The sequence below is a fragment of the Emys orbicularis genome, chromosome 24 (genome assembly GCF_028017835.1).
Source record: "Emys orbicularis isolate rEmyOrb1 chromosome 24, rEmyOrb1.hap1, whole genome shotgun sequence".
In the NCBI taxonomy this organism is placed as follows: domain Eukaryota; kingdom Metazoa; phylum Chordata; order Testudines; family Emydidae; genus Emys; species Emys orbicularis.
This window is the reverse complement of record NC_088706.1, coordinates 15927793-15987872: the sequence shown is the minus strand read 5'-3', so window position 1 is coordinate 15987872 and position 60080 is coordinate 15927793. Positions and strand designations below refer to the sequence as shown.

General features: G+C 53.9%; 3 protein-coding genes across 4 annotated transcripts; 2 read left to right on the top strand and 1 right to left on the bottom strand.

The window, feature by feature from the left end:
* Positions 1 to 3761: 3761 nt before the first annotated feature.
* PEX11G (peroxisomal biogenesis factor 11 gamma) lies at positions 3762 to 20225 on the bottom strand. 2 transcript variants are annotated; one of them, XM_065421977.1, is made up of 5 exons: positions 20124 to 20225; positions 19821 to 20009; positions 18010 to 18188; positions 14889 to 14939; positions 12677 to 13972 (listed from the first exon to the last, which is right to left on the bottom strand). In XM_065421977.1, the coding sequence occupies exons 1-5, from the start codon at positions 20193 to 20195 to the stop codon at positions 13747 to 13749; spliced, it is 717 nt and encodes a 238-aa protein (XP_065278049.1). In that variant the 5' UTR covers positions 20196 to 20225; the 3' UTR covers positions 12677 to 13746. The 2 variants fall into 2 exon arrangements, with proteins under 2 accessions (XP_065278048.1, XP_065278049.1); XM_065421976.1 differs by lacking the exons at positions 12677 to 13972; positions 14889 to 14939; positions 18010 to 18188 and adding exons at positions 3762 to 4514; positions 5603 to 7409.
* A 3358-nt stretch (positions 20226 to 23583) lies between these two features.
* SAXO5 (stabilizer of axonemal microtubules 5) lies at positions 23584 to 32640 on the top strand. The gene is made up of 8 exons (XM_065421930.1): positions 23584 to 24151; positions 25297 to 25400; positions 26284 to 26378; positions 26511 to 26626; positions 28442 to 28560; positions 29076 to 29277; positions 31804 to 31892; positions 32452 to 32640. The coding sequence occupies exons 1-8, from the start codon at positions 23584 to 23586 to the stop codon at positions 32638 to 32640; spliced, it is 1482 nt and encodes a 493-aa protein (XP_065278002.1).
* Positions 32641 to 36442: 3802 nt separating this feature from the next.
* Positions 36443 to 54555, top strand: ARRDC2 (arrestin domain containing 2). The gene is given in 9 exon segments (XM_065422326.1): positions 36443 to 36531; positions 36533 to 36966; positions 49682 to 49748; positions 49965 to 50112; positions 50902 to 51004; positions 51376 to 51632; positions 52152 to 52314; positions 52580 to 52731; positions 52831 to 54555. Coding segments are annotated over 9 exon segments (1467 nt in total). The 3' UTR covers positions 52885 to 54555.
* Positions 54556 to 60080: the final 5525 nt, after the last annotated feature.

The following is a 60080-nucleotide window of genomic DNA, read 5'->3' as shown; positions in this document are numbered from 1 at the left end:
GGAGAATAGGGACTGCTGGGCCCAGCAAGTGATCTGGGTTCTCACAGCATAAAGGGCTTGGTTGACAAAGCAGTGGCTGCCTGGAGAACCCTGGGGGACGCTCCTATTCCCCAGGCCCACAGTCAGAGCCAGCGAGTGCTGGGCCTAGATACTATGGTGCTGACGAGACCCAGGCCCAGCGGGGTCTGTGCACTGCCCTTGCAGGGGGCCAGACCTGAGCCTTTGTCCTGCCCCTCTCCGTGCTGAGGCTGGCGGACAGGGCTTGGATTGCACGGGCAGGTCCCTGCGAGGGGATGCGGTGGCTGCATGACTGTGTAAAGCTCTGTCCCCACCACAGCAGCGTGCACAGGGGAAGGAGGGAGGGAGGGAACAGACTGGCTCAACACGCCAGGCAGGTTTGGCTTTCGGGTGGGGCCGGGCCGATAACTGCTATGAAATATTTACTGTTGTTTCCTGTCCGGAGCTTGGCCTGGGCACAGCTGGTAGCCTCGGCGCACGGCAACAATCTGCAGATAGCTGCTGCCTGGAGGGACTCCCTTGATCTTAGAAGTGCTCCAGATAAGGCAGGCCAGGGGGTTCAATAAACATCCTGCTTACTCCCACTGCCTCTCCCCAACCCCCACCCACCCAGCTAGAGCGGCTCGGCTCGGAGCCAGTCCGTATAAGGCTGCGGGAGACTTAGTGCTACTGGAGGAGAGGGGGCTGTTAGCCTGTGGCTGCTCATAGCTGAGATGGCCCCGGTGGTTCCCAGGGCTGCCTTCCCGGGAGTCCCTGGGCTAACCCAGTGACTGGGGAGTAATCGAAACACTGTCCTGTGCAGGGCCAGCTCCTGCTTCTCCTGCTGCTACCTGCACAAGAGCTCAGCTGAGCGAGGTTCACAGCCTGGCACAGTGCCCTGCCTAGCAGCTGGGCGGTGACTCACTGGCTCATTGGGGCACCAGTGCTTGGCCGCTAGCCTGCGCTGAGCACTGCGACTGCTCAGTAGCTGGTTCACATGCTGGAAATAGCCTGGCCTAGGCTGGCTACTCATTAACCTGCTATCCTTGGGCGGCTGATAAGATCCTAGAGCCTGGCTGGCGATTGAGGGAACAGGCGCCACAGCTGTTGCGCTGGCATCGGTCAGACGGGGCGGCTGCTTTGAAACGTTCACTGCTCCTTCCTGACGTCTGCAAACTGGTTTGTGCTGCGGAGCGGTTTAAATGTCCCCCGCCAGGCCCGGAGCATCCGGATCTAGAGTCCTCTCCAGGCAATCACCCAACCCAAAGAAACGGACTCAGAAAGGGAAGCTGCAGCCGCTTTGGAGGCTCCTGGAACTGAGCTGTAGGGCAGGTCCAGTGTGCTTGGGGCTTTGTGTACAATCAGGCCTGGACATTAACACTGCACCAATTATGTGACCAGTCTGGCTAAGGGGAGGCACACGTCCAGCCATGGGAGCCTATGCCCAGGAAATCCTGTGGCTGCCGGTGCCAGAGGCTGTCTGGTTCGAGCAGTGTTGAGTCTCGTATGGTCAGGTGGGTTTCTGCTCCAGGGAGCAGAAGTGGATCTGCAGCTGCCGCGGAAGGACTGCAGCCCAACGGGCGCTGAAATGGTTACGATGCGTTTCCCAGCTCCCAAGTGGATCCATGTGCAAATGCCAATGAAGGAGCTGGAATCTCCAGCCAGGAAAGCAGGTCTGCGTTGCACACGACTGGGGCCCATGGGACACAGTAAATAATGGGGCTAAGGCTTCCCTGGGTGTCCCCTCTGTAGCCCTGGAAGCTGCACTCGACAGCGGAGAGGGCAGAGCTGGGGGCAGGACAGTGCTCAGTGCGAATGGCAAGGAGGCCAGAGTGACCCACAGCAGCCAGGGCCCTTTGCCAAGCAAACGGATCCAGCCACAGAGGAGGAGGCCGGTGCCCTTTCCCCATGAGAGTAGCGTTAGCTCTAAAGATAGTGCAAGGCGAGGAAATGACTCGTGGATGCTTATGAAGGCTCCAGCAGGAGAAGTGACCCTCAAAGAAAAACGCTGTGCCCAGAGCTCAGATAACATCCCAGCGCCCAGGGCAGGAAGCAGACGGAGACTCAATGGTGCTGCAGCAGCAAAAACAACATTGTCCTTGCTGCAAAAGCGGGAGGTGGCTGAGAACCCGAGCTCCGTTGCCTGGCAGCATGAACAAAACAGGGGTACACAAACGGCCACGAATGAAACCTTAAGTGTCTGAGATTATTGGAGTCAAGTTGGACTTTGCCTGCCCCTTGAAAGCAGCCGCTGGTTTAAAGGGGAAGGAGAAGCTTCCTGCTCAGTAACAGCTGAGATTAGATAAGGGAAGGGAGGGAACCCAGCTCTGCAGCTGTCCGGCGTTGGAAACTGAGGCCTCAGCTCACCCTTTGTGAAACCCCATTGGTACCTGCCTGCCCTGCTCAAGGGCAGAGCCAGGAGGTGCAGAGAGCTGCAGCCCTCATGTGACTGCGTTTCTAGCCGGCTCTCCCCAGGATGGCTGCTGGCCCCCCAGCTGTGCTGCAGGCTCAGCAGAAGGGAGGGAGGAGACACAGCGTGAACAAAGGCGACAGAGAGAGGAACCTTGGCACACAAGCAGGGGGCAGGAGCCCTAAACTAGACTGCGGCTCAGGGGACGAGGATGCAGAAACCCTTCCTCCCTTTCACAGTAGGCTCTCTGCCTGCCTAGGGGCTGGGCCCAGCCTGTGACGTTGAGTTCAAACCCACCCTGCGCTTATAGACCCAATAGACACTTGATTGCACGTCCAAGTTTGCTTCCTGTGAACAAGTTCTGGTGTTTCTAAACTTCAGCCCAAATCTTTATAGCAGGCTGCTGCTCCAGACTCCACTCGCTGGCAGCAGCAGGGCCCCAGAGCTGACTCTGCTGCAGGAGACAGAGCGAGGGCAAAGGAGAAAAGTTTCAGCCAGACAGTGCTGTTCTTAGACGCTTCTGCACGTGCAGCCAGCACAGCGGCTCCTTGGCGAGCAGGCGTCGGTTGCTGATGCAAACCAGAGTCCTGCAGAGGAGCTCCACCCAGCCCCAGGCTGTGCAGCTGGGGTGGAAAGCTGAGCCTGTGGGAAGGGGCGGCCGTGGGGTTCTACCCCCGCTACTTCTGTGCTCTGACACTGAGCGAGGCCCTGCCCTGCCTGCCGCAGAGGGGCTCGTTGTAGGGAGAAGGGTTGTGTCACAAGCACTGTTACATGCGGCCCACAGCTCGCACTCCATGTAGCCGCAGCCCGGCTGTCCCTGGAAAGAGCCTCCCAGCTGGTGCCACCTCTTGCAGCCAGGGCAGCCTTTTGTTCCCTCCTCCATCGCAGAGCAGCTGGGGTGCCCCGGCGCTCCTGTGATACAGAAATGGCCTGAGATCACATGAAGCCTATTCAAGGCAATCACTCGGCTTGAACACAAACAGCCGCCTTAAAAGGAACTAAAGGTGATTTTAGCAGGGCACCGAGCAGCCATGTTCGCACAGCTCCTAAATGCTGTATTTCCTTCCGGTGCCCAGGAGCATGGCATTGCACCAGAGAAGCATTAGCTCTTAGCACGTCTCTGCCCTGCCAGGGGAAAAGGACTGAGAGAGGCAGGTAATAGCTTCTCTCGCATGTAAAGCTCCCTCCATCCTACCCTGCGTCACATGTCCATCAGAGAAGGAAGGTGAATGTGTGACCTGTCCATGCCAGCACATGCTGGGGTTTGGACTGTGCAATCCCCTCGGCTACTGCTAAACACTGGCTCTGGGGCCGGCTGGTGAGTGTGAGAGAAGAACCCCAATCAGGAGTGAGGTGGTGGGTTTTATTAGGGTTTATTGAAGCAGCTCCAGGCTGCTGTATAAAAAACATTGTACAGAACTAGCTCACGGGCCCTTGACAAAGTGTTAAGACATTTCATGCACTTGTCACTGGTGCTGCAACAGAACCCAGAGGCCAGCTGCTCCTGGCTAGGAATCTTGTCCTGTCCCTGCCAGTGAACAACCGTTCCATTAGAAATACTGCTTTGCTCACTCGCAGCTGTGAAACAGTCACCTGCCTCCCAAAGTGCTGCAGATCCTGGTGACAGCAGGCGTTACTGGCAGTGCAGGGGCAGCTGTGGGAAACACAAAGGGATCCTCCCTTCTTAGGCTGCTGCCTGCACTGAAAAAAGTGACAATGTCTGTAAAGGAAAAGGACTACATCCCCCCAGCTCCTGCTGGGAGATCCCTTGCATGTAAGGGCAAGAATGGAAAATCTGTCCTTCCCCATCAGCTTCTCAAGGGTGAGCCGGGCAGCCAGCCTGGCTGGAGCTTTGCCCACCAAGCTCCCTTTAGAATCTATTCTAAGCCCTCCGAAACCGATGTGACTTTGCAACCAGTAATTGACACCCAAAGGGACTGTCCTGCCCTGCCCTGCACGCCTGGTGCTGATGGGTTCCATGTCCAGCGGGAAGGAGGACTGGATTGTGGGGCACCCCCATGACTTGATAGGTTGTGCTCTACTGCCCAGGTCTTGCGTGCCGATTCTTGGTGAAGTGGAACAGGAAACTTGTTGCTCCTGGTGAAACCTGTAACGCAGAAGGGGCTGTCGTGAGAACGCTAAGCACTGAAACCAGAAACTGAGGCAAGGTCAGTGCTTAATTTGTGCCAGGGCTGAGCCCCGGCACTTCTGGGCTTGCTGCATCAGTTATGAATGTAAAAATAACGTTGCGTAAAGCCCAGCACCTCTTTCATTACAAATTAAGCACTTGGCAAGGTGAGTCCACTCCCCTCAACCTGGCCTTGTGCAGCAAGCCTGCCTGCATCCGAAAAGGAATGTCCTTTAAGGCGCAGGATTTTACAGGGAATATTTGGCTGTATCTAACAAACTCATCCAGACACAAGGACACAGGATCATGGGTAAGACGTAGAATGAAAGGCCTAGTGACAGAGAGTCCAGAAAGGGTTAATTCCTGTTCCAACTTTTTTAAAATTAATCGCTCCTGCAGCAGGAGGTAAGTGGCATGAATGGGACCAGAGGATAATTAGAAGGAAGAGACCCTGTGTTTATATGTAGACAGGGCTTGTCTTACAAATGCAATTACAAGCCATACTGGGACTAAATCCCAGCTGTAATCTTGTTCTGGCACCAGCTCTCCTATCCCCACAAGTGATGCTATTTGAGTGTTCCTGGCAGACTGACCCTGGCACCGTGCGGAGGAGCCTGCGCTAAAACAAACCAGTCTGTTATTTATGGAAACGAGCTCGAACTTTGGGCTCCTGCCGTTTGTTGCAGACAGACTGGGAGCTGCTCCATGATAACGTAGTGATCAGCAAGCCGGGCTGTCCCATACCATGAACATCAAATCCCATCTGCCAACAGCATTCCCCAAAGGCTTCATATAGGATAGGACTCTGGGGAAGTGCGGAGATGCCAGATGGAGCATTCTCCCCCTCCTGTTATGTATACAGCCCTCCTCTCTAATACCCTACAGCCTAGAGGGACGACTCCTCCTTCACTGGTTGGGCTCTCCCACGTCTGAAAGCTGGGGTTTGACAGCTCTCGCTAGAGAGGCCATGCCAGCATCTCTCAGCCTGGAAGGTTTAACCTGTCTGCTTCTGTGCCCTGCTGGAGCAGGGAGGTCCCAGGGGCTCAGCGTGGAGGGTAAGGACTTACCGTTCCAGTCCCGGGGCGAGGCTCAGGCAGACAGGTATTTCCAAGTGCTGACGAAGGCGGTGGGGATGAGGGAGTAGGGCACGGTAGTGACGCTGCTCCAGGTGTCGGAGGAGGGGTCATAGCAGTCCAGAGTTTTGCAGCGTTGGGCCCCGCAATAGCCCCCTACCACGTAGAGCCTGTTCCCAGATGTGACCGCGCGACAGCTGATGCGTTTAGCAGTCACGTCCGCGAATTTGGACCACTGGTAGGTGTCGCTGTGGAAGCGGTACGCGGAGCTGGCAGAGAACTCCGTGTCTCCCCCGATCACAATCACGTGGTTGCCCACTACGGCAGCAGCCGTGTAGCGCCAGGGCTGGGGACAGCTGGCAGGCACCGTCCAGCGGTTCTGGCCAGGGTCGAAGCACTGCACTCTGGGCAACTTCTCCTGGTTCACGCTGGTGCCACCAAAGACAAACAGCTTCATTTTGGCCCCCACCACAGCAGCGTTGCTCACGCCCTCCCGGAGAGGGGCCACCAGGGACCACTTGTCCGACTGGGGGTCATAGTGTTCGACCTGCTTGAGAGAGACGGAGGGCGAAGCTGGGAAGGAGCCGCTCACCGCTGTGTGGCCTCCGACCACATAGAGACAGTGGTCCAGCTCAGCAGAGCCATGGCCAAACCGGGCCACCAGCATGGGCGCAGCTTTCGCCCACTCATCATGGAGAGTGTCGTAAACCCAGACGTCTTTGGAGGCGCCGTTCTCGGAGCCCTTGCCGCCGGTGACGTACACTTTGCAGCCGAGGGCACAGGCGCTGCACTCCTTGCGTGGGCTTGGGATGTCAGTGCGGGGGATGATCTCGCTGGTTTGACGGTCAACCACGTAGATTTTGTCACACACGAACGTCTGGCCCCCGAGCAGCAGCAGGGCCTGGCTGACCTTCCGGGGCTGGGCACAGAAACCCGTCACCAGCCCATCGTTCTGAAGGATCTTCATCTTGCAGCGCACGGCATCGGCCACGATCTCCCCTCCCAGCTTGTGGCTGGTCACCAGCTCCTCGGAGGCCACCTGGTTCCGCAGGTAAGACTCTGGCAGGAGGGCCAGGCGGACCGAGCGCAACAGCTCTGGCAAGTCCTCGTGCCGCTGCGGCAAGTCGTACCGGATCCAGCCGATGACCGCCTCGTACACCAGGCTCTCGTCCTCCACCTCCAGCTCCTCGCTCTCCACCAGCTCCAGCAGCTTGTCTTTGGGCAGCCGCAGGAAGTCATCAGTCTGGTAGAGAGACGCAAAGTTGGCCAGCGCCATCCTCCAGGACAGCTCCAGGAGCCTCTCACAGCAGTGGGCGTACGACAGCAACAGCATGTTCAGGCAGTTGGCTGGGTGCAGGTTTTTCTCCAGAAAGTCGGCCGAGGCGTCGCGGATGTCCTGGAACTGCAGCATGTCCCCAGCCTCCAGCAGGGACTCCGCATTCTCCTCGTTGATCAGCACCCGGGCCGAGTAGATGTAGTCCAGCAGCAGCTCCAGCACCTCCGGGTGCAGGGAATCGTGGAAGTTGACTTCCGCGTCTTTGCTTTCCTTCAGCCCCCCGCTGAACATGGCATCGAAGTACCGGCTGCAGGAGGCCAGCACGGCCCGGTGGCAGTGGAAGGCTTGGTTCCCCGCCCGCAGCACCACGTCGGTGAAGAGACGCCGCTTGCGCAGCAGGTTGACCTGGGTCAGGAGGCTGTCGGCATGGCCCGGCTTGTGGAAGAGCTGGATGTTCATGGAGCCGGAACTGGAGCGGGACTTCCGGTTCTCGTGACTGCTGACGGACATGGTCACGACGCTAGTCTGAAAGGAAAACAGCCGTGACCCTGGGCTCCAGAAACAAAATCCCCACCTGTTTCTCTCCTGCCTCCCCCAGGCGGCTCTCCAACGGGCTCACGTTCCCCTAACTAAGTTCCACATCCGCCCTGGCAGCTCAGGAGAACGCAGGAGGAGCACGTGCAGCAGCATGGCGCCTGGAGAGCAGCCGCCAGGCGGGGTTGAGAAGGTGGGTTCGGTGAAGTAACCCAAGTCCCAGAATGAGAAGAAACTGAATCAAAGAGGGGGAAAAGTTCTAGGAAAACTGTAATTACAGCCAAAGTGCAAGATGGCCACGGGCCGGGTTCAGCATTAACTCTCCAAGGGGCTGCACTGCCCCAAGGCTGTTGGTCAAGTTCCAGCTACACAATGTGCACCTAGAAAAAGGGCCGTGTGAGGAACCCTAGACAAACGCAGGCAGCGCCTCTGTCACTCCCCACGCCCCGGCCCGTGGGGCAGCCGGCTGTCCCGTCACCCTCCTTCCCCCCTTCCAGGCACGGGGCTGCCCGAACCAGCCCCCCAGGAACGCCAGGCCGCTCGGGGAGACGGCGGGGCGGGGCGGGGCGGCCGTTACACACGGACTCCGGGTTCGCCCGCGTGTGAAACAGGCCCGCGGGGCCGCAGCAGCAATTAACCGAAGCCGCCCGGGAGCGCCCCGCTGTCAGTGCCGCGGAGCGGCGTTTGACCCTTCCCGCGCCGACCTGCGCCCGGCCCCAGCCCGGCCCGGCCGGGGAGCGGCTCGCGGCCAGGGCAGGGCCGGGCCGGGCCGGGCCTCACGATGCACTTTGCACGGAGCTGCAGCGCGGCAGGGCCGGGCCCGGCCCGGGGAGCCCAGCACCGGCCCCGGGGACGGCGGAGGGGCCCGGGCCGCAGCGGGGGCGAAGCAGAGACGGGGGGAACTCGGGGGGGGGGGCTCGGGCCGGGGGGGGCGCTGGGGGTGGTTTTGCCCTAGCAGGAGGTCGCACCTGCCCGGCCCCCCCGGGCCCAAGCCCCCAGCCCCAGGGGGTGACCGCTCCGCTGCGGCCCGGAACCGGCAAGCCCCAGCCTGGGTCCCTGACCCGGGAGTCACGTGACCCGGCCAGGGCCAGTCCCCCCCCCACACTCACCGCCGGCCGGGTCGCGCTCGCCGGGCCCCGCGCTCCGCAGCTCTGGGCCGCCGCCCGCCTCGTGTCCTTCCCGAGTCGCCGGCTCCGCCCCCTCATTAATATGCAGTGCCCTGAGCCAATCAGCGCCCGACACCCTGCTTGGCCTCGCCCTGGGGCATGCGCGCTCCCACGGCTGGAGGGGGCGGGGCGCAGCTGGCTCCGGGACGCGCAAAGAACCCAGGCGTCCGGGCTGGAACCCAGGAGTCCTGCTCTAGCCCTGTGCCCCCTGCCTGGGCGCTGACTCCGGCTGCTGGCCCCAGCGCACCCAACAGGGTGACCAGACAGCAAGGGTGGGGGGTAATAGGAGCCTATATAAGAAAAAGACTCAAAAATCAGGACTGTCCTTATAACATCCGGACATCTGTTCACCCTGTCACCCAGCCGGGGCTGCCCTGGAGTGCCAGGCACCAGGCCGGGGAGGAGATGCGCGCAAAGCGCCGAGGCTCAGGCTGGTTTCCGGGCGTGACTCATTGCCCAGGCGTTTTTACACGCTCGGCTGAGGGCGAGGCGCTGTGACAGGTGTGGCTACGGTGACTTGCTAAAAACCAACCTGGCCCAGGCATGCGGTTGCATCCACCATGTTGTCTGCGCGCCCAAGCCGCAGACCAGCTCACCCCTCCCCTCCCCTCCCCAAGGGCCCCAGGAGGGCTGCCTCTGTGCCGGCCCAAGGCCTCGCAACTGAGAGGAAGGGTGGTCGCAAGTGCTGATGGCAGCTGCAGGTGTCTTAGGCATCTGCCCTTTCCACTGGGTGCCTCAGCTTTGTTCCCGGAGTGGGCACTGCCCATCCCCCCAGCAGCAAACTTTTAAGTAACAATGTGGCCAAGCGGCTGGAGCCCTTTCAAACCACACACTAACAGCTCTGCCTCAGCGACATCTACTGCAAAAAAACCCAGACCCACAGTAACAGGTCTCAACACCCTGGTCTATAGCCAGAGGCGCCTGCTATGCCGCTAAATATAGCCATGTAGGGGGCTGGAGCTTTGGCTCTGAAGCCCAGGGAAGGCGGCGCTGGTGGGTGCTTGAGCGCTGGCGAGGTAGCCTAAGCCACAGTGGCTCCATGGCTCTTTTACTGCCATAGCCTGAGCCCACGTCCATAGACCCAGGCGCTGAGATGTGCTGCTGCCAGCCTTTTTTTCCCCTTTGCCTTGTAGCTGTACCCTAAGAGCGGAGTCTGCCAGCAGGCCTGATTAGGGTGCTTTGCTTCTACTGAAGCATCCCAGCCACTGTAATGGGCACATTCAGAACTGGCAGCACTGATGTGAAACTGCACCACCCCCAGCCTGTTTTGAAGTGCAACACGCCTTACATCCCCAGGAAAGAATACATACCTGGCTCCCCAGCTGGAAAGAGGTGGGCGGGGGTGTTCATTACACTCCCCTCACCTTTGGGAAGTGCTTTGAGTTCCACAGTTGGAAAGCACTGCGTCTCCACAGTACTAACAGAGAAGGGGAAGGTCATTTGCCACATAAGGACTCATGAACCCTGGCCTTGAAGACCGTATCTGAAAGCTGCATGGCCTCTGAACCTCTCCACTTGCAGTGTCAGAGCAGGATATTGTTACGTTTCCTATGTGGGGAGTGTTATTGACAGAGCTGGCCCTCAGTGAGCAGAGCTGTTCACTGGGTCTCACTGATAAAGGGCCATAAAACAGGAACCATGGGTCTGAGCCATCGCTATCAGTCACACAATACAAAGCTCAGAGTGGCTGATCGGAGCCCTTCCTGCTCATAGATCACTGACACAGCACGTCCATGGCCAACTAATCAGTTAAAACCCCCATTGCGCAGCAAACACGCTTTCCTGTAATGTGGTAGAACAGGGACTGAATGGGCACAAAGGCCTAGTGGCAGTTGCAGAAGGGGAAAATGTATTACTGTTTCTCAGGCTCGTTCTACGATGGAGAGAGAGACCTTCACCAGTCAGTGACTCTGCCTTCAAATCACTTGCTGGGGCATTTGGTGTGCAAATAAGAGCAGGTGAGCTGGAGCAAGTGCAGGGCTGGACAATCTCTGCAGCAAGCAACAGCTGCCTAACCAGTAAGTGATCAATAGTTAAAGGAAGCATTACTCTATGGTAAATTCTAACCATCCTAGAAAGGGGTCATAGCTGGGGCCAGAACTAATTCAGAGAGTAGCCTTTACCGTTTCAGAACTGGTCCGTATTAGGACTCCAGCTACAGACACCCAAACTGATTTAAACCATGCTTAATCTGCATTAAGCTAATGCACCTCTTTCTCCTTGGCTGAGTGCTGCTGCCCACTGCTGGACACAACAAGCATGTGTACAAGGAAGCAGCTGTAAAACACTCTCATGAGATACTGTGGTGAAAAGTGGCCATTCTGATAGTAGCAGTAAAGCGCTGATGTGTTTAAGCAGCCAAGTACAGGGGGCCACCTACCCACCCACTTCAAGGGAACAACACTGGCCCAGTTGTAGGGTGACTCAGGTCACCCATCCAGCTGGAGTGCACTGGAAGGTCCGAGACTAGTGATGCAGGCGGGGAAGAAAGAGAAGCCTCGTCCAGACACGGCTCTTGTGCTTCTCTTGCTGATGCTCTGCAGTCCAGATGCTTTGTTTCCTGTCAGTCAGTGACAGCAAGTGCTTAGCCAAGTCCAGCAACATGCTGCCTCCATGCCAATCACCACATGGCAGCAGGATGAGTCAGGCAAGCAATCATGCAGAAAATAAGGTGAACCCAGAGGCGAAATTCCTGGAAGGCTGGTATGTGATAGTGGCATCTGCATGTTCATAGAGTTTAAATCAAGAAAGAACCATTAGATAGCTCACCTAGTCTTCTCTCCTGGATATCACAGGCCATTAAATTTCACCTGGTTATAAATTTCACCTTGTACTGAGCCTCATAACTTGTTTGGCTAAATCATAACTTTCAGAAAGGCAGCCAGTGTTGACCTGAAGACAGCTAGAGATGGAGAACCCACCACTGCCCTCGATAACTTGTTCCAACGGTTAATCATGCTCACTGTTAAAAATTTGTTCCTTATTCTAATTTTAATTTGTCTGGCCTCAGCTTCCAACCATGGTTCATGGTCTGACTTTCTCCACTAGAGACACTTTAGTCCCGGTGAAGTACTTAGACACTGTAATCAAGTCACCTCTCAATCTTCTTTTTGATAAGCTAAACAAATTGAATTCTTTAAGTCTTTATAATTTTCTCCAGCACCCACATCAATTTTGTGGCTCTTTTCTGCACCCTCTCTAGTTCTTCATTTTAAAATATGGACACTAGAAGTGGACTAGTATTGGTCTCACCAATGCTGTATACGGAGGTAAAATCACCTCCCCCACTCCTACTCGCTACTCCCTGGTTTACACATCCAAGGATTGCATTAGCCCATTTTGCCACAGCTTTGGCCTGGGAGCTCAGATTCAGTTGCTTGCCCACTATGACCCCTAAATCCTTTTCAGAGTCACTGCTTTCCAGAATGCAGTCCATTCTGCGAGTATGGCCTGCCTTCCTCTTTTGGAGATGTAGAACGTTGCATTGGGTTATATTAAAATGCATTTTGCGTGGCTAGGCCCAATTTACCAAGCGATCCAGATCACTCCATGTGACTGCCCTGTTCTCATCATTATTGATCAGTCCGCCAATCTTTGGGTCATCTGCAAATTTAGTCAGCAGTGATTCATCTTCATCTGGAAGTAACTATAACAAGTGTTGAATGGCTTTAGGCTTAGCACCAATCCCTGCTGTTTCCCACTAAAAACAGCCCCATTTGATGATGATTCCCCACTGACAACTACTCTGAGATCTGTCAGCCAGTTCTTAATACATTTCATGTGTGCTTTATTGGTACTGTATGTCAATGTGCTACATGGGAGATTAAGCACCCCTCGGAACAAGCAGATGAGCAGCACAGCCCAAACAATATATCTCCAAGACATCAGCATGGAGGCCATGGAAAAATCCTCTGTGATGGAAGGTTAGATAAGGGACAGTCTGCACCTGTCCTTGGGCAGGTTTAGCTAACACAGTACAGCTTCAGCCATAATATAGTCTGCTGTTTCAGAGCAGCTTGGAACCAGCAAAAGCCAGATAAGAAGAGTTTCTCTCTAGCTCTGAACAGTAATGATCAAATCCTCAGGCTACGCTTTGTAGTGTTCACTTCCTTTATTACTGGCACTGCCAGAGAAGTAATTGTAAAGATGAGCTTTGGTGCAAGCTCTGATCTTAGCATTCAGTCAATTGATCCATTACAAGGAAACTAAATATGTATTTGATTTTTTTTTAAAAGAAAGTCTGTTGGTTGGGGTGGAGTCTGACAGAAGAGCACCCACTGGAGAACTCCACACTGCGGCTGATGTTCCATGTGACAGCATCTGAAGGTACACTGGACTTGACCACTACAGGCAAAAGGTTTCCATTTCTAGCATAAGGGGCTACCTAGGATACTGATAACTAGCACTTCACCATATCACATGTGGCCTGAGCAATAGAGACTGCCATGAAAACAGACCCTTTAAACATCTGCTTCTGTTTTGTAGCTAGCAGCTCTGACCTGGGGGCCTAGGACCAGGATATTTTACAGGAGAAACAACACCTCCATAGACTGAAGACAAGCAAGCAAAACCCACTTCAGATCAGATGTCCCTGGCTGCACTGGCCAAGGCAATTTGGAAACTGACAGATACTTGGCATGCTCCTTTACAGCTCCTGGCATCTCTCAAGAATGCTTAGATCAGAGCAAGAGGGTGAGCTGGTGGAGTTCTCTCCTCTGAGTTTCACAAGTCATAATTGTGTCCATTTTCCCACCCCACAATGAGTTTCCAGACTTGTCTCATGTTCAAGACAACAGGGGAGGTGACATCCCCACCTTTTGGGGATGTGGGGACAAAATGAGAGAAGTCACTTGCTGTCCCTGATGTAATTTTTCCTATCTTTTGGAAAACCTCAGAGTCAGTCTCTCCTAATGGTAATCATCATTTCATTTGCCCTCATACCACAGAGCATATCGATCAGAGCTGAGATTTCTCCCTATACAGAGGATGCAGTTAAAAGATTCCTGCCCTGATGAGGAAGAGCTATCAACACGTTAACCCTAACTAATCACATTACAGAGACCTTCTGATCAAATTCTAATGACATGCTGCACTGATCCATAACGGGAAGCATTCATACTTTACCCACAAAAAACTTAGCCTCCTGAAGCTTACCCCATGGTTCACACAGCCCCAGAACCTGCCCCTACAGATGTTTGGTAAACACCAATCAGGGAAGATATGGTCCCCATGAGACCCACTAGCCATGGAGGAAACTGTCCAGCCCAAAGAAATCCTGGAGGCAGCCAGTGGACAGCATTGGAGAGATCTGCCATACTGCTGAGGATGCTCAAAACTTCAGATTTCACTTGGGCGTCTGTTTCCTTTTGACTCTGCTCCAAGGATTCACTGTGGGGAGAAAAAGGCAGAAATATATCCATCCTCCAGTCTGCCACTAGGGACTCTGGCAGAGTCACATGGCTGAAATCCCCATGATGTGTGCAGTGACTTTCAGAGAGGAAAAGTATCAGAACAAATGATTCAAGCATAGACAGGAGGATATGTTTACATCTGTAAATCTATCATTGGCTATTCCTTGCACCATCTGCCTGATAGACTCAAAATTATTGCAACAAATCCTAGAAGTTCTCTGCTGAAAAACAGTTCAAATGGCTTGTTCTTTTCTCTGAAAATTCGACATCTACTTGGAGTAGTATTCTCCTGTCCTGTATCACTGAATCACAATGATGTCCATTACCTCTCCCTAACCTCAGCCTCTTGAAGCTGACCCCATGATTCACACAGCCCCAGAACCTGCCCCTACAGATGTTTGGTAGACACCCGTCAGGGAAGATATGGTCCCCATGAGACCCACTAGCATCTGGAAGATGAGCATCCTCTCGTTCATTGCAAGGACACCCGCTTTTGGTCCTATATCTTACTAGCCTCAAAGGCACAGCATTACTTAACAGAGTATCAGATATATCGCAAGGGGATTAATTCCAGCTCATTTGGGATCTACAGCAATAGCTGTGTCCCTTCTCCTGATCCACATTTACATTTGGGAAGCCAGTGAGACCAGATAATAGCAGAAGGATTTAGGAAACACTAATGTGTATTATGCATAATTATAAAGTAGACACAGAGGCTGAGAAGCATCTTCTCAGGAAATGTTAACTGATCAATTATCAGTAACCAAGTTTCTGAGTATAGGCTTCCTCATTTGAGATTGATAAGTAATAATTAGTGTCACCTTGGGTGAGCTACTTCAGGCGATAAGGAGTATGTGTTAAAACGACTATATTACATAGGACAGAATGCATACCCAGTGCAATTTCTCAGCTTCCTTCTTAGCTGAAACAGAATTCTGAGAGACCTGAAAACAAGAGAGAGATGACGGTAAGAGTCCAAGCTGTCTGTGACCAAGAGAGACTCTGACACCATCACCCCTTGAATGCTAAGGGTCCATCTTAATAAGAACCACCAAATGCTAGCACTAGTCTTTGCCATGGGTAGAGGCATCCTTGTTAGAACAGGTTGTATTGCCTACAGGGATGGAAAAGCATTGTTCTACAACCATGATAAGCTACAGGGGGTTAGCCTCGGCCTAGATCAGAAGCAGCATGGTACTCTCCCTCTCGAGAGCTCAAATTCTTTCTTGCCAGTCTGATCAAAACCAAATTCTAAGCTTGGTACAAATTTTTCTAGATTTACCTGAACTTTGGGCTTCTAAATAATGTAAGGAATATGGAATAAAAGGGCCAGGGACAATAAACTGTCCTTAGTGAAGATTTTTTTTAAATAACATCGATCATGCAGCAAAAGCAACTGCTGGGGCCCTACCAGGGAGAGAAGATTCTGATGTCCTTCATAGCTGTAAAGTTGCTTACAGCTAATTTTGCAGAGGAAGTTTATCTGAATCTGCCACCAGGGCTTCTACATGGAGCAAGCAGCTGGAGTAATGTTCAAGCTACTCAATCTAGCTGGAATAAAATGCCCTTTTAAAATTGTATGGATTAATGTAGCTCTTAGATCAGGGTTTACTGATGGGTAAGTAGTAGGGTTTCAGCCCCTCACTATAACTCGGAGAATTCTTCCTTCTCCATGTGGGAAGGAGAATAATGTGGAAAGTTTGATTTTACTAATGCACAAGGACATAATTACGACCATATTATGTCAGATCAATGGGCCGTCTTGCTCAGTATTCTGTTGCTTGCCAGTGGCTGGTGCTGGATGCTCCAGGCGTGAATGGAAAAAGGCAATTTATCAAGTGATCCATCCCTGTCAGCCACTCCCAGCTTCTAGCAGTCAGAGGTTTAGGGACATTCAGAGCATGGGGTTGCATCCCTGACCATCTTGGCTAATAGCCACCGATGAACCATACTCCATGATTTTATCTACTTCTTTTTTGAACGTAGTTATACTTTTGGCCTTCACAACATCCCCTGGCAACACATTCCACAGGTTGACTGTGCGTTGTGTAGGCTTGCCAGCCCTCCAGGATTGTCCGGGAGTCTCCAGGAATTAAAGATTAATCTTTAATTAAAGATTTGTCATGTGATGAAACCTCCAGGAATCTGTCCAACCAAATTTGGCAACCCTAGCATCTATATGGCATTGTGGGAAGAAGTACTTCAGGCTGTTTGTTTTAAACCAGCAGCTTATTCATTTCACTGAGGCGACAAAGCGTCCTGTGGCACCTAACGGACGTATTGGAGCATAAGCTTTCATGGGTGAATACCCACTTTGTCAGATGCCAGACTAACAAGGCTACCCCTCTGATACATTTCACTGGGGATGACCCTGTTTCGTGTAGCAGTAAATAACACTTCCTTATTCACTTTTTCTACACCACTCATGATTTTATAGACCTCTATCATATCCTCCTTTGTTGTCTCTTTTTCAAGCTGAACAGTCCCAGTATTTTTAATCTCTTTTCATGTGGAAGTTGTTCCATACCCCTAATCATTTCTGTTGCCCATCCCTGAACTTTTTCTAATTTTAATGTATGTTTTTGGAGATGGGGTGACCAGATCTGCATACAGTATTCAAGGTTCAGCCGTACTATGGATTTATTAAGTGGCATTATGATATTTTCTGTCTTATAATCTATCCCTTTCCTAATGGTTCCTAACATTGTTAGCTTTTTTGACTGCTGTCACACATTAAAGCAGATGTTTTCAGAGAACTATCCACAATTACTCCAAGAACACTTTCTTAAGTGGTAACAGCAGAAAGTTAACTCAATGTGGAAACTAGAGGATTCACTTACTGCAGCAAGAAAAAAGGAAATGGGGCAAAACTGTCTTGAGATAATTTTACAGTAAGAGTCCAATTCGGTTTACAATTGAATCTTATTAACCAGCTAAACATCTGGCTAACGGAAGGGAGGGCTCTTTCAGGATTCCCATGTTTTCCTACTTGGCCTCATTTGCTTGTGTCGGAAACTGAACTGTTTTCCCCATTTGCTATTTCATTAGATGGGATAAACAACGTAACTAGGAAACAGCTCACATAAAGGTGACCTACAAACTGGGTGTGGCTGGAAGGATGTGTGTCCTTTAGGTGTCAGAAAAAAAGAAAACCATCTGAAAGGGTTTTTATTGTCAGAAGAGGAGATGGGGCAATTCTGGTTGTTTTTGCTTTAGAAACAGCAGATGTGCCAGCTCAGTCTTCCTCGAAACATATACAAGCACTGAATCTCTAGTGTAAAATAGAAGATGAAGAAAACTTAAAATCTTCCAGGCCTTCACTCATAAGGCAGCCAAAAAAAAGGGCATCAGTCCCATATCCTTCCCCACATACGTTTGCGGCAGAGCTTTAGCTCAGCCTGGCAATTTTTTATTTGCCTTTTCCCTTACAACAAGGAATACATTGATTGGTGAGGAAGATATTTATTTTTTCGTCCTGGTGGGTGTGTCAGCAGACTGTCTCTGGACTAGAAAAGTCTCATGATTATTTAGCAATACAGTAATAGTCACCTCTAAGGATTTACCAATACCCTACAGGCTAGGAGGATTTCTAGCACTATATTTTAGGCTCACTCAAAATCCCCTTAGTTTCCAGGGTGTCTGTTACAAATAGTACCGCTTCCTTCTGAAGATGTATGGTGTCAAGTATCAGGGGGTAGCCGTGTTAGTCTGTATCTACAAAAACAAAAAGCTTATGCCCAAATAAATCTGTTAGTCCTTAAGGTGCCACCAGACTCCTTGTTGCTTCTGAAGATGGACGCCAAGGCTTCTGATTCTGAGGAGGAGTTAAAACTTCAGAAGAGTAACAACAAGGTTAGTGGATAATCCAAAACCACAGTGTTCCATTGCCCAGCCCCCAGGAGCAGTCAGAGCCCCTCCTAAGATCTGTGGCCAGTAAGCCTTTCTGCCAGGCCCCAGAAGCGGAGAGAGTGTTCTCCTCATGCCCCTTTAAGAGCTGCATCTAGTGAACATTACCGTACAATGCCCAGGACAAGGGAGAGCCCCCAGAAAGCTGTGCTTAATGTCCACCACTTGTGTGAGTTTGTGCGAATAACATCAGCATCAGCAGCCCATGCTACGTGCTCACAGGGGTAGTAGAGCTGATCAGCCAGGTTACTGAGGACAGAGAGCCAGCGGACAATGGTATCTTCTTCCTGTAGCACAGAGACAGGCAAGAACTTAATACCGGCTGCTTTCTCGCATAAACACCACAGGTTAGACTGTACACTGCACCTTGCAGCAGCGTTGCTAATCCAGCTTCCTTGCAGCCCTGAGAACAAGCTTACCTCTTCCTGAGAATGGAGAATGAAAACAAGCACATCACTAACATATCCTGTATTTTATATCCAACATACGGCAATGATCTTGCACACAGTTTCTGATGAATATCCATCAAGCAGGGACTCTCAGCTGAGCCAGCAAGGGACATCTCTGCAGGAATTTCTACAAAGGCCAGCAAGGTTTTTGCTCTCACCCTATTTTGTTGTTGTTTAAAAAATAAACATTTCATGACGATGAAAAGTGAGGGAGTGAGAGCCCTGGAGGCTGCTATTCTGTTACAATTTATTATTTGTATTATGGAGCCCACTGTGCTAGGAACAAAAGTACAGTCCTGGCCCCAAGGAGCTTACAATCTCAGAATATGAAGAGAGACAAGGGATAGAAACAGATGTGGAGTAAAAGGAAATAATGAGATGCAGTTGGTCACTATGATAGACTGTGGTCTCAGCACACCAGTGATCTAGCTGCTGTCGAGTTTTTTGTAAGCATCATGCCAGAGAAGAGTTTTAAGGAGAGATTTGAAGGTGGATAATGAGGTAGCTTTAAGTTTACAGAGCGTGCCTTCCATGTGAGGGGCAACATGGGAGAAAACAGGAAGGTGGTTGTTTGAAAATGTAACAAGTGGGTGAGGAAGGCTGGCATTATAAGCCACTGGGAAGTAGACGTCAACCTTTTGCTACTGCAAGATGATGGGAAGGGTAGAGATAGGCCTTGGAAGTGAAGGCTGGATTGGAACCAGAGACGTGCGTGGCCCTTTAATACTCCCCTGAGGGAGTTAGGCCAGGGTCCTACACTTCTGCAGTTGCTTGCACTTCTATAGCAGTTACAGGAGAAGCCTGTATTTGTCTTGAAATACGAAGAACACTGAAGTTTATAAATACCATTTCTTGGAACGTGCTTAGTCCAAAACACATTTTAATGAACAGGGTAGTTTGCAAGCTTGAGAAAGCGAGCCTAAGCACGATCCTGTCTGTAACATTCACTTTGAAACTCCACTGGATCTTAGCACAGCCGTGGAAAACTGTAAAGATTTCTTAGAGTGTGAGCTGCCAATGGCGGCAGGGCCCATGTCTTCCTGGGGGTCTGTACAGCACTCAGTGCAACAGGGCCTGAGCCCAATGGGGGATATCACAATTCAAATAAATAATACAAATACTTCAGAGAAATACATGGTAGCTGAGGCCCCTGGGCCCAGGAGAGGTCATTACAACTTAGGTGATGCTACACAGCAGGCCCAAGCCTGCAAGGGGACCAGATGTCTAGGTATTGATATGGCCTCCATCACCTGCATGCGCCTCCTCCTCGCAGTCAGCAGAGGGGGAGAGCACAGCATTTTGCAGGATTAGGCCCCTGGATGTCAAGCTCCACAGGGCCCTTGGTCTCCCACAGCCCTGCGTGCCCTGTCTACCCCTGATCCCAGGGGAGAAGGGGGGCAGGCCTGCACCTCCTGGGGGGAGTGGCTCAACCTCCCATGCCTGGGGAACGGGGCAGAAGGGGCTGGTTACCTTGGCACCCAGCCCGTACTGGCGGCTGTAGGCGAGCATGGCGAGATCATCAAAGAGGCGCAGCACCGTCCGGCAGTGGCTCAGCTGGGCCGACACAGCCAGGAGCTTCCTGCCCATCTCTGACTCCGTGGGGCTTTTCCGGGCCAGGACCCCCCCGGCCAGCTGGCAGCCATAGCACAGGGTCCGGATCTGGGGGGAAGGGGAGGGTTAGAGCCCCCCAGGGAACCCGACCGCCCCGCTCCCGTAAACCCTGCCGCCCCTCTGCACCCCGCCGCCGCCGGGGGGGGGGAGCGCGTCACGCACCACGCGGTCGCGGCCCCGGTACGACTCCAGCACCGAGACCAGGCTGCTGAGCGGGTCCGCAGCTGCCGCCATGGCAACACTTCCGGGTTACTAGCAGCCATCCGGACATACGTTAGCAGCGTGATGACGTTTGGGCACCCTGCATGCAACACGGGATGGCGCGGTGCCTGCTGGGGGATCGCTGTCGCCATGGGGACCATGCCTCTTCCCTGTGTGCGACGGGGCGGGCTCGGACTCTGTCTAGGCCGCAGCTCCCCTGCCCTGAGCGGCCCAGAGGCAGCTGGGACTGGCTGGAGCCTGGGCGGGCAGGGCCTGTGCTTCCCCCTGCGGGCTGTGCGTCCCCGGCCCCCGTGCAACACCAGCGCCCCCTCAGCAGGCGGGTGGCGCCTCGCTCCACCAGGCCGTGTGGTGGGTCCACTCGAGACCCCGCTGGGGCGAGCGCCACGTGCTGTGTGTTATCAGCCTCCTGGTGATACCAGTCCGCCAGGCCCGTTTCCGTGGGCGCTCGCTCCCCCGCCAGCTTTCATCGCGAGGGGTCTTGTTCACGGCCAGGGGACAGGCGGTATGGGCGGGTAGCCGATGTGCTCGCTGCAGCCCGAGGGGTCAGCACAGCCCCGGAGAGCGAAGTCCTTCACGGCCTGCAGCAGTGCCAGCTTTGCCAGGAATGCCCTTCCTGGGGGTCAAGTATCAGAGGGGGAGCCGTGTTAGTCTGGATCTGTAAAAGCAGCAAAGAGTCCTGTGGCACCTTATAGACTAACAGACGTTTTGGAGCATGAGCTTTCGTGGGTGCATCCGAAGAAGTGGGTATTCACCCACGAAAGCTCATGCTCCAAAACGTCTGTTAGTCTATAAGGTGCCACAGGACTCTTTGCTGCTTCCTGGGGGTGTTACTGCTGAGCTGACTGGGAGTGCCCTTTCGTGGGCAGCGGAGCTGGTGGCTGAGGATTTGTAATCCCTTTTGACCTGGGCCTGAAAGTCTCCATATCCCTTTCCCAGTCTGTTGCATCATCTGGTAGTTCCCAAACCCTGGGTGAAGAACACTGGGATTGTGATATGAACTAGCAACTTCTTGAGAGTGTGTGAGAAACAGCTAGGTTGTGTAAATGTGATGTGTGGTGCTTCGACTCTGAAGCTGACCTCATATCCCCTTCTCCTGCATTACTGGTTCCCCAGGGAGCAGAACTACCATACTAATTCACAAATTGCACGTTCCATTCCGTATCTGTTCTGTGTGTATCTCCTGCTCAGCAGCTTTGCTGAATCAGGCCTCAGGTTTGTGAATGAGGGTATGGTAGCTCTGCTCCCTGGGCTGGGATAGAGGGTTGTTAACTGGCTGATTTACCTTTGATGTCACAATCCCACAATGTCACCACCAACCATGAGCTGTTGTGGGGCAGGAGACCAGGGTTTGACGGGGATGGTACTGATCTTGCCTATGCTAGGCTTAGGCTACCAGTTCATAAGCAGACGTAGCACTGCTGCTTCTCTGAAATCTTGTGGCACTGGCACCTGTAATTTACTCTCTCGTACGCATGTTTTCCTTCTCTTTAGCCCTCTTGCTCTCCAGTAATTTCTCTGTTTCTTGTTCTCACTTTCTCCATCTTTGTTACTCCAGATATCATCTTCTTCACCTCTCCGCTGCTGAGATTCCATTATGACATGATGCTTTTATGATAACATCACAGGACACTGAAAATTCTGCAATTGATTGTTTAGCTTTGGGTGGAGATGAGTTACAGTCAACTTGTCAGGCACAATGAATGGATGAGGGGTACCGTTTGAGGGTTCAAAGGAAGAGAAATATTGATTAGCATTATTGTGTGAGGCCACAGTTCTGTTGTCAGATGCTAGTTAGTGTGTGAACTCCTGCTGAGCCAGCTCCCTTTTTAGGATTTGCCCCATAGGCTGTTACTCACTGGGTTTAGGTTGTCTTCAGTTTTTCTTTTCTAAGTCTAAATAATTCCTTTTCTTGTCTGGGGTCTTGTGTTTGATGCGTATGGCCAATTTATGGCTATTTAGGTTGTAAACTCTTGGGGATAGGGCCTGTTATTTCCTTGTAAGCATGTACCAGCACAATGATTGCTGATTGGGGTGCAAGGAATAATAATAATACACTGATCAAAGTCAGTCACCTTGGAAAGATAATTTAATCTCGTTTATAGGAAAGACCAACTCTGGTACACATGCAGCTGTTTATTAAACACGCTTACATGCTTTGCATTAATTTGGACCACAGAGGTGCAAAGCCAGCCCACTGCCGAGTGCTCTGGGCTAGTGTCCACAGATGCCAGCTGGCATGTGGCTCTATCCAAACTCATGAGTCACATGCATGGCCATTTATATAAGAGAACCCATTCAGGCTCTCCTGTGAGAGATGGGAAGCGCCTCTCCCAGCCGAGACCAGGTTAGCACCACTCCTTTGACCAGCTTGGCCATGGGAAGTGAGTCCCAGCTGAGACTAGGAGAGCGTGGTTTTTACTCAGCCAGAGGGGAGGTGACTCCCAGCCCAGCTTAGTTCAGCATGGGTCCTATTGGTTTGCTTTTGAGGCAGGCTGCCTTTGGTTCATTCTATAAAACTGCTTTCTGAACTACCCGGGGCCCAGTTTGAGACTCAGCTGTGGTAATAGGCACTGACTGTACACATGGCACATCCAATCCTGGATGGAGGAGCTTGGCTAACGTCCCTCTATCATCTGGCCCCATTTGGCCATGTTTTAAAATATTGCCCTTTTGGTTCCAATAATCCGGTTAGAAATATCCCAGAACCTGGCACGGGGTGATTAGCAAGTAGTCCAAAAGGCCAACTTCCTGCATGCTAAACTCCCATGAATCCCTGAGATTCTGTGGCCCAGATTCTTCCCGGTAGTAACCCTGCAATGTCCATGGATTGACAGCAGAGATGAATTTGTATCTGAGGCAGGACAAAGCCCCAGTTGCTTCTGGGCTGCTCTTATCATGGCAGTGGGGGAGAGCAGGATAGCTCCATGGGAGGATGTACCCACAGTTCTGGGATTGCTGTGGGGGGAGGGATAGCTCAGTGGTTTGAGCATTGGCCTGCTAAACCCAGGGTTGTGAGTTCAATCCTTGAGGGGGCCACTTGGGGATCTGGGGCAAAATCAGTACTTGGTCCTGCTAGTGAAGGCAGGGGGCTGGACTCGATGACCTTTCAAGGTCCCTTCCAGTTCTAGGAGATGGGATATCTCCATTAATTATTATTATTTATTATTATTATATTGCTGGGAGCTCATTTCATTGTAGAGAGTGCAAATGTTTGCTGTTAAAAAGTGGCTGCTTCTGGGATGATGCAGGCGCCTCCTACCAAGGGCCTTACTTGGACATCTTGTAAGGAACAGTCAGAGAATAAAGATCCTTATCTCCTGTTCCTTCTTATCTCTTGGAGGCTCTTGCTCTTTGTTCTTTAGGAAGGGACCAAGGCAGCGAAGCACCTGAGTCTGATATCATGTCTCTTCCTTTACAGGGGAAAATGGCAGCCACTGGCCAGTCGTTAATCCCAGCCCCGCTTACAGGGATTCCCTTCCTAAAGGCCTCACATTTTCAGATAGGGTTTGACCATAGACCACAGGGAAACGTTGTTGAATCTCCTTTCCGCACTGATTTCCCTCCCTTATGGGGCAGTTACAAACCAGACCCAATTCTGCTTCCAAACTCCAAGGGTGTTTTGAATCAGGATATGGATAAAGCCAGGGAAACCTGGTCAGAAACCCACCTGGCATTTCCAGTGAGATCCCTGGAACCAAAGCCCAAAGTCTGTCCACCAGAATCTCACCTCCAAATGCATGCAGATTCCCAGACCAAAATTTTCACCTCAACTGCAAGGGAGAGCTACCCTTGGCCAGATGTGACTCTGCAGGGACCAGCCTCCACCAGAGCTGATTACAATAAGGAGGAAGATCATTTTCCTTGTGGAGACAAAGACAAACTAAAGCTCCTGCCTTCTGTCTATCGTTTTTCATACCCAGCGTATGAGATATTGGAGCCCATTGCCAAAGCGCCATGTGTGCATCTGGGTGAGTTGGTTGGGGCTCTCTCTGTCAGGCTGTGGCCTCATAAGTCTCAGGGCAGATGGCATGCACGGGCACTGGGGTTTTCATTGGCTTGGTTTAGGTTTCCATTACAACCAGTTTAAGTCTGTATTTACTGTAGTGAGTGGAGTCCTTAGTCATCAAAGTGCTGAGTTCTAGGATCTAGAACTATTTAAATATCATTGGTCTCCCTTTTATAATTTCATGTGTGAATTTGGTGATCATGCTAGTGAGAGGCTTATAGCAGTGGCTGACAGTGCATGTGATGATACAAGCTTTCACTATGCATCTCTGCCAGTGCACCTTCCTCTTTATCTGCAGCACCCTCTGATATTCTAGTCTTGGCCCCCACCCCATAGCTTGGCTGGTGCACGCAGTCCTGCCTTGCAGCAGTCACAATATCCCTGGTTTCTGTTACAGTCTGTGCTTCTCTTTAGCACAGGCTGCCAGTTGTGCAAAACTGTGTGGTGGTTTTGTGTTGTGCACAGATTGGATCTACCTGACACAGACACATGAGTGACCTAGTGCAGAATTTGGACCCAGACCTCCGGAGTTGAAAGGCCAGTGAATGCATTTACTTGCCGTGCCAGCCAGTGACCTCACTACACTAGGCAATTACAGGAGAGCCAAGATGCAATATTGTTAAAGAAGTCAATTCCCACTCGCAAAGCCTTTGTGGCCTCAGTTCCAGAGTAGGTCCAGTGGAATTTGCTCCTTCGGTGGTGGTCTGTTTGTTTTTGGTCCAGGAGAGAGTGATCTTTGATCTGTGGAAAAGGCCACTTTGTGTCCTTGCTATCAGACCCTGATTTCTTAGCTCTGGATACTTGCCCAACCTGAGAGCCACCATGGTCTCCTAAACGCAGTGACTGGGGGATGGGCAGCACAAAATCCCTTTGTTCTAGGCAGACCGCGCCCCAGGCTGAAGGGTTGTCAGGGATGAAGTAGCCAAGGCTGAATAGCGTTTTCCTCTAGTTTTAGTGGGTAGATACTCCAGGTCAGTGTGAGACTGGGCAGAGAGCAGCTGTCTTGGAACCCTAGTTCCCATGTCAGTTTCTTACACTTCCTAAGAACTGTAATTGAGAACTGCAAAGGAGTAACTCAGATCATTCCCTCCCTGTGTTGTTTGGCAGGAGGAATTCCCACAATTAAAGGTGACAGATGCTCCTACTATGGCACTTCTTATCAAGCACAGTTTGAGGGTGGCTGGATCCCTCCTGTGAAGTCCTGTGGAAAGGTAACATCACAGTCCTATAAATTCAGCCATGCTGCTTCCAATTCATATTATGATGGGACTAAGCCTTCTAAAACACTGCTTCCCACTCAGGCAGCCTGTGGACGTGGAGCCTAGTGGTTAGCTATGGGGAGGGGAGCATAGGAATTGCCAGTCCTGTGGTCCTGTCTCTGAACACCTGCTTCAGAAGAAGGTGCAGGTTACTCTGTAATGACCTGTCCATATGGGAAGCTGCTTTCTAACATCATCAGCTGGTGGTTGGCTTGTGCCTGAAGCAGGAGACTCTGTAGCTCGTGTATATATTTTATCCGATTTGTAACGCTGGCTGTTCTCATTATCCATATAAATATCCAGTCCTTGCTTGGTCCCTTCCGAGCCCTTGGGCTCAGTATTTGTTGCAGTGAATATCACGAATCTTGACTGGGTGTCACAACTGCCAGGTTCTAATCCCAGCTCTACCACTGACTTGCTGTGAGACTGTTGGCAAATGTGGGTGCTAAGGTGCTATGAGTGCAAAGAATTATGATATTTCTGGGTTCATCTAGACTCTGCTAATCAGAGCTATCCCAGTCTGTGCACCCCACCTAGAGATTCACACTTGGATTTCCAGTAAAACACCTGTTGATCCATGGAGTGGCCTGTCCAGCAGCATTGTTAGCTTTCCAGAATGAAGGAATAGTCTCTTTGGAACTGGGAATTCCAGAAGGCAACGAAGGGGTGATGTGTGCCCTTCATCCTCATGGTTTCTGCACCACTGGCTGGAGTATGTGCTGGGGAAGCCTGAGTGCTCGTGGAGACAGTCAGCAAAGTCCTTGTTTCCCTTGTAATTAGCTGGTGAGGTCTGCTCTGTAGCAGACAGCATCACTCAGAGGTGGTTTCTCTGTAGAGCAAGTCTTCCATTGTGTTTGGAGACCCCAGGAGCAGTGTCAGCACCAGCGAGGAGAAACGTGCCTACGATCTCCAGGACACAAGGAACCACAGGTAGCCAAGAAGTACATCTGAGGGGTTGTTGCTGTCCCAGGCTCTGTGGTGCTCGCTAAAGGCAAGCTGTCTTTGAGCACGTCACTCACAGCTCACTACCTTATCTCAGCAACTCACATCTTATGCCTGCAGAGTCTATGACAAAGAATGTGCTGCCTTCCAAATACACAAGACGAACATCAAGCCAGGGGATGGTCGCACCAGATTCTTTACTGTGACACTGGAGTCGTTCCCACGGCGAGAGCTAGGTATGGAGGGACGGTGACCTGACACAGTGAGAGATCACGTAGATAGTACTGTTGTGCCTTCCTATTGGCCGGAGAGTATACTCCTGGGGGAATTCTGCGCCATTACGCGCGCATCATTCATGTGCTGCACATATTTTTAACGTTTTAATGAATGGGAGAGGCTAGGGGTCAGCCAGGGTCTGCATGGGGGAAGCTCCCTAACAATCCCTACCTGCCCCCCCAAAAAACATGTTCCAGACTTATTCCCACCCATACCCCAAAACCCTCCAAGTTCACACCCAGGCTCCTTCCCAGCAATTACTTCCCTCGCCCTCAGCTCCTCCATTATCCCTGACTCCACCAAGCCTTTGCATTGCTTCTGAGGGATGCAGAAAATGCGTTTTTTATTATAGTTAAATGATTACTCAGAGTTCTGTATTAATATGCCTAATAAGGAATCTATTTGTCAAAAAAACATTTCCTGAATATTTTTTGTTGTCTGTATTGTTACAGACTACTTGCTGACAGGTATTTTGAAATAAATTACCAAAATAATTGAAACTGGTATGATTATATTGTGTTATTTTGACAAACAAAATATGCAGAATTTTAAAATATTGTGCACAGAATTTTTATTTTTTTGCCATAGATATTCCCCCAGGGGTAAGCGTAGCATTTACAACTGACCTTTCCTGTGCCATGCTCCCTGCTCGCACTGTTTTCTACTTTCTGAAGATATTCCCACCCCATTTCAAGGGGCAGACAGATGTGTGCTTTGAGAACCACACCTGTTAATTTCCTTGGCTTGACTCTTCCTCTGGTGCATGGGCTGGGGAAATTTGGTCTCCCTGTTACTAGCACGCTGCAAGATCTCACTATTATTGCCCCTACTGGACTAGTGCAAAACTTGGATGACTTTGTTTTTGCAAAACCTAAGCCAGTGCTTGGGGGATCAAATCTGGGGCCAGTTTTATCCAAAATTCTATCGTGCTCAGAGAAATTTCTGCCCCCATTGCTAAGTCTCAGAGACCATGCTGGGCCAGATAAATGCCTGATGTAAGTAGGTGGACATCAGTTGACTTCAGCGGGGGGGACCTGCTTACACCAGTTCTGCATTTGGCCCATAGTCAGTGAAGATATGGCCTCCACATGGATATCTGTCCTGTTCCTACCCCTATGTTATTCCCATCCTTGGTTTGTCCCAGAGGCAGCAGATCCTGTGTCCAGAAAGCTCAGCTGCCAGCATTCTGCCTCAGCTCAGACATAACTGGGAGCCACAGCTACTCAACCCTGTATCCTACCCAGTAGTGTTTGTATTACAGTAGCAACAAGAGGCCCTAACCATGGCAATGTGTCCCATTGTGCTGGGTGCTGCACATACACATAGCAGGAGAGTTTCTGTCCTGAAGAGCTCAGAGAGGTGGGAGAAAGGAAGGATTATTGTTCCCATTTTACCGACAGGGGACTGAGACTCAGAGATACTAAGGTGTAGATTGTCAGGAGCTCAGCTCCTACTTAGGCACCAAAATCATTGGCCAGATCTTCAAAAATGCTCAGGACCCAGCATCTCTGGCTGGGAATGGTGAAGAGCCCCCACCTAAGCTTGGGACCATACGTGACTTGCCCAAGAAAAGGCGTCTGTGGCGGAACTGGGAAATGAACCCAAATCTCTTGCCCCCACCTAGTGCCTTAACCACAAGACCAGCCTTTTTCCATGTGCTGAGGACACAGCTGGGAGGGTCCTTCCAGCTGTCCATCCCACCCAGGAATGCTGCGGTAGCGACAACCTGTTCAGAATTGGGAACCCTGACAGGATTCACTTCTTGCCTTTACCAGCCCCTGTGAAAGTTACGTGTCTAAGCAAACAGACTTCATCGATCCCTAAAGGCGACAAAGACCTTGAGAGGAGTCGGGAGCGTGCGACCACCACCACTAGCCGATTCTTCCACACCCAGGTTTGTGCCCTGCCTTTCACCTTTCAGCAGCAGCTATCACGGAGCAGTGCTGTGTTCTAAAGATCACTGAGTGTGTCACAGGATCAGAGCTGCCTCCTGCTGCAGGCTGGGGTCTCTAAAGGACACTTTGCTTACTCGTAACATTCACGCATGGCCAGTCTCCTGTCCCAGTCTTTGGGCACATACCCTAGGAGGCCTGGCTCCTGTTCCGACTGCCACAGTGCACCCTTCGCCAGGGCTCGCAGAGAGCCTCCAGCCGCAGGCTCTCAGCCTCCAGTGAGGTCAGCTACAGAGAGCTCATTCTCCAAAGGCCAGCTGGCGAGAACCGCGGGATCATTGTGGAGTCACCATCCCTAGGCAGAAGCAATGCAGGATGCCAGAATCCTGCAGCTAACAGTGGGGACCTGGGCCCTCTCTGTGTTGTCTGAGTGGGGTGCTCATACTTACGGCTGGAAGCCAAGTGGAGCATTTGGCTACAGCACCTGCCCGTTAACTTCTGCTCTCGTTTACTCCAGATTGACCTGGGGGAACGTCCACCTCAGCCAGACGTGCCACCGTGGAGACGACAAAGCAAAGTGCCCCTGGGTGACAAACATTTAAACGCCTGTTTCTTCAGCACGACGCAGCATTCGGACTATCAGCCGCCACCCAAGAGCCAGAGGGAGACGTCCAGCAGCAAGAGCCACCTCGAGAGCCACGTGCCCTTTAATTATCCCAGTAAGGCAAAGTCCCTCGGACCGTAGCGCGGCTCCCAACCCTGGGACGTGTCCCAGGAGCAGCTTCAGGCTGCTGTGCCGGGTGCTCTCGGCTGCTCCTCTGCATGGGATGCTGGTGCTCTGCCCCTGCCAGTCACTCTGCTGCAGCGGGGTGAGCTGGGTATCGAAGTGATGGGCGTGTTTGGGTGGGAGGCTGCAGGCATGTGCTGCACTGGGATGGGGGTTGTCTTTGTCTACAAGAATGGGACAGTGACCCCAAAAGCCAGGCAGGGAACTTGTGCTAGCACAGCGCCTGGCAGTGCTGGTCAGCACTCCCAGGGACTGGCAGGTGGATGTTAATCTGGAAGGCTGGCCACCTCCCCAGAGGAGCAGTGTCGAAGTGCTCAGAGACCAGAAAGGTGCCACCTGTGTGAGCCTCAGGGTTGCACTGCCATCTTGTGGGTGGCTTGTAGCATATGCCGTTGGACACGAGCCAGACACTCGCTCTTCTCTTCCTCTTGCTGGAATTTCCACAGCTGACTTCCAGAAGCAAAGGCCTTCTCTCTCTCGCTGGGTTGGAAGAGGTAGTGGAGTGTGTGAATTATAAGCTTTGTTTGTGCAGCCCCAGGCAGGGATTTATACGGGGCTTTGTGTGGAAGAGGCTAAAAAGATCCCCTCTAACCTCTTGGTTCTTTGCTCTGGAATTGTGTGTGTGTGTGTGTCCGTCCATTCCTTGTTATTTGCATTATTACTGACTGAATGTCTCCTGCTCACTGTAGCAGTGTGGCCACCACCCGAGCGCCCCCTTGTGGCCCAGGGTGCCTCTGCACTGCCCTGCCTTTGTTTTCCCCTTATTCAGGGCGCCTTCAATGACAGTCCACACAGTGCTGCTCAATCAGTGTCCTGGTCTGGGTTTTTATTAAATGAACGAAGTTCCCAAAAGCAAACACACACACACAGAGAAACATCCATCCAGTCTTACACTGGGCACAGCCCCTCCGCCCTGAGGCACTGTCCCTTCCTTGGGGCTTATTGCAGGAGACCCTCTTTCTCGGCAGTTTCCTCACTGCAGGATACCTGCTGCCTTTTCTATTTGAATCACCTGGTTCCTCTCAGATGGGGCTCATCTTATCATCCGGGCTGGTTTTAGGCAGGACATTCATCCGGTTTTACACTGGACAGTCCGGCTTTTCTAATGTGAATCCCTTGCCGCTGCTGAGATAGAAATGGATATTGTTTTGTCCAGTAGCAGATGGGAGATCCCATAATGAAGAGCACGTGGTCTGCCAGTGTCACACACACCGTGCATGCAAAGTCAGGCCAGCAATAGCAGACCAGCGTGCCCCCCGTGTGGTGTGAGCTCACGCATTGTGCATGCAAGGTCACGCTGAGGGGGATGAGGTCACTCTGAAGTACCAGAATGTCCAGTAGTCTGGGTCTGTGTGAGTGGCTCCCCTAGCTGGCTTAGCCCCAGGCTCTCTGGACCACAAGCCAGTCACCCTGTCACAACGACAGCTCTGGAGCTATCCTGCTCCCCCTGCATGAGCAACCTGACACTCCCTTGCTCCTAGGCTGGGAGAGCTGGGATAGGGTGCTGGGATGGCAGGCTGTGCATTGTGCGGGCTGCACAGAACTGCCCCCAGTTTGCCTCTCAAGCCGGCAGGGGATAGAGTCCAGGTCTCTGAAGCACTGGGAGCAGGAATCTCGGCAGGTCGAGTTTTCCTGCACTAACCTGGGAATTTCTATAGTGATTCAGAGCAAAGATCCAAAGTAATCCCCTCTCCTATGTCTGACCGTGGACAGCACCCTATGCTTCAGGGAAGGTGTTAACCCCATAACGGACAGTTCTGCAATAGCCTGGCTGTAAGGGTAGATTCTCTCTAACCCGTGTCGAGAGAGGTTGGCTGAGGGGCAGGAGGGTCTAACAATGGATGTTTGTGTTCTTCATATAACGTCTAGTCCTGATGATGTCTAGTGACAGTGAGTTCCACAGGTTGGTTATGCATTGGGTGAAGAAAAATCCTCCTTTGATCATTCTTAAACTTGTTGCCTTTGTGTCCATCTGTATATGACAGGGTGAACAGTGACCAATCTGCCTTCTCCGTGACATTCATGATTCTGTATGTTGCTGTCATGTCCTCTCATTCACCTCCTCTAAAATAAACAGTTAGTCTTCAACGTTTGTCTTTATAGAGAAGATTTTCCAGAGCTCTAATCATTCTCCTCCCTGTCTCTGAACTCCCTCTAATCCTCTTGTGTCCTTTGAGATCAGGTGACCAGTCCTGCACGCAGCATTCCAGATGAGGTGGCACCATTAATGTATAGACTGGCATTGCAGTGTTTTCCATATCATTCTTCATCCCTTTCCTTATGCACCGTGGCAGTTTTTCTGCCTGCATCTGTGCAGTGAGCTGCCCATGGTGAGGCCTGTGTCTCTTCTCCCAGTCAGTGCAGACCCCAGACAGGTCTGTGATTGAGTCAAACTGCAAAACTTGCCTGTTTCCTGCTCATTTCATGCCTTGACTTTGCTCTTTATTCCATTTGTGAGCAGGTAAAGGCGCTGTCACGACCACACAGGCTATGCTGGTCCCGCACAGACAGTGGATGCTCCGGCCCTCAGAAGAGTCGCTGCAGCAGGTACGGCAATAGCTGGCGTATGGGGCCAGGTTCAGGACAAAGGCCTGGTGAGAAGGATAGCTGAGCAAGTCTTCATGCCCCCCAGCAGCTGGGAGGGAAAAGGACACTGCAAGTGGACCCCACAAGTAGGCCTCTCTGGAGGGAGCAGGGAAGGGTCGGGGGCTGCCCACCTCTGAACTTGGCCCAGTTAATAGCCCAGTACACAATGTGCTGCCCCCCAGCGGGCCTATTTCGATACCAAAGGCTCTCCAGTGAACAGACTGGCAGTGGAAGGGTGCGGGCGTTACTGGGGGAGGTCAGAGCCACCCCAGCTGCCATGGGGATCTGCCTCTTCCATTCTCAGCAGGGAAGCCTCTGCTTTTCTGCCAGAGGGCACGCAGGGTCAGAGCAAGCGAGGGGGCAGGCTGCTCAGAGCTGCTGGCTGGCATAGACTTGAACCCTGCTCCCTACAGGCTAGTGCTCAGAGCCAGAGAGCTGAGCGGTGGTTGACTTCTAGGGGCTGTGAGGTTAATGACAGAATCCCCCCCACACACCGCAATGGCCTTTCCTGTCTCCCCAGATAAAATACTCTCACCTGGTCCCGCCGTGGCAGGGGCAGCGCTTCTTTGGGACTGAGCATCAAGATGAGTTCACCCCCAAGTACAGCGGCCCTGTGCCTATCTGCAGGGGGAACTTCCAAGTGAGCAGCATCCCCCTGGGCACCCTGAAGATGTACAGCCCCCAGAGGTGCATGGTCTTTGCAACATGACGTGCCGCCTTCCTATGGTGGCTCTCAATGCCACCCTCCAGGGGCTGCCTACAAATAAACACAGGTACCTGGCTTCTGTGGAGATGCCCTCCCTGGGGTCTGTAGCACCTGGCTGAGGTCTCGGTGCCAAACTCATCTCAGGAATTGGGCGGAGTCGTAGCAGGGATGAACTGGGCCAGCTGGCGACAAACCTGCCTCCAGGTCAGCTCCGGGAAGCTCCTGCTGAACTCCCATTCGCAGAGGGGTGGGGTCACAACCTAGCTCCATTTCCCCTTGATGGGGGCGGGTAACACATCCCAGCTGGGAGCCAAGCCCCCTTGTGCTGAGCGCTGCTCACTCACTGGGCAGGAGACTGTCCCTGCCCTGTCTGAACTGACCAGATGGACAGCGAGTGAAAAAGGGGACAGGCACAGAGATGAAGTGGCTTGCCAAGGGGCATGCAGCAGGTGAGTGGCAGAGCTGGGGACTGGCTAGGGAAAAGAGGCGGTCGAGTGAGTAGGCGCTTGGGAGACCCAGGTTCAGTTCCCAGCTCTGCCGCAGCCTCATTGTGTGACATGGGGTAAGTCACTGAATCTGCCCCGTGAAAAGGGGATGATACTTCCTACCCCTGTGTGGCTAAAATTCATTGGTTGTGAGATGCCCGGGCACGACCGGGAGGAGGCCAGACAAGTACCTGGCTAGAAAAGAGCCCAGGTCTCCTCAGTCCCAGGTCAGGGTCCTGTGCACTGGCCCCACCCTGTATCTGCTGCGGAGCCTTCTCCTTTCTATTTCTCTGTCTTATGGAAGCAGAGTTTTATGGTGGCACTGTACCCACACTGACGCCTGTGACTTATCTCTGCTCCCGAGGCGGCACCAGGGACACCATGGCAGCTTGGGCCCCTGTAGTTCCCATCACACTGTTATGGCTTTGTGTCCCCACCCTGAAGTGGGATATGTGTAGGGCCCAGACACCCACAGAGAGCCCCAGTGACTTCAGTTAGGGGTTGCTGTTGCTTTGCAGGACGGGGACTGGGCAGAGGTAGGGCACCCAAACTCTCTGGCCATGTCCCTCCAGCTCTGGAGTTCAGGAGGTGCAAAGGGGCCAGCAGCTGAAGGGTGAAGAAGGGATTCACGTATCAGGGGGTAGCCGTGTTAGTCTGTATCTACAAAAACAACAAGGAGTCTGGTGGCACCTTAAAGACTAACAGATTTATTTGGGCTTACGCTTTCGTGGGTAAAAACCTCACTTCTTCAGATGCATCTGAAGGTCTCCTCCCTGGTGTGGAAGCAGAGTGAGGGGTCAGATGCTGCCATGCCAGCTCCCCCTTCTCATGCTCTTCCCTGGATCTCTAAAAGCAACATCACAGAGAAAACAGACTGTGGTTTACTAAACCATTTCGACCTACTGCAACTCTCATGTGGACAAGACCCTCCACGTTAAACATCTTAACGCTCTGGGCGATTTTGAGGCTGCTCTGTTCCCATCACCAGCTACAGACCCCTAGGAAAGCTCTGGTTTTATGCCTGAAGATGTGAATTCCTTAGGAATCCTGCATCTTATGGGACAGGACAGGGCTGGTGGTACGAAACAGCCAGAACCTAGATTTGTGCTGAAAAGCTAAGACCAGCTGTCTGAGGATTCATGGGGGCAGCGGGCTATGTAGGAATGTTCTCTAGGGATATTTACCTGCTTACACAGAAGAAGAGAGAGCGCCAAGTGTTGCTATTTCCTGGTTCATTAACTGGTATCTCATGTTAAGAATGAGGCTAATACTGCAGGCTGTCTGGATTGTATGGTCCCTCAGGTAGGGAATGTGGGCCAAATCCCCAGCTGGTATAAATCATTTACACCACCTGAGGAGCTTTTACCATGTCTTTTACCTGACTGTGAAGTAGCATCCCCATCTGTGCTGCTGTAGCAATAAATACTCCTACCAAATAATAATTAATCCCCCCCCCCACCTCTGATCTGGCCCAGCTGGGCTGGAGATTGGTGCAGGGTTATTGTGAGTGAGGGGCTGAGCTAACCCCGTGCTGTCACTGGAGAGATTTGCCAGCATCCAGAACATGTCTCCGCAGAGCTGGGTGAGGCTGGTGTCTGCGGAAGCAGTGTCCGGGGGGTACATCTGACCGTGGCTGGTGGTTGTTGCTAACCCGCTGGGGTTTCTTAGATGCTGCCATCTTTCCCAACTGGATTTGCGCCCAGTTTCAGACAGTGAAGCGACAGTTGGCTCTTGAGGGAATGGAATCTGCCTTGGAGCCTCCCCCCGACGTTCTTCCTTGTTCTGCTCCCCAAGAGCGCGCACAGGAATGGCCTGTGCTTGGTGGAGGAACGGCCGGCCGCAATCTTGATTTGATTCCAGTGGTGACGTTCAATCTGCAAAAGGGAAACTTGTTGTGCAGCCAATGCACCGGCCCCCTCCCCTGTGCTGGAGCAGTCCGCACGTAGCAGCTACACGTCAGCTGCTTCTGTTCTGCAGAGATAAGCGGAGCTGCGTTAGGATGAGTTTAGATTAAAAATAAGTAATGAGCCCTGGGTGTTCCCCAGCTGGCCTCGCTCTGACATGACTGAAGTCATGCAGAAACCCAGGCCAGGGCGTTCAGTGCTGGAAAGTGCTCAGATACCACAGTGATGGGCCCATTTACGAACCAGCCTAGACTAGAGGGGCTTCTGAAAAGATCCTCCAGCAAACTGCCTCTTGCCTCATTCAGCAGGGCTACTAGATACAGCTGGTGGTAGCTGGAGGGGCCCAGCACTATGTGCTCCCTCCCAGACAAGAACACATTTATACACATCCTTGGGCTGGGCCTGGATTCTGATATAATTGTGAGTAGCCTGGTTCTTGTGAACAACACACAACAGCAACACTAGGACAGTGGCCTGCGCCCTGGGCAGGGCTCTAGACCAGGGGTGGGCAAACTTTTTGGCCTGAGAGCCACATCTGGGTATGGAAATTGTATGGTGGGCCATGAATGCTCACAAAATTGGGGGTTGGGGTACGGGAGGGGGTGAGGGCTCTAGCTGGGGGGGTGGGGCTGGGGATGAGGGGTTGGGGGTGCAGGAGGGTGCTCTGGGCTGGCACCGAGGGGTTTGAGGGCAGGAGGGGTATCAGGGCTGGGGCAGGGGGTTAGGACACGGGAGGGGGTCAGGGGTGCAGGCTCTGGGGGGCGCTTATCTCAAGCAACTCCCAGAAGCAGTGGCATGTCCCCCATCCACCTCCTACGCAGAGGCGTGGCCAGGCAGCTCTGCGCGGTGCCCTGTCCGCAGGCGCCGCCCCTGCAGCTCCCATTGGCCACGATTCCTGGCCAATGGGAGCGGTGGGGGCAGTGCTGGGGGCGGGTGCAGCGTGCGGAGCCCCCTGGCTGCCCCTACGCGTAGGAGCCAGAGGGTGGACATGCTGCTGGTTCCAGGAGCTGCATGGAGCGGGGCAAGCCCCTGACTCCGCTCCCCGGCTGGAGCGCCGGAGCAGGGCAAGCTCCGGGCCCCACTCCGCAGCAGGAGCTCGAGGGCTGGATTAAAACGTCTGGAGGGCCAGATACGACCCCCGGGCCGTAGTTTGCCCACCCCTGTTCTAGACCCAGCGTCAGGGCAACTGGATTCTATTCCCACTTGTGCCACTGGCCTCCTGGGTGATCGTGGGCAAGGCGCTTCCCCGCCCAGTGCCTCAGTTTTCCCATATGTAAAATGGGAACCAGGTACTGAGCTGTCCCGCTGAAAAGGGCTGCGCCCTGTTGGGTTCACTCCTGGGCTGCTGCCCTGGAAGGCAAACGGGACACGAAGGGAGCCGGGCTCAGGGCAAAGCAGAGAGGCAAAGAGCCTTACATGGCCATGGGCGCCGGAGTGCGGGGAGCCGGGGCCAGCCGCGGGGCGGGGCTGCTGCGCTTTTCGGGCGGTCCCTGCGCTGCGCGGCGCGGCGGGGAGGTGTGGCCGGGGCGCAGCGATAAGCCGAGCTGCCCTGCGCTGGAGCCGGGACTCCGCGGGGCCGAGCTCGCTCTCCGGGCCCCAGCCCCGCCGGGGAGACGCGCCCCCGGTGCCCGGGCTCGGCTCGGGGGACAGGAGTTTGCCAGACTCCGCGCCGGCCATGCAGCACCTGGGCAAGATCCGCCGCTTCGCGCTGGAGCTGGCCGGCGGCCCGGCGCAGGGGGTGTACCGCGGCGGGGAGCTGCTCGCCGGCCAGGTGGTGCTGGAGCTCACCACGGGGCTGAAGGTGCGAGCGCTGGAGGTCTGCGCCCGGGGCTTGGCCACGGCGCACTGGCTGGAGAGCAGGAGCGTGGGGATGAACACGGTCTACAGCGACTACAGCGCCTACGAGCCCTACCTCCGGTCGCGCTACCAGCTCATCCGCGGTGAGTCCCTGGCCTGGCTCCAGGCTGTCCCCCTGCCCAGCCCTGCCCGCCTGTGGGAGGTGTCCTTGGTGCTCCTGGGGAGCCACATCGTCCCCCCTTAGCTGTCTCTGTCCCCGTGCCCAGCCCTGCCCGCCTGTGGGAGGTGTCCTGGCACCTGAGCAGGGCGTTTCCTTCAGGTCGCCCCCCCAGCTGCTTGCACGTGGTGCCTGTTTTGGCGATGAAGGGTCAGGTTTGTCCCCTTGGTTCTGTTGCCCAGGGAGGATTTGGGTCCGTGAGCTGGTGCTCCTTGCGGTGTGTGATTGGGCTGAATGAGGTGGCAGTGCCAGGCGGCACCGAGGGATGTTGGTGCAGTGTCTGCTCTGCGCAGAGTCCCGCAGGAGCCGCTGTTGTGTGAACGCCCCAGTGGCTAACTTCCAAAAGCTGTGGCTCTCCCCTTTCGCTGCCCAAGTTATTTACTCCAGTCTCCAGAGCTGGGAGGCAAACGGGACCTCGATTTCCCACCTCTCTGCATGGGCGGGAAGGCAGGATCAAGCAACGTGAGTTTTGCCTGGACTAGCCCGTCTCTGAACTAGGGTGTCTGGGTCAAACGCAATCAGACCCCCGGCTGTGGGCAGTCTAGATGTGACTCCAGCCAGAGTATGGTGGTGCCAGACATGCAAGGGCTGGGGATCCTTCCTGACTAAATACAAGCCCTGGTTTTCCAGTAGCTTGAATTGGCCCTTTCAGGGGCTGTTCCTTGCCCCACGTGGAGGGGGAGTGAAATTAGCTCAGTATTAGATCCTGCAAACGATGGACGGTTCATCAGCCTCTCCCTGCCCACAGTCCCCTTACAGAAATAAACCCTCGCCGAGGAGAGCGAGGCATTGGGCTCTCGCGGGAGGGCAGACGATGCCTGGCTCATGCTCAGAGCAGCACTGGCGGGGCTCTAGCTCTGAGCATAAACTCTAAATCAGCCATGGAGTCTAGTCAGCTCCCCATCCGGCACTGGCTAATGCTGGTGGGCCAGGTGTCATGTGACAGCACTGCCCAGGAAGCCTTCCTCTGCCAGGCCCTGCAGACAGGAGATGCCAAAGCTCAGAGCAGGGCCAGCATGACCCCTCACCCCCGATCTCGGTGCCTCTCCCACACCTGGCAGGGAGCAGCAATGAAAGCTCTCTCACCAAGAGCTCTGTGAGAAAAGCCTCCTGGCTCTGTGGAGCTGGGGAGGCCAGTGTGTGACCCAGGGCACCAGATGGGGTTTCATAGGCATTCATTCCAGAGGGGCTGTTCGGCTTCAGGCCTTTCACAGAGATGCTGCTAGCAAGCTCCAGCCCCGGCGGGCTCATGACCACAGCTCCTGTAAGGGCAGGTTTGCCCTGCGAGATGCTGGGGCGGGGGTTCAACATGCCTCAGTGACCTACGAGCACAAGAGCCCTTGACTTTACTGGATGTAAGCCCCATTTCCCACTGAAAGCCAAAGGCACTCACAAAGTGCCTCTGACTTACCTGCTCCCACGCCAGCATCCCCTCGAGGGAGTTCTCTCTTCTGCCGGCACCGGGCCCCTTTGGCCCAAACCTCTGTCCCAGGGGCTCGGCCCTGGGACGCACAAAGCTGCTGCTGCTCTTGCTTTATTTGTACAGAGAAGGGTAAACAGCGAAGTCGTCTCAGGTGTGAATGGAGCACTTAGCTGCCTGGCAAATATTTGTTCTTGTTCCATGGCTCTGGCCCAATACACCCCTCCCGGACTTCACCCTTAATCAGCTTAATAGACACAGCCTGCTCCGACCTACCCAGCGCAATGCAGCCAAGCTAGGATGGACAGGACCAATAGCACGGGGGTTCTGTGCTCATTAACAGCGATCAAGCTGTTAGCTTTGCCTAATGAAGATGTTCTCGCCATGGAGTCTCTGCCCAGGAGATACCCATGGCAGTGATGGCCCATAGGGAAACCCTGTTCTGCTTCCCAGTCGGCCTGGTTCTCCCCACCCGGCACTGTGAATGTTGGCATTTTGCTGAAGTGTTCACGCTGACCCAGGTACCAGGTGGAGGAAGCCAATCCCTGTGAATTCACACAGTGGCCAGGGGGCTGCAGGGGTTGAGCTGGGAGTGGATGTGTGACTGCCAAGCATGTAGTTTGCAGATCTCTGGCCACGTCTGGCATGGGAACCAGCCGCTCACCCCAGAAGGACAGAAGCGACATTTCTGGCTAGAAGAATGTGTTAAAACTGAATAATCAGATGTGGGATGCGAGGAATCGCTGTCCCAGCTGGGGTGGATCGTGTTTGTTCCTTTGGCGAGTTGTTTTTCTTCCAGGTAAGTGCGTAGGGCCAGATTTGCTGGTTCGCGCTGGCTGCTCTGTGCCACCACAGCAGCACGAAGCAGCTGTAGCCTCCTGAATCCAGCCCTTGGTTTCCCTCCCCTGCACTGCCACTCTATGTTGCAATGAAAAGAGGGTGCGTAGATCAGGGGGTTGGGGAGAGGCCCCGCCATGAGCTCACACAGGGAGGTGCTCTCCTGGTTGCATGCAGCAGTGAGGGTGATTTCATGAGCTAGGAGGAGGATGGGGTGAGCTTTGTTCCCCATTAATACCCGCTGTGATTCTCCCCTGGGAAGCCGCGAGCCGCTGTCTGTGTTTAGATTTCATGGCTTGGTTTGCATGTTGCCAGAGCCCCCTGGAGCCACAGGGGAGGCGCGTAGCCTGACTCTGGATGCTGTGTCCTGGCAGGACCCTGCTGTGGTGCAGCTTGGAGCTGAGATGGGATTTCCATTGTTCTGCTGGCCCCTGGCCTCACCCACTGGGGCGGGAAGGTTTAGCCAGGCCCCGTGGGGAGCTGCGGTGGGTTTTGCCAGACTCCAGGGTTTGTGATTTTATTGGCTATGACCTTGTGCTGGGTTCGTGCTCTCCCTGGGGCACCGGGTGTGTGATCACTGCTTCCTGAAGCACAGGAGGAGGCGAGGGACGTGCTACAGCAGGCAGCGCACCGAGTACTTCCGAGAAAAGCCATTGTGCAGCCAAGACTGCTGCCCTGGGGCCCCACCCAGCGCTCATACCCCTCATCAGGAGGGCTGCGGGGCCCCTTGGTGAGGACTGCGTGGGGTGCAGAAGGGCCTGTCGTCAGCACTCTGTGCACCACCCACGTGGCCTCTCCTTGCTTCTCCTGCAGCAGCTGCCGCTTCCTGCGGAGATCTACTGGTTGCCTGGGGTTTAAAAAAAAATGCAGCGGGTGCCATGGTAACAACAGGGAGCAGAGCCCCAGTGGGCGGGGTGCTGAGCTTCCTGCTGAGCTGTGAGCGCCTTATAGCCCCTCCCGCGTGCAGCCACGCGCCCAGCAGGCGCTGAGCCTGGGGAGATCTGTGCAGGCAGGGAGCAGTGGCTTCCCCCAGGATGCACCCACATGGCTCCAGACAGCACAGCGCCACAGCCTGTCGTGCGGGGGGTCGTGTTCCTGTGGTGCCCCCGGTTTGCACTGGCCCAGCTCAACTCAGGGTTTACATCCTGTCTCCTTTCCCTGCTCCGATCCTCCGCCCAGCCTGCAGAGCAGCAGCATTTGTCCCCCGGGCTGCTCAGCGCCCTTGTGCTAAGGAGACGACGGACAATCATGCCAATCCCTCTGGAAACCCCAGCCCGAGAGCCCAGACTTTCCTCCCCACACTTATCCCTCGCAGGCTGGCTGGCAGGCAACGCACAGGAGGCAGCTGGGTTGTTGGCTTGGGTCTGGCGTGTGCCTCCTTTGGGGAACCCTCTGTTCGGACTGAGCGTGAGGGCAGTTAGGCTCCTGCTGTGTAAATGCCCTAAGCAGACGGACAGAGGGGGCTCACTGGACAGAGGCAGAAACAGCGATCTCCGCGGATTCTTCTGCATGAAATAACACACCGGGTGTTCAGAGAGAGCCTGTACCCAAAGCTGCCCTTTTCCAGCGCTGCCATCGGCGATCCCAAAGCACTTTACCTGGGTGTAGCACTGGTCGTGTTTATTATCTGCATTACGGTAGTGCCCGGAGGGCAGGCCCCACTGTGCTGGGCCGTGCACAAACTCCCAGCAGAACCGGCCCTGCTGCGCCCAAGAGCTCAGTCTAAGAGTAACATTTTCAAAAGCACCTCAATGTCTTAGGAGCCCACGTTTCATTGACTTTCAATGGGACTTTGGCCCCTAAGTGCCTATGTTAGTTTTGACAATGTCACCCTGGGTCTGGGTTTTACGATACCCGTTTTACAGCCAAGGAACGAGTGGCACAGAGAGACGAGGGTCTTGCTGGTGCAAACACTCACCAATGGGCATAACTCTGAGCACGTGATTTCAGTGGGTCTGCTCACCTGCTTACAGTTAAGCACGTGTCAGTGTCTGCAGGATCGTGGCCACAGGCGAGTCACATAGGCACCAAAAATGGACTGTAGCGTCGTTGAAGAACCCGGCCAGAGACACTAAGTCCACTTCTCCCCTGCAGAATCGAGAACCCAGAGTCCTGACTCCCACTCAGGTTAATCCGTTGGGTCTGGTTCTCCTTTGCCCTGCACCTCGTGTTTCCATTTCTATCGATGCAAAGGGAGTGCAGCGTGGTGGTGAAGTGAGCTGGGGGTGTTTTCCACTGGTGTTGCACTGGAGAAGCGTCAGTGCGATGCAGGATTGGGCCCCTGTGCAAAGTGGGCGTGGCACACTGCCTTTCTGACGTGACAGCGTTTGGTGCCTGCTCTGCGTTGGTGTCCCGAGGTGCCAGGCAGGAGGGAGCTGGGCTCGGTGCCTCTCGCAGGCTCTTCCAGGAAGCTCCGTTGCATTTGAGTCAGAGCTGCCCCTCGATAATTGACAGCACCCTGGTGGGCTCTTCCCAAGGGTCCTGCCCCGTGGGTGGAGAAGGCACATGCTGCGCACGCCCGGCACTGGATCTGCACATTGGGTGGCTGGGCCTCCCCTCACCTTCCATGATTGCATCTTGTCACAGGGTCTCAGTCCTCCTCGGCCTGCACAGGTGTGCCCTGGCTAGGCCTGGTTAGGGGCAGGGTAGCACCTGGGCGCAGGAAATATGGGCCTGGGTGCTCTGGAGCCCGAGGCAGGTCCAGGGAGTGCTCTGTGCCCACTGGTGTATAAGGAGTTGGGAGAGAACTGAGGCTGAAAGAAGCCAAGGGCCTGCAGAGCAGCAGGGGGTTCTGGCCACTCTCGGTGGGTGCTGGATGGAAAGCCCAGGAGAGCATCTCGGTGGCCGCTGTTCCGTACGAGGGGAAGGGAGCTGGAAAAGGACCCAGCAGGGTTAATCCAGGCGGGCAGATGTGGGTTGTGTGTTATTGCGATGATGGAGCCTGTGACCTCTGGGGGAGTGATGGGGGGAGCCCAGGAAGGAAGGAAGATGGGGGACTGAAGAGAAGTCCAAAGGGACAAAAGGCAGCAGAGCCAGAGGTGTATGAGTTACAATGTGGGACTTTAGTTTACTTTGAGACGTGCATAATAATAAACTACCCTGGGACAAGGGTGTTCTCGGCCCAGGGGAGTGTTAGGATGGACCCCAAGGTGTGTGTGTGGGGGGGGGACTGAGGCCAGACGACTGCGGGGCAGCTGGGAACCTTTGGCTGAAACTGGGCAGGGCCAGTTCTAGAGTCCCATTATTGGGGGAGGGGGGGAAGTGGGTACGTGGGGGCCATGGATGTCGGTATTTAAAAACTAACCTCCAGGAGTCCAAGGGCTAGTGAGAGCCCTGGAAAATCTTGGATTTCAAGAATTTAGAAAAGAAAAGTTTGGCTCCTGTGTCAGTATTTTGCTGTGATTTGTAATTTATGTACAGGATGAAAACTGTACATAATTTACATATTTTGGCCTTTCTGGCAATAATTTGGGGCCTCTTGAAGATTATATTTTGGGGGACAAATATCCCCTTCCACCCCAGTATCACCAGCAGCTGAAGCACCTGAAGCTGGGCTGAGTTTTGAGTTGGTAAAGTACCCCCTAGTCTACAGGACAACCCTCAAGGGCAGACGAAGTTTGCCCACAGACGGAGTTTGTCTGCCGGCTTAGTAGCCCCACTGCCCCAGATGACATTAGCGAAGCCAAAAGAAGCTCTCTTCTGTCAGTGTAGCTGCATCTACGCTGGGAGTTTTGCTGTCACAGCTGTGTTGGCTAGTGGTGTGTGGCTTTTTCACGCCCCTGATCCCTATAGTTATTATGTCAACAAAACTTTGGGCAAGGTGCCCGATGGGCCAGCCTATGTCTGGTGACCGGTTAATCGTGTGATTCTGCTGTTTGGCCAGTAGGTGCCTCTGCTTCCCTGCTCTGAAACACCAAGGCAAAGACGCCTTTTGGTTCCTCTCTCTGAGTGTTACTGAGCAGAGGGACTCTGGGCTTGCTTTGCTCCGTGGCTCCCGCTGGGTGGCGGTGCAGACTGCAGAATATGTAACGCTGTGCGCTAGACAGAAAATCCCTGTGATTCTGGAGTGCCTGGCTCTGTGCAAAGCCCTGGTGGGAGCAGTGGGACTAATCACGAAATCAGGCACTGCCTGCTAGTGACGGTTTTCCCTTTTGTATGTGAGGAGAGCACGTTCACTGTCAATGGCACCGTCACCACCTTGTGATGCTTGTGCCAGGGAACTCTGGGATCCTGTCTGAGCACAGGGAGAAAAGTCAACCTCTTTCCTCTGCACAAGGTGTGATTAGTGAGTGGGGAAACCTGCGACACTGGGAGGAAAGGGAGAAGATCGGAAACCAGCTTCCTCTACCATGGGAGTGCAAACGCTATTTATCCCCATGGTAATCGCCTGGCATCACTGTGAGGGCAGCTTGGGCTCTTTGGGGGGCCGCCGCTGTGCATTTGGATCTTTCACATGTTAGGATTTCTTTTATGTTTTACTTTCTCAGGGAATTGACTGCGTTTCAGCGCCTGTCCTTAGGATAAGTACAACGGCACTGCAATGACTGATACAGCCTTAACTCCCATTTAATGTGGGTGTATTAGGGAATTAAGGGACTGACACAGATTTGGGTGGGGTGGGTGTAGCCCTGATGGAGAACTCCATGGGTACCTTAACTGAGCTAGTTTTGTCTTTAATTTTCTTATTTGTTCTTCCATTAGATCACAATGCTGAACACTTATATCACGCTCTTCTCTTCAAAGTGCTTTACAAATGCTAATTAATGAGCAGACCTGGTTATCTCTGACATTATTTACATGCTCTAGAGGTTGAAATGGGCTATCTGTTGTCGCCAGAATGGCATAAGAACACGAGAATTACCATACTGGGTCCAACCATGGTCCATCTTCTCCAGTGTCCTGTCTCTGACAGTGTCCTGCACCAGAGCTTCGGGGGAAGTGTACACAACAGGGTAATGTATGGAGTGATCCATCCCTGTCTTCTACTCCTGGCTTCTGGTAGTCAGAAGTTTAGGATCACCCAGAGCATGGGGTTGTGTGTCCTTAATCATCTTGGCTAATAGCCATTGGTGGACCTATCCTCCAGGAACTGATCTCATTCTTTTTTGAACCCAGTTATACTTTTGGTTTCACAACATCCCCTGACAATGTGTTTCACAGGTTAGTTGTGCATTGTGTGAATAAGTACTTCCTCTTTTTTGTATTAAACCTGCTGCCTATTAATTTCATGGGGTGACTCCCAGTTTTATATTGTGGGAAAGGGTAAATAACAGTTCTCTAGTCACTTTTCCACACCATTCATGATCTTATAGACCGCCATCCTATTCCCCCCTTCGTTGTCTCTTTTCTAAGATGAACAGCCTAATCTTTTAAATCTCTTCTTGCATGGAAGCCGTTCCATCCCCTTGATCACCTTTGTTGCCCTTCTCTGAACCTTTTGCAGTTCCACTCTATCCTTTGTGAGGTGGGGTGACCAGAACGGGACCCAGCACCGTGATTCATACAGTGGCAATATGCTATTTTCTGGTTTATTTTCTATCCCTTTCTTAATTGGTCCTAACCTATAGTTAGACTTTTTGACCACTGCTGCGCATTGAGCAGAAGGTTTCAGAGAACTATCCATGGTGATGCCAAGATCTCTTTTTTGGGTGGTAACAGCTAATTTAGCACCAGCGTCTTGGATGTCGGGTTGGGATTATTTTTTCCAACGTGCATGACTTTATGCTTATCAGGGCAGTAAGAGGAAAGGCCTCCGAAACTCCTGCAGTTAGATTTGGGTCCCTACTCCACCGTGCACTGTACTGAACAGTGGCGTTCTCACAGCCCCTTGAAATTGAGGGGGCTCACAGGAGTCAGGCGCAGAGCAGCTGGTGCAGGCCCATAGACACCTTTACATTGCCCAGCCTGCTAGAACTGGAGTGCTCCAGGTGAGCCAGAGTGGACCGATTAGCAAAGCTGATGTGTCATAACACTGCCGCCCCAGGCGGCCAGAGGATGCATGATCGGCGAGTCACACCAAGACAATGTTGCTCTTCCTATTGGCAAAGTCTTCTGAAATCAGATGTGCGACATTCCGTTCATGTCAATGGGACGTTGCCTAGTGAAATAACATTGCAGGGAAAACTGTTCCTCCACCTGCCCTGGCAGCATCATGCTCACCTCAGCAGACAGGCAGTGACAACAGGCTCGGCAGCAGAGCTCAGTCCCACCCTCAGAGACTCGGGCACGCAGCTCGACGCAGCTTGGAAAATTCCTGCCTCTCAATGCATCTGTGCCTACCCCCATTCAGAACCCAGGCACAGGCACTGTGAGGGGCCAGTGGAATGCATGGGCCAGAATGCTCTCTGGAGAGACAGAGCATACAAAGAGCACGGACAGGGAGGATGTTCCAGAGTTTAGGGAACATGGGTTCACTGCTATTGGTACCCACACTAGGTAGGTCAAGCCTGCCTTACATGTGCTACGATCACACCCCCCGCCCCCGATTGCAGTGCAGACAGACCTAGAGTCTCTCTGTGACTCGGTTCCCCATCGCTAACATGCAGACAGTACTTCCCTCAAAGATGGTCAGGATCAGATGCAGGGGCATGGGGGCCATGGACTGAGTGGGGAAATTTTCCATCTTTTACAAGGGCTCAATCGAACTCCCACTGAAGTCAGTGCAAGTCTTTGCATTGACTGCACTGGGAGGTGTATCAGGCCTTAAAACAGGACAGCAAGAATGTCTCTGGCCGTGAGGAGTGATTGTACCCTGAGGTACCCACAGGGATGACAAGGAGCCTCCCAGAGCTGCCTGTCACAAATTAACCCTTCCCATGCTGTGGCACACACCCCATTCCAATTGGAATTCACATGCGAACTCCCATTGCACGTGGTTCCGCTCCTGCAGTCTTTATTGAGGTTTACATGGTGGTAGCGGGCAGACCCCTACCCCCGCTGAGCAGGGCACTGCACATACAGGTAACAAAGCAGCAGGCCCTTTCCCTGGTGCTGTACCAGGCAGAAACCTGGGGGCAGAGCACACGCGATGCTTAACAAATTACTTAATTAAAGTGAAAACTGCTGTAGCTGCTTTAATCCCTTCGGAGTCCTGGGCCATTTTACTGCCTTCAGTCACTTTCTACAGCCAGGCACGTGTCTTTGCATGATTAACAACAGAGACACCTGCACCGCAGATCAACTCAGTATCCACAGAGCCTCCAGCACAACATTGTCTTACCTTTCGCTGAACACCATAGGCAACATGCGTGTTTGTCCTGGGTAGTGGCGCACTCCATTTACATGAGAGATGATGTAATTGTTCCTGGGCTTTGTAGACGTGAAGCGCAGCGCAGTGCTAGGCCACTTACAAACCTTGTACAGCACTAGACTTGGCCTGGTTAAAAACACAAGCAAGACAAATTGCTCATTAAGTAATTGCAAGAGTTATGGGTAAAACACACCACTTTACAGCCCTGGGAGTGTAGAATGTGATTCTCTCCCAGAGTGGTTCTCTCTGTGGCTCCAGTTTGGTAAATCAGGCTGGGGCAGGTATTGAGTTCAGTGCCTAAGGCTGTATCATCGGCACCCCTGCTTTTAGGAGAAGAGTGGATGTCTCCTGCTGTACAAGCACATGGGCGGAGGAGCAGCTAACCGGAGCTGTTCCACTCAGTTCCCTAGTGAGAAGCCCCATAGCATCAATCTTGTCAACCAGGCTTCTGGGAAAGTGGATTTTGGTCAATACTGTACTGAGTGCACGTATACAGTTGTTGTGGGGACGCTGGGCTCAGCTACATTGAAGTGGGAATGGGGAGCTGCTGGATTATTTCCTTTGAAAGCATCAAACACTAAGATCCTGAAACTCCTCTTTGTGCCCTGCAAACACGCTCTGTGTGCCCAGTCGTCCCAGAGAGCGCGCTGGCTGGGCTGACTTCTTGCCTGCAAGCGTGCTGGCAAGCTGCAGTGTTCTGGGTTTGGCCCAGTGCTTTGCTTGTGAGCTGTGCACTTTGTGCATTTAAACTCTGGCACCAAATGCACGTGGGGCAGCTGCACTTGACTCTGTTAAGTCGCATGGGGATGCAGCCGAGCAGCGAATGCGGAGCGTCCGGAAGGGTTTCTTGGCATGGCCTGTACTGTAGCTTGTGTTACTGTAGGACAGGGACAGTTGGGAATTTGGAGGTGGAGGAGCAGGCGGCATTTGCAAGGGGTCAGAGGAGGCGGCTGAAGCTGGGCCTGGGGACAGAGGACACATGGGCAGGATGTGGCACATCCAGAATTGAGAGATGAGATGGTTTCAGAATCCGTCCGTTTGGTTTCTGGACATCATCTGTCTAGACCTAGGGACCCAGCAAGTGATCACCGGAGGGTCAGCCTTGCCGGGGGACCACTCCCAGCCCAGTGCTGGGCGAGATGACAGACAATGCAAGGGGCAGTTTCCTAATGTTTCATAGAATATCAGGGTTGGAAGGGACCTCAGGAGGTATCTAGTCCAACCCCCTGCTAGTCCAACCCCCTGCTCAAAGCAGGGCCAATTCCCAACTAAATCATCCCAATAGAATCACAGAAGTGTCTCTGGACCCGTTTAGAAAGAAAGCGCGGGTTGTATCGGGTGTCTGCAGGCATCTGCCCTTCTCCTCCGCCAGCAGTTCCCAGCCAGGGTCCCGCTTCCCAGCAAGGGCAGAGCAGGCTCGGGAGCGGGGGTCGCTGCGGCTTTGCCCAGTGGGGGAAAGTTGATCCCCAGAGCGGGGGGGGGAGTCGCTGCACCCCCCGGGCTCTGCCTGCAAAGCCCCAGCCGGGGGCGGGGCTGGGGGGCTGCTCCCCCCCCCCCCCACACACACACATGCCCAGGGCTTTGTTTTGCACATCTCGGCCCATCAATCTCCCACAGCGGGGCCGCCCCCGCGCGGGATAGGCCGGCGGCTCATTGGGCGCGGGGCGAGGGGGCGGCCCGGCCCGGCCCCCCACATGGCATTTAAAGGGCCGCGGCGCTGCAGCTCCCCACAGGCTGCTCCGCCCCGCCAGCTCCCGGCCCCGCGATGCTCTTCGACCGGCTCCGGCGCTTCTGCGTCCTGCTCGACTGCCCCGAGCTGGACTCGCCGCCCGTCTTCAGCCCGGGCGAGGCGGTGTCCGGCCGCGTGGTGCTGGAGCTCTCCGGGGAGGCGCGGCTCGGCGCCCTGCAGCTGCACGCCCAGGGCTGCGCCAAGGTGCACTGGACCGAGTCCCGCAGCGCCGGCTCCAGCACCGCCTACACCCAGAACTACAGCGACCAGGTGCCGTTCCTGAGCCACCGCGACACGCTGCTGGCCCCGCCAGGTAGGGCCCGGCCCGGGCGGGGCGGGGGGACCCGATCCTCGGGCTGGGGCGCCGCCAGGCACCGGCTCTCGCTCCTGGCCGGTTGGCTTTGCCCCGGGACGTGTCTGGCAAGGGCCCGGCCGGGGGCTCCCTGGGGCTGGCGAGCTCGGAGTGACCCCGGGGGCTCCCCGGGGCTGGGGCTGGCGAGCTCGGAGTGACCCCGGGGGCTCCCCGGGGCTGGGGCTGGCTCGCTGTAGCCAGCTCCGAAGACTGCCCCGGCTGGGAAAGGCTGAGACCGCTGCTCAGCCGCCGTCTGCTAAACTTCTGCAAGACGTCGGCTCGACCCTCAGCGGAGAGGCACAAATGACAGCCGGAGCTATTCTTAGTCCCACACCCTTACATAACCGGGAAATGGTGCCGGTGATCAGACAGGAGCGGGTCCTAGGGGGTGTTTAGCAGACAGAACGACGGGTCTCTTTCCCCTCCCCCCCCCAAACACAGCAGCAGATCCCACAGAATGTGATTTAATTTTTTTTTAAGTTCCCCTCTCTGGTCGTCTCTCTCCCCCCCCCCCCCCCCCATCTCTCTCTCTCTCTCTCTCTCCTTGGAAATGTTTGAAGAGGGATTGTGTGTGCATGTTGAGCTGTAGGGGCAAAAGTTTGTTTGCACATTAGTTACTTCAGTCAGACTAAATTGAGTTGCCGTATCTTTTGCATGCTGCAGTGCAGGTGAGGAAGATCTTGGCATGTGGGTTTTGGTCGTTATTAACCCTGGAGCTCCCTGGAATGTCTTCTGGGTTCTTAATAGTGAAAATATATTAACTTCAATAAATCTGATATTGCTCTATTAAATGAAGAATATTTTGTGTTCAATCTAAACGACACCCTGCGAAGCCTCTTCCTGTCCTTGTGACAACTGTTGTGAATTCAGGTCTTTATTTTGCTTTTCTGTGTCAAATGCTTCAGCAACTCCTTCTGAGTCAGAATGAAAGTAACTACAGGAAGTGCAATCCAGCCATTAGAAACGTGACAGCCAAACAGCACTCTTCTGATAAGGAAGTCTTGCAAGAAATATACGATCATATTCACCTTAAATCTTTTTTTTTTCTCCCCAGACAATGGTGAAGTCACAGTTCTGCAGGCAGGAAAACACGAATTCCCCTTCACGTTTCAGCTCCCAGAGTAAGTTCAGCTTTATTCTTTGTGTTCGCACCACTGCAAGCGTCTGCGGGACAGGGGGAGGGGGCAGTAGAAGTGTTTTAGTGCATCAGCAGCTCCCCAGAGTAAGCCCAGTTTAAATATGCACACTCTGGGTGTTTGCTCTGTAGGTGGATAAAGTGTCTCCTTATGAATCCTGGGAAGAATCCCCCCTAACCATTGTCACTTCTCCCTGGGCAGGACTCTGGCCACCTCCTTTGAGGGCCGGCACGGGAATGTGCGCTACTGGGTGAAAGCCAAGCTGCACAGACCCTGGTCCGTTGTCAAGAAAGCGAAGAAAGAATTCACCGTGATTGAGCCCATTGACATCAACACTCCGGCCTTGCTGGTGAGTGAACGCCGGCCAGAGTTCAGCTCAGTTCAGAGAGCTGAGGCCCAAGCCAGTGTGCTCAGAGCTGACCTTAGCTCAGTCTAAGCTTGAGCAGGAGTGACACGGGGGGCCTGATTTGAGATGCCTTTAAAGGGCCGGATGTTCAGAACATGGCACGCACCTGCCCTCTAAAAGCACGTCTGCAGCTGGGCCCCCCAAAACCGAGGTGCTCCAAATGGAGCTTCTCTCAATCCCGCTTGAAAACCTTGTCTTAAAAACGTGGGCAGCCAGATGAGCGTCCGCCCTGCCTGTTGTGCTGGCAGGGGGCCTCTGCACAGCAAAACAGGAGACCTGTGGCAGCGAGTCTCCGAGCCAGGCCAACTGACTTGGGCTCGCTGGACTTGCACTGCAGGGCTAAAAATATCCATGTGGACATCCGGGGCTTGGGCTGGAGCCTGGCTCTGGCCCCCAGTGAGGTGGGGGAGGGGTCTCGGAGCTGGCATGTCTACACTGCTAATCTTAGCTCTGTGTGCAACTCGGGTGGGTTGACCTGGACCCTGAGACTCACTGCCGGGGGTTTGCTCTTGCTTGGTAGATGTGACCAAAAGATGTGGGAGGAACCATCCCTGGGACTTTGCCCTCTGCTCAGTGGGTGACTAATCTCCATGATCACAACTCTGGCTGGAGACAGCAATATGAGGGAGGGCGGGGCCGGGCCGGCTGTGTGGAGACCCTGGGAGGGAGAGGTGGGTGGTGGCTCCTGACTAGAGAGCACTGAAAGTGACTCGCTTCTGTCCCTTCCTCTAGGCTCCTCAGGCGGGCGTGAAGGAGAAGCTCGCCCGCGCCTGGTACTGCAACAGGGGCCAGGTCTCTGTATCAGCCAAGATCGACCGAAAAGGCTACACGCCAGGTAACTCAACGGGCCCTCGCTGTTCAGAGGGTGCTGAACGTAGCTGCCCCAGGGATGTAGAGGGGCTTGAAAGGAGCTGAAGGGTTTATGGCAATGGGGCTCCTAGAGCCGTGCTGTGACTGGGCTCTTCATACTGGTGTGAAGCTCCAGAGAGGCCCCAGCCCCTGATCGCTGCTCAGATGTGTCCTTGGTCTGGGCAGCTTCCCGGGAACAAATGCGGGAACGGGGTGGCTGGAATTGCAGGAACAAGATGTAGCTTCACAAATGCGACCCCAGGCAGTTCTGCAGCTAAGCCGTGCCTGGTTTCTCTCGTGCAGCGCACGCCACGTGGCTGGGCCAGTGGGTTTTATCAAGCCTGTCTCTTCTGCCAGGTGAGGTCATCCCCATCTTTGCTGAAATTGACAACTGCAGCACCCGTACCGTAGTGCCCAAAGCTGCCATCATCCAGACTCAGACGTTCATTGCCCGGGGTGCCAAGAAGCAGAAGAAGTCTGTGGTGGCCAGCATAGCTGGCGACTCCATTGCAGCTGGGAAGAGGGAAGTGTGGCATGGCCGAGCGCTGAAGATCCCTCCCGTGGGCCCCTCAATCCTGCAGTGCCGCATTATCCGTGTGGAATACGCCCTAAAGGTAGGCTGGGGACTAAATCTGACCCACAGCATGAGGCCTTGAATAAACAGGCTGATGGGCTTCTCTGGCAGCTGCCTTAGCTGATCCATGTCCCACTGCCTTAAATTCTTACCTGTGCCCGAGTGGGGCTTGGTCACTCTGCCGAAGTGCCCTTTCTGTGCTGGGCCCCTCATGCCCGTGGGTCAGCTGCCTGCTTGAGGTGCGGCCTGGCTCTGTGGGGTCGGTGGCAAGGTGGATTCCTGGGTTCTTATCCCGTGCTGATATCCAGTCCCTCCTTCCCCACTCCATCATCAAACTACGTATTTGCCTGTGCCGGTAAAATCTCGTATTCCTGCTGGAGAGGCTGTCTGCCAGCTTCCTCCCAACCCTGGCGTAGCAGCCTACCAAGGGAACCTGTTGCTGGCCAGGCCGTGCGTGCACCCCTCCACTCCCACCCCATCAGGGGGAGAGTTGGGTGCTGCCTGTCATCATGGGCTGAGGGAATGCTAAGAAGTGACCCCTGTGTCCTCCCCCTCAAAGGTCTGTGTCGATATTCCTGGGACCTCCAAGCTGCTCCTGGAATTGCCGCTTGTGATTGGGACAATCCCACTGCATCCGTTCGGGAGCCGCACATCCAGTGTCAGCAGCCAGTACAGCGTCAACCTGGACTGGCTCCGAATGGTGATCCCAGAGGAGCCGGAGGGTAAGCGACTGTTCTCGGTGCATTGGGATCCAGCCGCATGGGGTGGCAGCTCCAAGTGAGAGCTGGTCCCGAGGGAGTGTCTGGGCAAACTGGCAGCCTTGTCCTCTGCCCCTGGACTCTGCCTAGCATGTGGCTTTGTGGGTCTTATGCTGCAGGAACCAGGTATCCATGGGAGGGGATGTGGCTGAATGCAGAGGTAACTACCTGCACGTCTCCTGCTAGCAGATTCTTGCCTAATCACACAATGCCTCTGTTCTCCTTCCAGCTCCCCCTGAATATTCATCTGTTGTGTCCAGTGAAGAGTCGGCGCAGAACCTGTCCCCGCCCTGCCAGGATGAACTCGGCAATGGCTTGGAAGGCCCTTTCTTTGCTTACATCCAAGAGTTCCGCTACCGTCCTCCTCCACTGTACTCCGAGGTAAGTACGGCATCCCCCTGGGGGTTGGGCTGGGGGACCCTGGCTGGGATAACTCTCCCTCTGGTGTCTGGTACAACACTTCTTAACTTGGCCTTTCAGGTGGATCCAAACCCCACATCGGACAGCATCCGGCCACGCTGCATGACCTGTTGAAGGAAGTGCCACTGAGTGCAGTTACTAGAATACAAATCCTGTGGGGATGAGAAGCTTGCAGACTCGCAGGACTTCAGCCCTGGGTATCCAGATCGGCGTCCAAGAGGCTATTGCGAGGCCGGCGCTCGTGTGGAGCTGAGAACCTGTTCGCTCACTGCCGCTTGAAACCACCTGTTGCGGCTACATCCCATGGACTGACTCCTCTTGCCCCAAAGCTGAAACGAGGGTGTTGGACTTGCCATGTGGGGTCAGAGCAGCTCCTGAGCGCGTGGTGCAAGGGAGGCAGAGGAGGGTGGAGGGTTAAGAAATCTTCTGCAGGAGTATGGGGTTCAAACAAGCCCCTTCATCTTGCAGCTACCATGGTCTTGCTCCAGCTAACTCCTGCCAATAGAAAACAGGACAGGGAAGTGCTTCTCAGGATTACTGGAAAGCATTTTAATCTTGCTCTGGGTAAGGGTTTAAACACCATGGTAATCTGAGGGCACCCTCCAGCTACTGCATTCTTATAAAGTCACCAGGATTTCAGTCTCTGAAGAATTAAATGGGGTTGTTCTCCCCAAACTGAGGCTCGGCCCTTGCTGTCCAGCACCCATGAGCCTTAAGTTGTGTCCCGGGGTGCCTGCCGCTGGGGCTGTGCATTGCATCTGGTCTAACACTCCGGGAATTAAATGTGTAAAGACTCTTCCCTTGAGTCAGGGATTGTATAGGCGCCAGGGGGCCGAGAGCTGCGAGCTCAGGGAAGAACTCCTGTTCTATAAACAGCAAGACTTATGGTGCCGTCTTGGTCACCAGATCTAGTTTGGTCCCTGCCAGGCATCAGACAAACGTGCAAAACCCACTGAACCTCCTGCTGATGCAGAAAGCTGTGCCTTGATCTTTAAAAGGCTTGTGCCTTAGGGGCTGCTAGAATTGTCCCAGTAGCATTTGATTGCCCTCAATATATGCCTGAGTAAAAGGTGAATGGGAAATCGGGAAAGCTGCCAGCCGCAGGGCCACACAGTCGCTGACATGGTCAGTGTCGGGTAGCCCAGCACTGGAGGGTACATGCAATGAGGCCTATAGACACTAGGCTGAGTAGGGAAGAGCCTTAAATCCAGTCCTGCTGCAGGTGGACTTGCCTGTGGACTTGCTGCCTTGTTAACACTTCACCCAGCACCTCGTGGGTGGGGAAGAGCCACAGGTCTGCCTGCCATTAGCAGAGTGAGGCAGATGCTGCTGATTGTAAGCACTGAAAGCTGGTAAATCCTGTTGGGAAGGGAAGAAGAGGTTGTAATGAAGATTGCTTGGGTGCATCTGCCTTTGGCTTCAGGCTGGTCTTACTGCGCACAGTGCAGACTAGACCAGAGATCTTGGCCATTGATTGTTCCATGGTGAATGGTGCATTCCATGGTGTGAGGCTAAAACTGCCTGCAGTGGCCACCCCCAGCCTGGGGGTTAGAACCACTGACAGCCACGGTATTCCAGCTCCGAGCCAAAGCAAATGGTCCCTAACCAGCTTACTTTAGCTATGCAGTCGGTTTCCTCCACTAGGAACTGGAAAGGCTATTTTTGTTTTTTTTATATATACACCTGTAACTGGTGGGTTGTTTTGTTTGTTTGTTTTTTATATTTTTGTCTTAATTCTGCTTTTGTACAACTCCAGGTTTTGAAATAAACTCTTGTTATACTGAAGTTAATGTCTGAATAGTGTCTTGAACGCTCCCTCCTGCCCTCTTCTGCTGGGCTCACCTGTTGGCATGAGCCCAGTTCTCCAGGGCACACCGCACATGAACAGCAGCTTGTACAGCTGTGACCTAGAGGGGGGAAAGGCTTTGGGTCACCAGTTTCCATCTGTCCCTCACTCCCTGGATTCCCAGACCCAACCTGCCATCCTCCTAGCTGCACTTGTACAGCTTGTATTGATGGGGTCCCTGGGTTAGATCCTCATGGATCTGGTGTCTGAAAGGGCTGTTGTCTCTTCTAGCTGGCGCTGCAACCAGCTTTCTCTCCTAGATCAAGCTGCTCTCCTTCCCTGTCCGCTCTGAACTGGGCTAGGTCTTGGCCACTAGCTCCCCTTTCCAGGCCTGAGGCTTGCACAGGTGTGGCAGGGCAGGGCTAATTGGCTTCACAGGCTCTCATTAACCCTCTTGTTGCCGGTGTGGGGCCTGTCTGCACCATCACAGCACATGTGCACCTCGGTACCTGCACTAGCTGCTTCGGCTTTGGAGCCAGAGTAACCTTGGAGCCCTGTACTCCTGAGTGGAAAGTGCATGAGCTAGTGGGGAGGGGATGTGGCCAGGGCAATACCCTGATGGTCCCAGCCAGCTCGAGGAGAAGCTGTACCTGCCCGGCTGCATCTCCAGTTTCTGTAGGTGAAAAGTTACTGGCAGTCCTGCCTCTGTGACTTTCCATGTGGCTCTTCCTCGTTCCTCCAGTCTTGCTGACCGGCTGTCCCTGGGAGCAGCGGCTGCAGAATATGAAGCAGACATTGGGACCCCACAGGCCTGTGTCACTTGTACAGATCTCTGCTCCAGCTGCACAGCCAGGCTGCTCTGGGGAGTCCTGCAACACCCTCTGCCCTGGGATGGAATGTGGGGTGATGCTGACGTGTATTTAGGGGAGTTCTCAGCCTGCCTGGCTCTTCCAAGCAACAGCAGCAGCTCCTTGCTAATGCTGCTGCATTTCCATAGTCCCCAGCTAGGGATGTCTGTGTTCTGTCCATGCCCTTCTATGCTTGGGGCCCAGAGCTGTTCCAGACCCTGATGTGCTAACCTGGCCCTCTCCAGTCACTGGGGGTCAGCCCCCCGGCTTCTGACAAGCTCAGGACTGCTCTGTGCAGCTGTCCAGGGGATCCCAAAGTGGCTCCTGATCTCTCCTGAATTCAGCCGCCTCATCTCAGCCCGTGGTGGGAGGGTGTCACTGACCCCTGCTGCAGAGGGATGCTGAAGTGCACAGGAGGCCACACAAAATGTGGGAGCTGGAAATGGAACCTGAATCATGACCCCAGGTCTTTGCTCTGAGCTGCAGCCGGGCTCAGAAGTAGGCCCCACCTGTACTGCGCTGAACGCTGTGTGCTATTTGGGGTGGGGTGCCTTGTGAATGATTCCAGGCTCGGCAAGTGGAGCAACGGCAGGTGCTGGAGTCAGCAGAGTGTTGGGGGTGGTCGGTGTTGTCCAGGCAGTGGTAGCTGGGAGGGGAGGCGAAGTAGAAGTGACAGGTGCACTAGGGCTGTCCAGCAGATAACTATCCCCCAGTGCTTCCTATAGGACCTGTGAACTGGGCAGTGCACGGCTCTTGTAAGCACTTAGTGGCTATGCATTGCGGCCTGGCTGGCTCAGGCCTGCTGGTCCCTAGGGCCTGATCGCCCCTCCAAAGCCTGGAAGCAGCCCCTGTGGGGAGGGGTGCCTCAGGCTGCTGGGCGTGGGGTAGGTTACCCCACACAGCTCCAAGAGACCAGCATAGCGCCCTACATTAGCACTGAGCCCCTTGCTGGGGGTGGCACTTTGGGGGCAATGACTGTGGAGGTGCTGGGTAAGGGAGGTGCAGCAGGACACCCAACCCCTCACACCCAGTGTGGGGCACAGGGCGGCACGCCAGGCTGGGCACAGGGACTCGTACAGCTTTTAACACGGTGCAGCAGCGCCCGGCCTGCTCTGTGATGGTGCGGCTGGGGCCAGAGGAGGGGCTAGGCTCCTGTGCAGAAGGGGGCACGTCAGCTGCTCGTTAAAGGCGTCTGCACACTTCCTCTTTTACCCCCCAACCCAGGTTAATCAGGGTCCCAAAGCAGACGCTGTGCGTGACACTCCTATTACCTGTCTCTGCATGGTGCCCTGGGGCACTGCCTTGGCCTACGTTTGCTTAATTAATTTCCTGTTTTTGGGATTGTATTTTTCCACCCGTGGGTTCTATTCCTACTGCAGCAGCCAGAGTGCTGTCCAGAAGCCAAACGCAGCCGCCCTGATAGTGCGGACCTGGTGGGCCCCAGCAGGGAGCCACTTGGCTCAAATTGGAGCCCCGTATGCTGGGCCCTGTCAGCACCACAGGCTGCACCCTTGGCTTAAGCTACAGCACTTTGTGCCATAACACAGCGGTTTGCAAACTTTTTTTTAATTTGAAGACCCCCCTAAAAAATGTTGCATGGCAGCCCGTCTCCGTGTGCCAATGGGCTGCGGCGCGCTGTGCTCAGACACCTCGCAGCATTCGTGCTGCTGTTTGCAAACAGGGTTATGCCTCTGTAAAGAGGAGTGCTTTGGTCTGGGGTGGGATGGGGCTACGCCTGGGCCAGCGCCCGGGTTTACGCTTGGCACATGTGCCCTTGTTCTTTTTTATTTGTTTTCCTAGTGAGTGCAAAAAACAGCCCAATGTTTATGGGGAAACATGTCCCATTGTGATGGCAGCATTCCCACTGCCCAGCTCTCCCCGCGTGACCCCTGGCATGGGGACAGTGTAGTCTGAGCTGGGCATTGGCCTGGTGCCTTAGGGAATCCCACCCAACTAGGCACCAAGTCACGCTACGGCATGGGACTAAGGATACATGTTGTTTTTCAAGCAGAGATTCTTCCAGGAATTCTCCCCGGGTTTGTTGTAAAGCCATCATACGCGAGGCTAATAAACCAGTTGGTGCATTAGGAGGACATGCTATGTCTGTTTCTAATCAGAGGAGGCCTGGAAAATGTCTTTCACTGTGTACATAGTGTATTACACATAGATGTGCTGTGCCTAAACCCAGGACGCCTACGTAGTGTGTGTTTGTGTGCAGATGAGACAGGCTGGCATCACGCGACCAGGTTTCATAATAGAAATAAATAATGTATTTGGTAGGTGCTTTGACCTTTTTACTCACAAATCTGTTTATCTCCGCAGGTTCCAACGTCTCGTGTAAAGCCCTCAGCCTGCCTGTGTATTTACAATTCCTTTGTTTATAAACTCAGCGGGGGTTTGTGTGTGTTACTATTTACCATCAGAGTCCAGGTGTGGATGCAGCAACTATTACAGCGGCGTAATAATAATAACAGCAGCTCTCCCTTTCGCCCACCCTCTGCCCAGCGTCTCTGGTTGCCTTGTCCTGGCCGTGAGGCGGGCAGCACCTCGCACCATGGGCACCAAGAGTTGTTACGAACAGGAACATTTGTCAGTGACAGGTTGCAGTTCATTTCCCTGTTGCTCTTGCCCCCGCTTCCTTGGATTGGTCAGTGGGTGTCGGACCAGGCCTTTAGGTCTCAGTGTCTCTCACAAATGTATTTTACAGCTGCCCATAGAAAAGCAGGAGCTGTCACTCCGGCATGCACTCCCTCTCTAGCTCCCTGTGGAGTCCTGGCTGGGGATGCAGTGGGTGTGGGGCTCCCAGGTCCCCAGCGCAAGCCCCTGCTGCTTGGCCTTGTTTGCTAGTGGCAGATGCTGCAGCGTGGCAGGGACGGAGCACGCTACTGCCCATCTGTTTGGTCACAGCCATGACACAAGGGGCTCTCAAGCAACTGACAGTGAGCGAACAAACAAGTCGTTGCAAAATGCAGCCAGTGCTGGGCTGGCTGGTGGCCTCAGGGATTTAACATTGTGACTTGGGCTCAGGCTAGTGAGCTGACAAAACCTCCGCCCCCTTTGGCTTAATTGTCTCCACTGTCGGCAGCCGTACAGAGCCTCCGAGGAGCGACGGGCTCGTCTGGCTTGGCTGAGGCCAGCGGGAGCTGAGTCAAGCCCTGCATAAGCCTCAGCCACAGAGCTGCCCTTGGGAGGGTCCTTTTGGGCACACTGGCAGGCGCAAGGCTGGCACGCTTGTCCACTGCCTCGGCTGTTGTGTGCAGGAGGCGTCGTATCCACGGTTGCCCAGCCAGAGCTCTGCGCCGGCCACACATCCACACCCCCCTAAGCTGCAGAGCTCCCAGCAGCCTTCCCCACGCGCCAGGCTGGGCAGGGTGGGTGCTGAATCCAGTGTGGGGGGGGGGGGGAGGGAGCCAGGGGTGATTAGCAGCGTTGCGTTCTTTTGGTTTACTCGGTCAGGAAGGCGCCGTCCTGCAGGGAGGCACAGACCGTCCTGTACGACGCCACTTACACAACGGCACCCAAACAAGTGCACAGCGTGAGCGGCACATGTGCGGCGACCCGATCCCGAGCAGGGGGCGTGTTGTGTTATTACAGTACTGCGCCTATTTATCGTGCCAGGCCCAGCTGGGAGGAAAGGCTTTGGAGACCCACCGGTGGTCGGTGGTCGCTAGCTCAACTCGCTCCCTTTTCTCAAAATTTATTTGATTTAAGGGTTTGTTTATGCTCCTTTTTTTTAAGCTCTCTCCCCCTAGCCAGGAAATGGCCCAGCCCACAGCTGGCTCTGGCCCACTGGGCCCCTCCCAGAATCTCAGCCTCCAAGCAAGACACCCTGAATTGGAATCAGCTGGGGCTGTTTGCTGAGCAGTCCAGGGCCAGCCTGTAACCCTTCCTTCGGTTTCCTAGTACAGCTGCTTTCAGCTAACTTAACGGCTTCCCTGGATTCCCCCTTCCTCAGTTCACTGTCAGCAAGCCCTGGCCCTGCTCACCAAGTGCCCCTGGGGTCTCTCTTTCTGTCCATGTTGCACAGGGAAGGCAGGGGCATTTTCTGGGTGTTAATCCTCTCTGGCCAGACCTGTGAACATGGAGTGTGCGTGTCCTAGGCGGGAAAGCAGAGAGCACCCCGCAGCTGGGTACCAAGGCAGACAGGTAACTCGAAAGAGCCCACACCAGTGGCTGACACACAAGGCCAGCAGTCACCGTTCGACCGATGCCTCCTTGGGCTGGTGCCGCAGTTGGTGAGTTGGAAACAAGGTGCAAATTACCGAGATGCTCCCAATGAGCAACAAACGGGCAGTTTACCCAGGAGCTCCCATGGCAAATGCAGCAAAGCTGGCTGCTAATGGCGAGAATCCTGGCCACACCTGGAATGAGCCACAACTCCTTTTTGGGTCAGGACCCGTACAGTTACAGCACCGTGAAATTTCAGATGTAAACAGCTGAAATCATGAAATTTATGATTTTTAAATTCCTATGACCATGAAATTGACCAAAATGGACAGTGGATTTGGTAGGGCCCTGCTGATGAGCTTTCCTGCTGCTCATGAAACTGATATCCCCAGGTAACTAATCCCCTTCTGGAGGTCCTGGTGTCCCTGCTGCCTTCAGGGTAACTTGAGGGCAGAAGCCAGTGGGCCCAGGCGGTGAGGTATTGTACTGGCAAGCTGTGTGTTTATGGG

Coding starts and splice junctions, on each gene's coding strand:
- PEX11G (XM_065421976.1), bottom strand. CDS start 20,195: ATGGCGGCAGCTGCGGACCCGCTCAGCAGCCTGGTCTCGGTGCTGGAG. Junction 20,010..20,123: donor ACCGGGGCCGCGACCGCGTG/GTGCGTGACGCG, acceptor CCTTCCCCCCAG/ATCCGGACCCTGTGCTATGG. Junction 7,410..19,820: donor AGTACGGGCTGGGTGCCAAG/GTAACCAGCCCC, acceptor TTTTCCTTTCAG/ACTAGCGTCGTGACCATGTC.
- SAXO5 (XM_065421930.1), top strand. CDS start 23,584: ATGTCTCTTCCTTTACAGGGGAAAATGGCAGCCACTGGCCAGTCGTTA. Junction 26,627..28,441: donor GTTCCCACGGCGAGAGCTAG/GTATGGAGGGAC, acceptor TGCCTTTACCAG/CCCCTGTGAAAGTTACGTGT. Junction 31,893..32,451: donor CAGAAGAGTCGCTGCAGCAG/GTACGGCAATAG, acceptor CTGTCTCCCCAG/ATAAAATACTCTCACCTGGT.